Raw genomic sequence first — 72,089 nt, 5'->3', positions numbered from 1 at the left:
CGCCATCCTTCATTACGCTTAATTTAAAGATTGCATTTGGCATCCAATCATTCCAATACACAATACTCATATATAATATAATAATTTTGGGATTAATTTCCAATTGAATGAATAATACGTGAGGTAGATTTAGCAAATTTTATAACTAAGTGCTTAAAAAAAATAATTCCATTAGGAAAATAAGAGTTTAGATCTCAACAGTAGAAAGGTGGAAGAAATTGGTGTTAATATAAAGGCCTATAGGTCTGTGATTTGTCTCAATTTTGAAAGAAAAAAATATATCACGAGATTTTTTAATTAGGAATCACTAAGTGCGCAAACAATTCCCGAAATTCGCAAAGTAGGCTTACTTGAATTCTATCTAGTGATCTTTATCTTCGCACATTTTAAGAATTTTTAATTGAAGTAGAGCGAGAGAGAGTGTGTGTGTATCTATGATGCAGATATTCTGCTCTATGACAAAGTTCGTTGGTTATAGAGAGAAACATTTTAAGCTTCAATTTTTACCGATTAAAAAAAAACATCTTATTATTCACTATTCACTGTGCAGAGATAACGAACGATCTGTAGATGACAGCTCTTTTATTTTTATTACGAACATGTAATGCTAATTTTAAGAAGATCAACAACGTCATAAACATAGTCAATATTTGATGAAATGGTTATTAATTATTTACGATGGGGGATTATTTACGAGGATGGTCGTGCGGTATGCGCGCTGGACTGTCGTTCGCGATGGTCCCGGGTTCAAACCCAGCCCGCTTCCCTCTCCCGTCGTCCTGAGGAAGGTTTGGACTAGGAAGTAAACTATCTTCAACTCTGAATGAACATCCGAAACATGTAAAACATTTTACAAACAAACATAATAATTTAGTGAAAAAAAAAGGACATGTGTAATCTAACCATGGAACTATACTAATGGAACACCAGCTTCGAGATTTTATGATCAGAGTGCCGTCGCGCATCTTTTCCGCGCACCATACCAATTTGAAAAATCGATGAGCATGCCAAAGAAGAAATTTACTCCGAGAGCCACTTGGATTGACCTTCATTGATAGTAAAACTTCCCCACACTATATTTTATTAGATCTGTAAAAACTTTATCCATTTTCTGACTATCTGATAAAATAGATAAAATTCCCCTGAATAAGAGATCGTCACAAAAGATTTTTTTTTAAGGCCACTTCGTTAAAATAGGTGTTTCCAGTACTTCCTCATTTGGGTATTTTACACAAAATCTGGATTTTTTTTTATGTACATGTCATTATTATCATCTGTCCCGCGCAACCAAACCATCCACTTTTCCCGGTCACCAAAGTTCTTAACAAGATATCAAGAGAGAGAGGCTGGTCCATTATTTGCGTAGTCCAGCCAGCTTTTTTTTTTGACAACCTTTTTTCGTTCTCTCTCATGAAGGATATGTTTTGAAAATTAGTCTTACAAAATACAATTCCAAACCAACTCATGCAGTTATCGTCTTTTCACAGTATTGAGGAGTCATCCTTTTTGCTAGCCAGAGTGTTAATTGGCAAAAGTGAAAAATTCATTTTCTTTAATTTTTTAAAGTAAATATTCATAACTATATCTTTTATATAATAATATATTTTAAAAATAATAATCTTTTATATAGACATGCTTTAATAGATCTAATAAATGATTAACTCGGACCTACCAATATGGGTATATAAATACTTAAATCTGGGTATTTAAAATTTCGAATGCGAATTTTAAAAAAACCGAACTTTATTGATCTAGATCTCTTGTATAATAGCTAGAATAATATAGATCTACAACACCTAGATCTAGGCCTAGACTAAAGTTAAAGACTAAGGTCTAGATTTATTTAACGTTTTAAAAAAAAATCAATAGATCTAATATAGACAGTCATGAGATCCACTCTATTTTATCTAGATATAGACCATACATGAGAAATAATATGATCATGAGATCAATAATTGTCAATTATAGTCAATATCATGAATATTTATAGATCTAGTGACTCTAGTCCAGAGTCTAGTTTAAATTATTTGAAGATTCTAGATCTATCGATCATCTATGATCTAGTCTGTCTATAGCTATACTTACTATTATAGGCCTACACTTTTACTGTATATGAGTATACTCATACGAGTCATACTGACTATACTATAGTAAGTATAGACACTATAGTTAGTATAGTTAATACTTTTTAATAGTATATCTATAGTATAATCTATCAATTCTATCTAAATTATTCTAAATCTAGACTTCACTTTCACATCACATTCAGTCATTCACACGATTATTGATACAGACAGTGAATGAAACGAATGCAGTGGTTATACTGATTATACTTAAAGTGACGATACTACTTATAGATCTACCAGTTGATAAACATCATCATCATAGATAATAATCTACATCTATAATCATAGTGCCCTTTATTTAGTCAATATAGTCAAGTCAAGGTAGTGGAACGTAAACTCGAAGGTTTATTACAATATGGTATGAGTCTATGAGTTAGTATAAGATCTAATTATTTTGTTACTTTGTATGTGACAGTATGTCAATGTCTCAATTAAAATAATTAATATCACCAGCCATATCATTTTAAATATTTAAAAAGTAGACATAGATTTTTATTATATTATAAATAGATAGATTAGATCTACATATAATTTTACAAACTTTAGAAATGATTGATTTTATTTTTTATTGATAAGCCTTCTAGACTAGATCTAGCATCTCTAGCTAGACTCTAACATGTAGATTGTAGATCTTTGAATTGGATCGATATTCACCTTCCTAAATTGTCTCTAAAGTCTATAGCTGATTTGAGAGGCCCAACGAGGCAAGACAAGTCTATTATTACTCTGTCTCTTGATCTATCTAGTAGGCCTACTAAGCTAGTGCATTAGCCATAGTGTAGTCAAATCTTGACAACTAGTCCTCTAGATCTGAGCTTCTAGAATAATTAGATCTAGATCCAGTTTAGATTTAGAGTATAAAAGTTTTTACTACCTAAAATACTAAATCTACTGATCTAAATTCTAGATATATAGATCCAGTTCAGATTAGGATATAAAAATATTCCACTAGCTAAAATTCTAAATCTACTGATCTATACTTAATATGTTAGATATTATATGACATCTATCTACAAAAATTATTATTAAGATATAATTATAGATTCTAGACTAGTTATATATGTACATAAAATATATAAATAAAAGATAAAATTTATGCAGGCCTAGGTCCCATAAATTTATAATTGATCCAGATCTATCAGTAAAAGTTACCTTCGATTGGCAGTTTTACCCAATCTAATCTATACAAGACAATTTATAATCCATGCCTTGCCTACACCCCATATATATTACTTTCCATTCCATGCCATGCCCAGACCCATGAGTTCATGAAATAATAAATGATGTGGTGTCAAGTTGGATCTATCCCCTGAAATTCAGTACTTTAATATAAAACTCACATATCTACTTAATTATTTGCTATGACACTCTGATAAACTTGGACTTGTGTGATACATATATGTTTCTTATCAGATTTAATGAATGAAGTTTTGGTGCATTTTAAGGCTACAAAAGTATCATCAGGTGTATTCTAACCATTGGTATTTTTCCTGGCAACATTTCTTTTCTAGTCTGTGATAAATTATAAATAAAAAAAAATGTTTGTAATGTTTCAGTTATTAACAAGTAGAACCATGCCAACCAGTTCTGATGATGTACCAGAATGGCTCAAGGATCATACTTATACTATTTCTACTTTCTGGGCATCCATTCAATATTTATTGTAAGTACTACTATACAATTTTTATTTTAGTTATCTAAAAGATATTTTATGAAGTGTGATTTTCATGGTCAAGCAACATCCAAATATCTGGGATGGAATTTAACATTTTTCTCTAGTTTTTTTTTTTTATAACACTCTTAAGCAAATTCATCTTTCATGAATGCCTAATATAACTTGGCTATAACTTGGCTGTTGTGCAGGCCATTCCTTTACAATAAACTGAAGTTAATAAAATGAAGTTTTGGTGCATTTTAACCAGTAATAAGGCTACAAAAGTAGCATCAGGTGTATTCTAACCATTGGTATTTTTCCTGGCAACATTTCTATTCTAGTCTGTGATAAATTATAAATAAAAAAAAAATGTTTGTAATGTTTCAGTTATTAACAAGTAGAACCATGGCAACCAGTTCTGATGATGTACCAGAATGGCTCAAGGATCATACTTATACTATTTCTACTCTCTGGGCATCCATTCAATATTTAATGTAAGTACTACTATACAATTTTTATTTTAGTTATCTAATAGATGTTTTATGAATTGTGTGATTTTCATGGTCAAGCAACATCCAAATATCTGGGATGGAATTTAACATTTTTCTCTAAGTTTTTTTTTTTTATTTATAACACTCTTAAGCACATTCATCTTTCATGTATGCCTAATATACCTTGGCTGTTGTGCAGGCCATTCCTTTACAATAAACTGTTAGATGAAATTAGGCAAAATTGTCTGATAATTTGTATGTTTGATACAACGTTTTCAATTTAATAATATTATTTTTTTATTGTAATGTTTTCAAAAGAAATTAACCAATATGCCTAATTGTATAATTACAGTTATGTTTGGAAATGCAAGAAAAAGGCATGCATTCCTGAAAAGTCAATGATTGGTTGCACCTCTTAAAGGTAAGGTACTGCAATTTTTCCCATGTACTTTTCTCATAAACTGAAGTACTTGTATTTTTGAAAAACTAGTTTTCCATGAAAATGTAAATCATAATATATGTTATAGTTGCTTCTTTTAGATTAGTTCAATGTGCATCAAATTAACTGAACATCTGCCTTCACCTATAGTAATAATTCATAACTATTAAGGTCAGGGCCATGTCTACACATTAACGCAGTAGCTCCTTTTAGGTACAGACTATTTTTAGAATGGCAAAATTATATAACTATAATTAATAACATATATACTTTTAGCATGGTCAACACATATGTCACACATATTTTTTTTTTTTTTTTAAATCCTTTTATTTATTTTTATAACTAGATAACTTTCTGTTATGAGAAAAGATGAGATTCTTGGACTCCTGCATAGCACCACCAGAAAGGAAAATCCCATCATGTTGCAAAATAAAAGTCTTGGACCAATTTTAATTTAAGATATATATATTATACTGTAAGCTGTATACATATTTATGTATATCCTGTCATTCAGCCAACAGGTTTGAATTTAGTATTTCTTTAAATCTGTTTGATATTGTACTTGAAAACTATTAATCTGAGCCCCATTAAAACAAGAGGGAGTGCAGTGGATGAGTGGTAAGGGAAATTTTACTTTTTTAAAATTAAAATAAGAATCTAACAAAAGTAAACATATAAAATATGGTGCATTCTCCTTAAAACTAAAACCTGGTGCAAAGGTTTAAAATGTTGGCAAAAAAAAAAGCAACATCAATTAAATATTCTTAATTCCCTTTGCAAAACTTACTGAGAAGAACATGCATGTTGTTCCCTCATAAGTTTCTTGACAGAGGAAATCTTGTTTATATTAGTTTTGAATTAAGCAAATTAAGAAACAAATTATAATCATTATTTCAAATGATTGTATCTAAACCTTATGAATTATTTTTCAGTTATAAGTATATTGAAATGAATGGATAATCATGAAATTGTTAAATAATTGCTGCTATCATTCCATTGACTAAAGAACCATAATTTTTTTTTTAATTAATTTCAAAATTAATTAATTAATTAATTTTCAAGCAGAGTTCACATAGATCTTGAGTGAAATTTTTCTTTTTTTGACTAATGCTTCAATTTTATTGTATCATTAGTTTTTTATTTTTATTACCCAGAATATTTTAAAAATGAGTACACTATTTTCATGTAATAATGTAACTTGGTATTCACACATCAAAATAAGCTATAATCTTTAGGCCATATAGATTTGTATAAATATAAATTAACTTGCTTAAATACATTGTAAATGTATATTGTTTGGATAAGAATAAAGTTTTTCTGTAGACAATTATTGTTCAAGATTTGTTGATGCTCTTGCTTAATAAATTATATACACAGGTCATTAGTTTTAACACACTACTGACACAAGAAAAACTGGTCGCCCCCACTTCCATTACATAGATGTAATAAAACGTGACCTCAAATCAGTGAACATCAATACTGACAATTGGGAAGACATAGCTTTAGACCACAACAGATGGAGAGACAGTGACCAAGAAAGCTATGGACAGTGAAAGTACATAGGTCTCAGCTCAGGAAGAAAAACGTACAATCCGAAAAACGGCCAGCTCCTCTACCACCGAAGCAAAAACCACCTTAACCTGTGCTATCTGTGGACGGGAGTGTCTCTCCGAAATAGGGCTCCACAGCCACATGAGGAAGTGTGCTCTGAGATGAAACCTTAGTCTTTCTATTTCTACGACTGAAGGAGGCCAATGATGATGATACAGGTCATTAGTTTTAACACGTCTGATAATAAATGACAGTACAAGTTATTGAATGAAAATTTGTCATTATTTCAGGTGCTTTAGGCCTACATCAATGTGAGGTACCAGTACTTTGATTGTGTCATATAACAATTTAAAGCAACATTTTGAAATGAATAGTGTGTAGAATTGACAGTAAATACATTTAAGTGATGGGCTGTGATCTGCATGAATTGAATTTGTGTTTTTGATCTTTACTTCAAGTAAATGTTAATGAACAATTAATTTTTAATGAATAAATAATTTAAAAATAAATACAAAGAAACCATAAACATCTACTTTATTTTAATAATTTTTTTTCATCAGAACAGAATTTCCAACTTTGCATTCTTAAAATAAAATATAATTTATTTAGAGTAGAGTCAGAACACAAAATCATAGTTTTGAAATTAAGTAAATTAAGCTAAGCTGTGATCTCTTATAAACATTTGTATATAGACTACACACAATTTAATTATTATTTTTCATCAAATTGCAGGAACTAGTACATGTACTTATGCATATTTGACAATAAAAAACCTTAGTCAATGAAATAGTAATACTAGTAAATGAGATAAAAGTAAACTAAATATCATCAATGCTATTGAAGCCACACTTGTTTCTTTTTATCTTGTTTGGTGGACTGCAATTAAAGTTGCTATTAATTTTACTGATTGTCTTAGCTGAAATGCCAGTGTCGTCTCTTTGAATCCTAAGCTTATTTTCTTGGTTACTGGAAGTCCAGATGTTTGGAGTTTCATTTTAAACACCTATATATTCCGAAATGGCCTTCCGATAGGCAAAACCTATTAGCCTAACATGTCATATGCATATAAAGAGGTACCACAGAAATGCTTTAAAGACAAGCTTAGGCGCCAACTTGCTTTAACTGACATAGAATAAGAGAGCACCTGGTTGCATACAGCTTCAGAGCGAGACAGCTGGAGGTCACTTACAAAGGTGTGGTATACACCAATGAAAATTAATTGCCGAGGGTAGACGGCAAAAAGAAAAAAAACAACTGATTCTACCACAGGTGGACAATGGTTATGCCTGTGCTCAGTGTGGCATAATATGTAGGTCACAGCTGGGGCTGAGTAGCCACTGGAAACATAGCATTCCTCATAAGTCTTCGGAATCAAAGACAAGCCTATCATTTTTGTAGAATAGTTTGTAGCTTCTGTAAATGCATGAAATGCCGTCACAAATGACACAAGTCCTCTGTGAGTTTGATCATAGTTTCATGGATTATAAACATCTTACTTCTTTGCCTTATATTAAATGGTCCTTCTGTCTGTTCCACTATTATAGGTTTATCTAAATATCATTGATATATCGTAACATGTCATCAAAATAAAAACTAGAATCTCTGCAACTGGTTTACAAGTCAGAAGTCATCAATAACACTTGCCATTTAAAAAAAAAAAACAATTTAGATTACTGATTAGTCAAATTAGTGACTGATTATTCGATTCATTTTAGGCCTATAATTTTTTTTATGTGAATATATAATGATCCTTTACACTTTGTGACTTTACTAGTAGATCTATACTTTGGAGTAGACTTGTTTGTTGAGCTTAAGTCGGAAGTACACATTGAATTTTACTGTGATCTAGTAATCATCTAGTCAAAATAGTCAAATGTAGTGATCTACTAGTAGGCCTACTAGATCTAGAGTCTAGTAGTAGAGACTAGAGAGAGTAGGACTATCTGTCATATCGTGATCAGTAGGTGGCTGAAGTTTTATAAATCTATTCCATGACAGGGTAATAGGCGATATTATGCCGCCCACGCCTGATCCGGTTCTTTCTGTGGTCTTACTGTAGACAATAAGCTCCTAAACCTACCCTCCAAAGCTGTACCATCGCAAATTAATATTAAGCCGAAAAAAAAAATATTTAGTTTTCAAGTTCTTTTATCATTGTTGTAATGAAAAATACGCCATTTTGTTTACTACGTTCTTAAGAGGATGTAACTCTCCATCCCAGAAGTTTAAAAAACAATAAACTAAGTGCAAGTATCACTGAACTATATATTATTTTGATGGAATTTAGTATGATCAAAATTTAGATTTAGTGCTAGCTTTAGGGTTAGGGTTAGAATTAGGTTTAGGGATCGGTTTAGGATTAGGTTTAGAATTAGGGTTAGAATTAGGTTTAGGATTAGGTGTAGAATTAGGGTTAGGGTTAGAATTAGGGTTAGGTTTAGGATTATTAGGTTTAGAATTAGGTTTAGGGTTAGAATTAGGGTTAGAATTAGGGTTAGGTTTAGTGCTAGGTTTAAGATTAGGTTTAGAATTAGGGTTAGGTTTACTGCTAGGTTTAGGGTTAGGGGTTAGCCTAAACCTAGCATTAACCCTAAACCTAAATACTAAACCTAACCCTAAACCTAGCACTAACCCTATCCCTAAACCTAGCACTAACCCTAAACCTAAATACTAAACCTAACCCTGAACCTAGCACTAACCCTAAACCTAACCCTAAACCTAGCACTAACCCTAAACCTAAATACTAAACCTAACCCTAAACCTAGCACTAACCCTATCCCTAAACCTAGTCCTAAATACTAAACCTAATCCTAAACTTAATTCCCTAAACCTAGTACTAAACCTAAACCTAAATACTAACCCTAAACCTAATTCTAAACCTAACCCTAATTCTATACCTAATTCTTATTCTAAACCTAACCCTAAACCTAGCAGTAAACCTTTTATTTTTATCATACTAAACCTAATCCTAAACTATAATATAGTGCTCCAAACGATATATAGTTCAGTGACATTTTTTCTTTACTTCCTCTCCAGAACATCATAACAATATGGCGTTGCCTCTATAACAGCAATAATAAGGAACCGTAAAAACTAAATATTTTTTTTTCGGCTTAATATTAATTTGCGATGGTACAGCTTTGGAGGGTAGGTTTATGAGCCTATGGTCTACGGTAGGACCACAGAAAGAACCGGATCAGGCGTGGGCGGCATAATATCGCCTATTACCCATGACAAAAACCCTGGCTAGATTTAGATCTAGTGGTCTAGACATCTAGATCTAACTAGAATTAAACTAGAAAACTGAATTAGAGAAGTAGCTTTCTGGATCTAGAACTAGAATCTATATATAATTACTAATATTAGATCTAGTTGCGTCAAACGCTTAATTTTTGGTTGTTGTTTTTAATAAATGCACATAAAATACATTGTATTTTGGCAATAAAAATACCCAGTTGGTAGTCAAGTAATTCTAAAAATTAATTAATGAATGACTCTATCAGTATTTGTTTTAGATCTATCGGATTCATATGACTTATTATTTATACTTATTTTATATCATTCGTCCAAGAAAATCTAGCTCTAGATCTATTTCATTTTAGATTAGGCTATAGTTGTTTTGTTGTTGTTTTTTTTTTTTTGTCATTTTATTTAGGCTACAATATTATCAAGATTAACTTTTTCTTTGTTTCCCACGAGACGTGTATGCCTATAGCCTAGTCCTTTCGATAATAAAAAAATGCGTAGCTTGGAGTGTCAAAACTGTATTAGGCCTCCTATTTTTATTTCGTGCAATTTAGTATATCGTAACAAATACGCATTTGGCGGAACGGTAGACATGTCTGCATCCAGATTTAGTGTAAATAAACCAAACAAAAAAACACTGAAAGATTGTATTTTCGGAATTTAGATTCTATTTTTTGGAAAAAAAGTGGCATTTTATAGGGTGATCCAAAAAAATAACTTTTGTGACGATCTCTTATTCAGGGGAATTTTATCTATTTTATCAGATAGTCAGAAAATGGATAAAGTTTTTACAGATCTAATAAAATATAGTGTGGGGAAGTTTTACTCTCAATGAAGGTCAATCCAAGTGGCTCTCGGAGTAAATTTCTTCTTCGGCATGCTCATCGATTTTTCAAATTGGTATGGTGCGCGGAAAAGATGCGCGACGGCACTTCGACTCTCTTTGTCTTTGTAAAAAACTCGAAGCTGGTGTTCCATTAGTATAGTTCCATGATCTAACCATCGAATTTGTCGGCACATCTGGGAAGCGTGGTCGAGAGACTAAGAACGCTTGAACTTAACTTTGCTTGGCTACCTATAAAAGGGGCTCGAGGTTCGACACCCGACTCGAGCAGTTAACAAACAAAAATGTAGGCTCAAGGCGCTGTGATAACATTACAAACATAAACAGGAGAGCTAAAATGACACAAACTAATCTAAATAAAAAGTTTTAAACAGATATGTCTTATTAATGTTCTTCTTGAATTTAGTGTAGCATGCCTGTCTGAGATCAATGGGGAGTGAGTTCCAAACCTTTGATCCGTGCACAGAAATTGCCCGCAGACCGTAGCTTGTGAGGAAGTTATAGTTCTAACATGTGTTGCCTATAGGTAAATCCTTATCTTATCTTATATAATACAGACGTTACTTCAAAAAAGAAGATGATTACGTCCTACGCTACGCGTCATGCATTTAGTCATGCATATTAACCAATGACTTAAATTCTGCCAAGTCACTGGTTTTCCTGGCTAGCTCAGGCAACCCATTCCATGCTCTAATAGCACTAGGGAAGAATCTAATTCGGCCCTGGTATAATACTAAGTTTAATTTGATGTACGCCCCCCAACCTAAGACAAAGGTAACGGTAGTCGCGAGATTGTACTTTAAATCCTAATTATTTCAAATACTTTAAATCCTAATTATTTCAAATAAAAGTGTCCCCAGGGCTACTAACTCTGATCAAACTTCAATTTTGTATTGTTTATATTTCTCTCTTTTGGATGACGAGTTTGCCGACCACTGGTTAGTATATTGTGTGTATGTGTATAGATCTATGTCCCTTGTGTCTAATCTTCGGTTCCAGGTATGTTTGCAGTGTCTTCTAGATCTAATTTAAATTTAGTAATGCCATCTTATTATCTAGTCAATATTTACTTGCTTTGGCAACTAGATCTATATCAACTTTATGGTAATTCTGTCAAAGATTAAATAACTTTTATAACATGATTAATAAATTTAATTTATGTCTAGATTCTAGAGATGTATAGGCTATAACTATAGACTATAATATAGATATAGATCTAGACTATTCACTCTTATAGGGAATATAGGCCTTTAAGATAAAGTAAATTTGCTTACGTCACGATAACCGGCTCATCTAGATCTAGAGACTCTTAGAATCTAATCTAATCTATCTAATCTAGATTGAGATTCTAGTGGTCTATAAGCCTAGATCTACATATTTATTACTATATATTTCTAGCTAAAGATCTATATATATAGTATATTATATATATATATATATATATATATATATGTGTGGAGGCGCGGTGGCTGAGCGGTAAAGCGCTTGGCTTCTGCACCTGGGGTCCCGGGTTCGAATCCATGTGAAGGCTGGGATTTTTATATCGTGATCCTTGGGCGCCTCTGAATCCACCCAGCTCTAATGGGTACCTGACATTAGTTGGGGAAAAGTAAAGGCGGTTGGTCGTTGTGCTGGCCACATGACACCCACAGAATCAGATGACCATGACCATCATCTGCCCTATAGACCACAAGGTCTGAAAGGGGAACTTTACTTTTTATATATATATATATATATAATATATATATTATATATATAGAGAGAGAGAGAATTCTAGATCTAGTAAACATCTAACTATTGTTGTGTTATTGTTACCTGTATCAAGTGTATCCTAGGCCTAGTCTTACTTTGTACTTATCATATTTGTGAAAAGAAAATGCTGCCTTAATAACATAACTAGTTATAGTTTAGATTTTAGGTCTTAAGTTGTTCATTTGTGTTGAAATATGCATTGACAACTTGGTCTGCATAGCCATGTGAAATACTGCAGGCCTACTCATCCATAATCTTTGTATTAAAGATGGTGTCACTCATTCATAATCTTTGTATTAAAGACTGTCTGCTTATCCATAACCATCACAGTCCTTTGTATTAAAGATGGTGCCTTATTATGCTAGAAATGTAACTTAGATCTAGTGGGAAGCGTGGTCGAGAGGCTAAGTGCGCTTGAACTTGGCTTGTCTTGACTACCTAGAAGGGGGCTCGAGGTTCAACACCCGACTCGGGCTCTGAGCATGCTATAGGCATGAAAGTAGCGCTATATAAAAAATTTAGCAACCAATTATATTTTAAACAGGAGTGTTGTAATAAATAGTTTTTAACTTTTTTTTTTTTCAGATCAAAACACAGATCTCTTCTTTGTAATATAAAAAGGGAACATCATACAAATTGCTAGAAATTATTACCTCTGAGAAGCAGACAGTAAATAAAAACGCTAAAAAAAATGGTGTATCAAGAATTCTTTAAGGCAAGTAGTCATTGACAAAGGTAGAATTTAACAATTTTGAATTTAATGTCATTGTCATAAAATTTTCCTAATAACCAAGGGCAAGCTATTAAACCACTGATTTAGCAAAGCAAATATCTGTAAGTTTCATTCTTTTTTTTGTGTTGCTTTATCTTTTGTGTTATTGCATGCAAATTGAGCATGTTTTTAATTGAAATTATTTAAAGAATAATTATGTTAATTAATAACTCATTTAGCTTCATATAGTTTTTATAGATCTAGTTTTAATAGTTAAGTTGAAATTTTATCTTCAAAAAAACTTAACAACTCTGATTTCATAGTCCAATGTTTTATATATTCATTATCATAATTAAATTTGTGAACATTTTCAGATCATGAAGATGTAGACCAGCATGATGAAGATGTAGACCAGCATGATGAAGATGTAGACCAGCATGATGAAGATGTAGACCAGCATGATGAAGATGTAGACCAACATGATGAAAAGGTAGACATGTACATGTAGACCAGCATGATGAAGATGTAGACCAACATGAAGATGTAGACCAACATGAAGATGTAGACCAACATGAAGATGTAGACCAACATGAAGATGTAGACCAACATGAAGAATGAAGACCAACATGAAGATGTAGACCAACATGAAGATGTAGACCAACATGAAGATGTAGACCAACATGAAGATGTAGACCAACATGAAGAATGAAGACCAACATGAAGATGTAGGCTGACATGATGAAGATGTAGACCAACATGATGAAGATGTAGACCAACATGATGAAGAATGAAGACCAACATGAAGATGTAGGCTGACATGATGAAGATGTAGACCAACATGATGAAGATGTAGACCAACATGATGAAGAATGAAGACCAACATGAAGATGTAGGCCAACATGATGAAGATGTAGACCAACATGATGAAGAATGAAGACCAACATGAAGATGTAGGCCAACATGATGAAGATGTAGACCAACATGATGAAGAATGAAGACCAACATGAAGATGTAGACCAACATGATGAAGAATGAAGACCAACATGAAGATGTAGGCTGATATGATGAAGATGTAGACCAACATGAAGATGTAGGCCAACATGATGAAGATGTAGACCAACATGATGAAGAATGAAGACCAACATGAAGATGTAGGCCAACATGATGAAGATGTAGACCAACATGATGAAGAATGAAGACCAACATGAAGATGTAGACCAACATGATGAAGAATGAAGACCAACATGAAGATGTAGGCTGATATGATGAAGATGTAGACCAACATGAAGATGTAGGCTGACATGATGAAGATGAAGACCAACATGATGAAGATGTAGACCGACATGAAGATGAAATGTAAACCAAAATATTGATCAAGAGATGTATGGAATAAAAAGGTAAGCAAAGCTATGTATATCAATTAATATTTTTTTTTATACTAAACCTCTAAGTAAAGCTTTGCCAAGTTTTGTGTTTCACTGACTATGAAAATGTTTTGATATTGATTTTTTTTCTCTTTACAGTGAACATCTTGAGAGGGAAAACAATTCCTAGAGGCAAAGACACAGACACAGTAAGAGATTGTTTCCTTTTCTACCATCATTTAGAGCCTTTTTTGTGAGGGAACCTGCATCTGAAAGAACTGAACATTTCCCTAATGCTACTTCAAATTCAGATCTCCTCCCAACCTCAGGCTGAGTACCCGTGGTCACCTACTTTATGTTACATTACCATAGCACTACAGACAGTGGAAAACAAATTATATGAAGGAATGCAACCACCATCAGATATTGTTGTCTTTACAGACTCCCAATCTACTCTTCAAGAACTTAACAGCAGCACCTCAAATAGCTCAATAGAGTTGACAACACTCATTGTGATAATCCATCAGATGATATCAAAATTAAATATCAATATCACACTACAGTGGATCCCTGGACACATTGTCATCATGGGAAATGAAAAGGCAGATAAGCTATCAAAGGCAGGTTTATCTATGGAACAACCAGATAGACCTGTTAACTACCTCACCCTAAGGTCAATGTTAGTCAACAATCATAAAGAGGAGTGGCTCAACCAATGGGCATCAGGAAACACAGGCAGAGCCATGTACAAAGAAATGACTACACCTAACAAACTGGACAGTATTAACTTCCTCCCCTGCAAAGAACAATCTACAATTTTCCAACTAAGAACAGGACACACTCCACTATTAAATTACCACCTGAACAAAATAAACTCCACACAACTCCTCCTTTGCAGACACTGCACCCACCCCTTTGAAACCGTAAACCATATCCTCTTTGAATGCTCCTCCCTAATCCACCTTAGGCAGACCCTACTTCCACTACAGCCCAACATAACCAACACCCTGTACGGCAGGGCTGAACAACTGAAGAAGACAGCACACTTTTTTTCCTTGGCACAGTCTGCAAAAGAGCTTACAGCTCAGCAGCAATAAAGCTGGCTAGAAGAAGAAGAAGAAAAAGAGGTTACATTACAAGAAGTGGTCGCAAAGTCAGAAAACCTAACAGATGACAATGAGTAGAACAATCATTTCTGATACAGGTACAAGTACTCAAGTGATGTACTTTGTAAGAACTAATTAGGTGGAATCACCATAATTGATTTCTATCTTGTTCTATATATAGGTATATCTTGACAATCAGTCCAGTCATTGTTCATTCTTTTTTAATATTCCTTTTGTTCCCTCAATCATCTTGTTGTTTCAGTTAATGTTTTTATCTTTTTTGTTTTTGGAGGAGGGAGGGGCTGTGGTATATTATTATTATTGAAGTCACAACACCAAAGCCTTGCTACATTATGCTTTTAATTCAATTTATCATCTCCCCTGCTTTTGTGTGCTATCATATTAATGTTCATTAGTGTCACATCCATGCACAATTTGTTCTATGCTTTTTATAGTGTAAATAGTGACTTGACATTATTTAGATCAATTATATGTTATATTATATTTAAACTAAAACTGTTAGCATTTTCTATGCTATTATTAATATGAATGTGTTTGTGTGTTGCTATGAATGCATTTTAAGTTTTAGTCTGAAATCATAAATAAGAAATTGTTTCATAAACAAAGATTATATTAATATTTAATATTTCAGACTTCACTATAGCATTGAGTTCATCCCCATAGTCTATTTAAAACTTTCAAATACTAATTCACTTTGTCTTATCTAATGGTGATCATGGGGGTATCCACTATCCATAGTCTCTGGTATGAACACTCACTGTCCTGGTTAGGGCTAGGATGTAATCTCTATTTCTGATGGAACACATGTAAAACCAAGAAAACAAACAGTAGACCTAGACTTTATTAACAGGTCATGCAAGCATTTTTTTATAATTGTGAACTGATGCTCTCAGAGCTATTTTTATGTATTTTTATTTTTGCAACTTTTGTAGACTAGTGCTAAGCTGTATGCTTATACTTCCGCCTATTATTATATGGGTTAGGGCGATGCTGTTTCCTGTACTGTTGACCAGAGTGTGTCAGTTTTAATTATTCTGTACTTGGAACTGCCTTTAAGTTTCAGAATTTGTTGTTTTTTTTCTATATGTAAAGCTACTTTATATATATAGTTATATATTATGGTACATTATTTTTCTAATTGAAACAACTGTCAAAATAATTGGCGGTTTTTTGTTTTAAAGTTTGTTTTAAAATGATGGCCACTTCTAATGTTTATGTACTAGATCTTTTCCTAATTTTTTTGTTTTTTTATCTGCAGTGTTTTGTAACTGCTGCTTTGCTCATTTGAATTAAAGTATCATTTTGTTATTTCTTCTCTTTCTTGATTTCTTTGGTCACAGACTGAGGTGCACAGATACAACCCACCCAGTAGACCTTCTGGCAACTGTAACTTCTTGTTAGTGCAGGCTAGACATGACCTGGGGGCCCTGCCATGCTAACATAATACTAATATTCTCTTGAATCATTCCAGACAGCATTGAGACCACCCCTGTCCCTAACAATACATAATTACCTTGCTTTAGTTGTAGAATGAAAGTTGAGCAAACAGTGAAAAGCTTCTATATAATTCACTTGGAGGTGAGGTGACTGAGCGGTGAAATACTTGGCTTCCAAACATGGGTACAGGGTTTGAAGACTGGGATTTTTAATTTTAGGACTATTAGGCACCTTTGAGTACACCTGGTTCTAATGGGTTCCTGGCATTTCTTAGGGAAAGGTAAAGACTGTTGGTCATAGTGCCGACCATGGGACGCAAAAACAGATGACCTTTATATCATCTGCCCTACAGATTGCAAAGTCTGCAGCTAAAACCAACATGGGAAAGCCTTTTGAGGAAAAATCAGAACCATTCAGTTAGCAGCATACAGGGCTACTCCCAGGCAGAGCCTATGATGCCATTGATCCCAAACTGTATTGGCATATTCCATTCCTTCAAATATATAGCTGTGTGGGTGACATCATTGCAACCACAACTAATGTCAGGAAAATGATTCATAGCTAATGTTTGGAAAATGAGATGATCCCTAGCAGCTTTGTGACTGAAGGAGGCCATAGAATCAGATCAAAGTTTGAGATTTGCTAAAAATTTGCTCAAAAACAAATATTGTTACAAAGCAATTAGCTAAAGAAACCTGTTAACTTTTAACATAACTTTTTAATGACATATGGAAAAGCACTATTAAACTACTAGAAATTTAGAAAAACTAGATCTAAGGGTTGCTGGAAGGGAAGGATAAAAGCAGCAATTTTTTTAGTACCAGTACCTGGTAACTATGTCAATCAACACATTGGACTAGGATAAGTTATGTAGCTTAAAGACATCCATACAACTTTTAAAGAATAAAATCACATCAGACTTCATTTAAGTTGCAGCCTGAGAGACTGAAATCCTCTCTAGCCAATGCAGTGGACTGAAACCCAGCTGTAGTGCTTCCTAGATCAGTTGAGATAGAGAGAAGCAAGTCTGGAGCAGCAAACATTAATGAGGCAAGGTTTCCTCTTTCTACCTGCATTGGGGCACTGTGAGTATCAAATTTGGCATACAAACTGCATGAAATGCTGGATATCTGGCATAAACCACTGTCAAGGGGGCTTGAGTTCAAATCCTGATTTGTTTTTGCTGAGCAAAGAAACACCAGAAATACCATTTCCCCATATAGGCAATACAAAGTAATTTGAAAAAAAAAAAAGAAATTAACACAGACCAGTTACAATTAAAAAAAAATGAAATTGTAAAATGAATGCCACTTTTATTACAAGGTATACATAAATATCAAAATGAGTTAATCAATTATTTAAAGTTAGCAACTTTTTGTTCAAAACTAATGTACATTGGTAGTCCTGTAGATTGTGTAGAATCAAAGTAGCATGATTCATTTAGATATTTGATTTTAATTTGATTTTTGATTAGAAGTTATTATAATTTTTTTAAATTTCTATTTAGTATGACACTGCATCTACTGTAGAAAGATACAAAGGGATAAAACTAAATATCAGTTGTTATTCAAAAAAAAAAAGAAAAATGTACATTTAACACATTAGCATATTCTGTTCCAAAAATATAAACTTGATCAAAATATTTTATTGTCAAAGATATTATTGATTGAGTTGTATACCTTAAACCTCTTACAACAGATACATTCATGGTATAAAACACTGCCTGGTCACTAGAAAATGAATAAAGTAGTAACACCAAGAACTAAAAAACTTAATAACATTGACACTACCAACAATGTTCAAACTGCAATGATTTTGATGGAATCCTGTGATTAACTTTACTTATGTTATTCAACCACAGAATTCCATCAAAAGCTCTTAATTTTTTTAAGACATCATCTTGTTGAAAAGTAAAATGAGGTGTCAACTCTCTTAATGCCTATGGTCATTGACAAATATAGCTCAAAGAAATCTTTCCTTAATTTCTAACTTAAAGTCAACAGTCAAAGTAAATGAATAGTAGGTACCTGGTACCTGGTAAATTAACAACAACACTAAGTTGTTTTTTTTTCTCTACAAGTTCTACAATTTCAGATTCAAAGACAAAGTTTATTGTTTGTCCAATTAACCTTTGACCTTATCTTTCTTGGACACTCTCAGCATAAAGAAAAATAAACCATTCATGAACAGTATTGTCTTGAGCATCAAAATGTTAAGTGTTATGTGGTGACTACTAAAAGTTGTGTAAACTTAATCTTTTATCACTCAATCGATGGAAGTCTTTCTAGACAAGTAAGCAATGGATTTCAGATATCCCTCACAGCTTCCGTGGTTGAAAAATTTCCAGAGAAAAAAGCTGATTAGAATAGTATCTGTCATGCTTGAAAAGGGCCACAGGGACTGTATAAAAAAAAAAGAATAAATAAAAACTAAACAGAATTGACAGGCAATGTGGCATTAAAAAACAACAACACTTTCTAACTTTAGAACCTACAAACATTAGAGATAGTAGAAAAAACAACACTTGATTTATTACCAAAACAGCTGACATATCCAAACACAAGTGAGTAGCCTTCTTTTGTAAGGTACTTGTGTAGTCAAGGAAGATCTCATATTTGTAAACAGGCTAACATTTTAGGCTCCTTAGCTGACTAATCTTTTGGACATTCTGGAAGAAATAAATGCAAGAAGGGCTTAATATAAATATCATCATCACTTGAAATTCTATTTGCAAAAGCTAAGAGAGATCTCAAATATGAAAATAATGATCTCATAAAAAGATAATATAGATCACAAATTAGATCATTTAGATCTCAAACAAGATAGATCACAAATTAGATCAGATAGATCTTAAACAAGATAATATAGATCACAGATAGATCTCAAACAATATAAGATAAAATGTGTAAATAAAAAAAACAGCATAGCAGAGGAAAGCAAAATTACAAGATAGATATCAAATAGTATGAATCAATTAGCCTATATGCAGGTTAATAAATTTCACAGTTGATTCCCAAATGAGTATTTAAAAAATTCTGTAAAAGTTTTTTTAACAAAAAAGAAAAAATAATTACAAAACTAAACAAAATAAATGTAAAGGCTTTCTTTTAGTGACTTTAGAATAGAACAAGTTTCCTGTTTCCTTAAATACTCCATCTCCTCAACACTCCATCTCCTCAATGCTCTATCTCCTCAATGCTCCATCTCAACAGCCCATCTCTCAACACTCCATCTCTCAACACTCCATCTCCTCAACACTCCATCTCCTCAACACTCCATCTCCTCAATGCTCTATCTCCTCAATGCTCCATCTCAACAGCCCATCTCTCAACACTCCATCTCCTCAACACTCCATCTCAACACTCCATCTCCTCAATGCTCCATCTCCTCAACACTCCATCTCCTCAACACTCCATCTCAACACTCCATCTCTCAACACTCCATCTCCTCAATACTCCATCTCCTCAACACTCCATCTCAACACTCCATCTCCTCAACACTCCATCTCACAATCCATCTCCTTAACACTCCATCTCCTCAACACTCCATCTCCTCAACACTCCATCTCCTCAACACTCCATCTCCTCAACACCCTGTCTTAACACTCCATATTAACACTTCATCTCCTCAACACTCCATCTCAATACTCCATCTCCTCAACACTCCATCTCAATACTCCATCTCCTCAACACTCCATCTCAATACTCCAGCTCCTCAACACTCCATCTCAATACTCCATCTAAATACTCCATCTCCTCAACACTCTATCTCCTCAACACTCCATCTCAATACTCCATCTCCACACTCTATCTCCTCAACACTTCATCTCAATACTCCATCTCCTCAACACTCCATCTCAACACTCCATCTCAATACTCCATCTCCTCAACACTCCATCTCAATACTCCATCTCCTCAACACTCTATCTCCTCAACACTCCATCTCCTCAACACTCCATCTCCTCAATGCTCCATCTCCTCAACGCTCCATCTCCTCAACACTTTATTCTGTCATTATATGTGTCGTTATTGCCAGGAATTGGGTACATTTAGTAATCAGCATTGAAGTACACATACATATATTAGAGAAGAAAAAGAGCCTTGACACTGTAGATCGCAAGGTCTGAAAGGGGAACTTTGCCATTATATTCCAGTTATTTCTGCTGGTTAAGTTTGTATTGCTGAACTCACTGACCTACATCAGTTCTATTCACATCACGTTAACACTGCATGGTATCACAATGTAAGTTAAATAAAAAATTAAATTAACTTTCAGAAATGGTGGTCAACTTGATAGTCCCAGATTCAGACTCAGCTCTTCTTATCCTAAAAACTTTTAAGCCAAACAGTAAAAAATTAATAGAATAAGGATTTTTTGTTCAGGAAAGATAATATCCCAAAATGATGTTAATGTTTTTGTAAAATGTTTTACATTGTTTCGGATGTTCCTTCAGAGTTGAAGATAGTTTACTTCCTAGTCCAAACCTCCTGCAGGACGACGGGGGATGGGAGTGGGCAGGGTTTGAACCCTCGACAAATCCAAACGACAGTTCAGTGCGCAAACATCACGACCAGGCAGCCATCCATGTATCCATAACTCATGGTTGGAAACATCCTGAAGCCCTAATTAAAAATTGCATTCTATACTGTGATTTGACCTCAAGGCTGCAGTAGTAGCACTGTAACTTCTTCAGTATCCAATGTTAGCAAGTGCCCTATTTAAGAACGAGGCCATTTTTAAAATAGAGATGATAGTTTGTAAAATGTTTTACATGTTTCAAATGTTCCTTCAAAGTTGAAGATAATTTATTTCCTCATCCAAACATCTCAGAGGACGATAGGGAAGGGCAAGGTATGAATTCAGGACCATCAACAACTCCAAACAACAGTCCAGCGTGCATTTTCTGCACATCCAGGCAGCCACCCATAGTCATAGTAAAAAGTATTTTCTAAAAGAGTTTCTATAATAACATTGTCAGATGCAGGTTCCATTTTCCCATTTTCATTCACAAAATTTGTGGCATGTGTGGCTGAGAGGCGGGCCTACACTGCTTGGCTACAGCTTAGCCACTTACCATGGGGGCTCGATTTTGAATCCTGACTCGAGCAGAGTTGTTTTCTGAAAGCCCAAAGACAGCATGTAAACCTCCCATGTGTTCCCTTCCCCCAATAGTCAACAAAAGGAGATTGGGCCATAGCAAAATAAGTATGCTCTAAGCATGAACTATGCACTATATCAAAAGCATTAAAAAAAAAGATTTACATGTTTTTTTCAACTCTTTCATACCTTAACAAATGAATTTGAATAAGTAACTATTCTATTTGAAAGTGAAACAAAACTAAACACTATTAAGTCCAAATACTTTTTACTATGACTAAGTAATAGTAGGTATAGAACTAATCAATATCAGGCCCAAATACTTCTTACTTTGACTATTGATGAAATAAACATGACATCAAACATAATAGCAGCACCCAGAGAGAAGAAGGTGAAGAAACTGTAGTAATACATAGATAAGTCTTAAGGAGGACTCAAACCTTGGACCTAGCTGTGACCAGATGCAAGTTAGACTTCCTGAATAACACCCCAAAAGAAGATCTACAAATCTTGTAAGATGCCCCAACATACTAAGAGATAGGTGAAGAATATTACAGACAATATCAAAGTGAGAAATCATCAAGTTAAAACTGAAAATTCAACAAAATCAAAATAATAACAACCAGTTTGATACAAATATAAACCAATCTAAACAATTAAACCCATGTTTTTTAATTCAGACTGTCTTTCCACTGATTTGGACTCTCCTTCCTTCACTCTTTCTTAGACTGTTCATTGGCAAATGAGATAAACTAAGAGCTTTCACAGCCCGCAGTCTATTGCCATCTATTTGCAGTATCTCATCTTCTTATCCAAGATTATTACATCCTACCGGTGTCTCAAGGGTCAATCTAGTCATGCAAGTTAATCAATGACTTAAACTCTGCCAATTCACATGTTTTTTCTAGCTGACTCAGGCAACCCATTCCATGCTCTAATAGCACTAGGGAAGAAGGAGTATACATTTCTTCTAGCATATGGGATGAGGAATGTTCCTTTATCTTTGTGTCTTTCTAAGTATTTTTTTAAGTTTTGTTTTTGTATTTGAAGTTTATAGTTTAATGTTTTTTGTATAATTGCTACTTTACTTTTGAAGTCTTCTGTCCTGAAGGATCTCTAAATTTAATAATTTTACTAGAGGTCTAACTATAATCAAATGTGAATATTTGTTAGTTCGGAATCTCACTGCTCTATCTTGTGTATTCTAGTTTCTTAATAATGTTTTTTTTTTAGTTGAGGGTTCCCAAATAGAGGACTCATTATCTATTGTTCAGTTGCATCACTGCATCATCTCTACTGTTGGTTCTCTTTACTCCCCTTTGGTCTTATTCACATTTCTTTCTCGGCTCATCAAATACAGAGTACATCTTCCATGAACATTTCCAGCAGAATAAAACTTTTTGGTCTAATAACAAAGTCACTAAGTTTTGAGAATCCTCAAAAGCTGTCTATGACGATTCTCCGAGTCCAGTGTTTTCTCTGCCAAGTTGCAATTCTCTAGTTCTTAATAGAAAATCATTTTTCCACAATTGCTTATCCATGTGAAAGTGGAATCACTGGCCTACCAATTTTCCAAATATGTTTCAATTTTTTGTCAAGAGTTGTTTATAAATATAAAGTACCCAGTTTATCTTTTCTTTTGAAAAGGATGAAAGAGCCATTTTTGCAAACCTGGTTGTTGACATCAAAACTATGTATTTGGTGAAGTCAATAAAGAGCAATGGTTTTAGCACATCCACAGATATTCCATCTTTAGTTCTTCTTTTTTAGGGTCCCCATTTGTGTTGGATGAAAAACTAAAATGAATGGCTCTTTGGTCCATCCTAACAAGGCCTCATATCTTATAGATTGCTGATGTTGCTTCAAAAAAGAATATAATTATGTTCTATGCATTTCATGTGTCAATCTAGTCATGCATGTTAATTAGTGAATTAAACTCTGCTAAGTCACTGGTTTTCCTGGCTGATTCAGGCAGCCCATTCTATATTCAAACTAGGGAAGAAAAAGCACTTGTAGGAATTTGGCCTAGCATATGGAATAAGAATATTGCCTGGATTGTGGTGTGAATAGATGAATGGGTCATTTCTCCATCCAGAATAAGACTTACTCTATTGCCATGATAGATCAATTCAGATTGACTTCTCTGCTTTTTCTTCAACTTTGTCAGTTTTTTAAAGCCATTGCAGTTCCATTAGCAAATATTCCATAATCATTGGCTAAAGTGTCAAACAGTGGGACTGTTATAAAATCTGTCCTTGTATACAATATTATTTTTGTTTATCAAGTGGCTAACAGCCTTAGAACAAAGCTAAAAACGACATATCAATTCTGGAATCACATTCTTTGTTTTGCCTGTGTTGAATTTCTATGCTGATATAGCAATGACATTGCCATTATTATTATTTGCTTCATAAGCCATAGTTTTGATTACCACTTTGATTGGTTTGGATTTTTATATATTGCTTTGTAACAAATCAGCCTTGGCAAGGAATCATTCCTTCATCCAAAGTTGGCATGTTGAGATAGTTAGAAATAGTGCTGAGATGTTGAGATAGTTAGAAGTAGTGCTGAAATGTTGAGATAGTTAGAAGTAGTGGGTGACCCAAGGCTCTCCTGGCTTCTAATAGATCACCATACAAAATGTCTTGAGGAAGTCAACCTTGTGGCATTCCATGAACATGTCCAAGCTAGCCAAGATTTCTACTGCTGATAACAGTGCGAAGGTTCAGAGGAATCTTTTTTTTTTCATAAATGCACTGAACACTTCTAAAGGAAATAGATAGATGATGCTATATTTAATCATCAGAGACTTTCACCCCACAACTTTGGATGATTTTCTATTAATGAAGCATACACTCTATACTGTCATACTGATATGTTCAAACCCTGCCTCCTGCAGAAGGTTTGGACTAGGATGTAATAATCATCAAACCTGAATTAACATGTAAAACAAACTACAAAAAAGGTCCTCTCCGATGAATTGATAGGTAAAGAGTATTTGAATGAAATGTGATATATAAATAGTTTTAACTTAATGATTAACATAACATGAAACAAACCTAAATGTCTTCAAATTCATCATAGCAATGAACAAGTTGATCAGGACCACGACAGCATCAAGAATGTAAACTCCATACAAAACGTAGCCAACCACCTCAATGACTTTCAGCAGCACACTGTCTGTTATCTCTGAGTCACCATTAACCTGACTGCTATTTGTTTCTTCTTTAATAGCTGGTGCCTGAGAGTTCCCCATACCAAAGGCAGCCCAGAACAATGTCCCAGTGGTCTCTAAGAGGCTGAAAAAAAAGTCTTTGGTCAGCAAATAAAATATTTTTAAGTACATTTGGGAATAAATTAATTCCTGTAAAATCTAGTAAATTTAATATCATCTAGCTAATTTAATATATCTATCATCTTGTAAACTTAAACATCTTAACTAGTGATCAGCTTTCAAAGTATTTAACTTTAAACACTACCAATAAAAGCCATAATTTATTTATTTTAAGTTTTAAGGTCACTTGCAAAAAAAATTATTTCTTTTGAGTATGTCTATACAACCTGAAGTTATTTTGCTTTGCAAAAAAAAACATCCATAAATTAAATATAAAAAACCTTCACCTTGTAAATCAAATGACTCTACCCTGCAAAGTTCTCATTCTTGGAAATACTGTATAGGCTTATTTGTCCACATATAAAGGCAATCATGACTGAAATAGATGAAGGTAAACTTGCCAACATCCTATGGAATAATAACTAGATTAAGATACTTTTCGCATAATTTCATTAAGTTGGCTATAGTAAACTTGACTTACACTAATGTTGTTATTATAATAACCTGTGTTCAAATCCTTCATATCATCATGATTAAAATATTATGCCTTGGCCAAGAATCCTTAGCCCTTCATGCAATATAAAGGAAATTGGTGGCCTACTTCTGTTTCTAACCAGGTGCAAGTAAGTTGATTTGTTTAATAGCTAAAAGTGTCATGAAATGCATCACTGAATTGGTTGAATCTAGTGGATTTTTTTCCTAAATAGACCTACTCAATAATGAATAATCTACAGAAGATAATAAACAAAGTGAAATTGAAACACTTTAATTAACTAATTAAACAAGTAAAGTTATATCTTTGAATCACCAAGTTTTCAGTTCCAATGAAGAAATGTTTAAAGCCTAACTAATAATATGAGAGGCACAATGGGGAGTGGTAAAGCACTTGGCTTATGAACACAGGTCCCAGGTTCAAATCCTAGAAGACTGAAATTTTTACTTTCAGGATCTTTAAGGCCCCTCTTAGTCAACCCAGATCTAATGGGTATCTGACATTAGTTGGGGAAAAGTAATGACGGCTATTGTGCTGGTCACATGACTTTAGCTAACCATAGGCCACAGAAACAGATGACCTTTACATCATTTGCACTATAGACATCATGGTCTGAAAGGGGAACTTACTTTTTTAATAATATGAGCTAAAATAAACCTTTGCTCTAATATTGTAATTCTTCTTATAATTATTATAATTTCCTAGAGCCTCAAGTTTCAAGAGATTCTAGACAAGTATATGTTCATCCCTGGTGATTCATCACAGCATACATTTGTTCATCCCTGGTGATTCATTACAGCATGCATTTGTTCATCCCAGGTGATCCATCACAACATGCATTTGTTCATCCCTGGTGATCATCCAATTATATCATAGAATTATAAAAGACAAATACTAATGAGCAACACATACATCTTCTTAGTGTTCTGGTTGAAGGCAGGTTAAACATGGTAGAAAGAAACTCATATGCATTAGGACTGTAAAAGTGCAATGTTATTGTGAAGGATATTTTTTTCATCTGTATAATTTGCATTTCCTGTAGGCTCCTCAAACAGATGTAAAGATAAATCTGAAAAGCATAAATATATTTTTAAAAATCATATATTAAATGTTAAATTGGAATCCATCTTAGACCAGTTGATCTAAATGTTATCTATAACTATTGCCAAACAAATAAAAAGAGTGCCACATGGACATGAATAATTTATCAATGATTGTTATGCAAATTATTATATATTCTTATCACTAAACTATAGAGTAATACATTTACCATCATAACCTTTTTAGGTGAGGTTGGCTTTTCTATAACTCCTCTTGTAAACATTGAACTTTCTTTTTATAATATGTCAGAAGTCTCTTTGAATTGTACAATTTCTTCTTTCACCTTAAGACTTTATTTTTCCTTCTTTTTAACTGGCCAGGAAGCTGCATCGTTATGACACTGAAAAATAATAATTGTTAGCAATACAAAATCCTTTCAGGCATAACAGTAAATTCTGGAGTATATATTAAAATTAGATAAGCAAGCTTTCATTCAGATACCATAAGTATATCTCTAATTCTATAGCATTGACAGAAAAAATACAGATAATGATTTAATTAATAATGAAAATATGACAAAAAATAAAATATCACATATACAATTGGAATTCATTTTGTTGTTTAGTTGAAGTCCAAGATATGAATATCAATATCACTAAATGTATAAAATATACATAAGTACAATAATATATTAAATCTAACAGTGCATTTTGATTTACTATATTGAATGCCTCTTAGGGGTTTGCAAAGACCAGGGAACAGTACCAGGAAAAAGAAGAAGAGGCAGACAGAGAAAGCGATGGGAGGACAACATAAAAGAATGGACGGTACTTCCATTGAAAGAGGTTCTAACTATGGCAAAAGACAGAGAGGAATGGAGAAAGATGATTGACAAATCTTGCATGGTGCCGCAACGGTCTTACAAACTAAGGGATAGGTAAAAGTAACTCAGTTGTAAGTTAAAGTCAGTCTAGATCAGTTCATGTCAGTTGTTATTTCATTATACTAGTCAAACATTTATTTAGACAATGCTGAAAATACTTGCTGTTATTTCTACTTTGCTTCAAATACTATACTGGGATACATGAGCAGTCATTTTTTTAAAATAGTTAAATGTAAAACCAATTCAAACTCACATAGAAGTCTAAAATTAACATTTTCTACATTAAGTATCACCTGAAATATTGTAGGAATAGCTGAGGGTTTCAGATTTTTCATTATATCATCAAAGTTTGCATCAATAAAATGTGTGCTGTCCACAAAGTCATACCCATCAGGGGTCCATCCTTTCCCTCTTTTCATTGCTTCAACCATTTATCTCACATGTTGGCTTATTTAAGGAATCTGCAACATAAAGAAATAATAAATAATGAATAACATACCGGTACAAAAAATGGTGACCGATAATTTCATCCCTAATTAAATATTTTTTTGTTATTCATTGTTTAAATGTGCAGTTAAGGCTTTGGCTTTAAGCCCTCATTTCATCTAATATATAAATATGATTATTTTAAATGCTTTTAAATATTTTTTTGACATGTTATAAATGCGTTAATAGTGTTTCCTCTTCCACTTCACATTCTTGATGAGTTGTACATCTGGGTGTGTACTTAGCTACAGGGCTTCTTGTGGTTGTAAGGGATATACATGACGTAATGATCAAAGGCAAAAGTGTGGTGGAAGTAGTGGAAATCTTTTGAGAGAGGAGAACGATTAGAATAATTATGACCATGCCGCTGATAACTTATCATCAAAGGCCAAGGTGTGGTGGAAGTAGGCTACCGGTAGTGGAAATCATTTAAGAGATGAGAACGATTACAAGACTAGACTAAAGAAAGTAATATCTCTCTGTCTTTGGAAAGTTTAGTTTGAGACTAGCCTCTATTTTATTTGGGGCAACCAAATCACATCGCCTAGGGACTCTACTTATCTAAGACAGGCCCAGCTATGGTGGATTATTATCATCATTGTGTTTTATTTATTCAAGGATAATACTTAAATGTAAGTCGCTATTCTATTCGTACAAGTAATTTATTTTTGTGTTTATCGCTGGATCATTTAAGTATTGAATTGGGTTTGAAAACATTAAACGCAAGGTAAATCAATTCTACCTATCCTTACTTCAGAATAAAACATGGCTGCAGAGAGAACCAAGTAGTTCGAAACCTGTAAGGCCGACGAATAGTTCTGTTTTACGACAATACCTGGGCTCAGATCTGTTAATAAAACTCTCAAAAACAACCTGGTGTTTCCATCAGACAAGGTTGTTTATCTCTGTGTAAACTTCTGCCCTGATCTTTTCCATAAAATTTCAGTTGATTGCATCAATGCCGAAGAACCTTTAAAATAAAAATTAAAAAAAAGATTGTAAAGTCAGCTGAATTATTTTTTTAAAATAGTTTTTCTAAAAAAAAAAATATAAGTTAGTTTTAATAATATCAAAGAAATACAATGTGATTTCTTTTTTTATATATCTATATCCAAAAATTTAAGTATTGTATTGTATAATATAGTCTAGAATTAGCCCAGCCCTATGTACAGTAAAAAAAAAAATAGATCCATTGTTGATGTTTGTTTTTTCTACAATAGTGATAACATTTATATTGAAAGTTAGAATAGTTAGATCTAGATCTATTTCAATAATAAAAATTATTTTACCTGGGTAGTTGAGTCTTGTTTCCAAAGTGAATGTCAAAGTGGTAACTAGACTAGAACTTGTAGAGAAGAAAATTAGTATTAGTTATTATCTAGTCTAGGTCTAAATCTAGATCAGATCTTGTAGTAAAGAAACTGTTGATAATCCAGCTAGATCTAAATCACATGTGTATTTGTCCTTATCTTATATAATTGCAAGCTTTGATAGGCTTTAGGCCTACTTGATTGAGAGGCACCAGTTATCTTGTGGTAAGGATGTTTTTGTTTAGATCTAGACCTAGATCTAGATCTAGTTGATGGGAATATGAATGAATAATCAAATTATCAATAATAGCGATGTCGATAGGGCCTCATCTCAGCCTAGTCTGCCGGCTAATAGTCTTATAATGTCTAGATCTAGAATGAGGAATCTAGACTAAGGTCTATTCTTTTTAGTTTTCATGCTAGATCTAGATTTAGAAGTTGAATAATAAGTCGACAGGTAGAGCATCTAAAACTATATCATCAATGAAACGTAAACAACCATGTTTTGTTTATGTTCAAACTAATGTCGATAGGGGCGGAAGCCCAATGCCGACCAATCATTTTGTCGGAAATAATAAGATACTAGAATCTATAAATAAATATATTTTACACTCTCGGTGACCACGGGTTTCCGTTCAAAGCCGAAACGCTATTTATATTATTTCGGAGATACGGTTATTTTAGGAAAGTGTAGGAAACGACGGTTTCATTGATGCCAAATATGCCTAGGTCGAATATGACTACTCAAAAGTATTCGATGCGTTACCAAGGGTATTATTTACATGTAGATTCGGAATTAGATGAAATAAACATTATACATGCCCTAGAAAAATGACTAAAAACAATATTTAAAGTTAAAAATTACATATTTCAATGTTCAAAACTTGTAGATAAATGGATAAACTTTCAAATAATGAAATAAAAAAAAGTTCGATTTTTTAATTTTAAATATAGATATTTTGCTCCCTAGTGGTGGTCCTCCTCCCCTTAGATAGAGACTCCTCCGAATCCACACATGCTGTTCTGGCTAGTATCTTGGGTGTTATGCAAATCCACTACTATTTCATCAACTATTGTACATTAGCCAAAGAACATTACAATTAATAAGATGAACGTACTCAAGACTTTCTACTACTATAAATGATGCATTCATTAACACTTGGGATGCCTGTCTTGTCTACTTATCCGTTGTTATTTAAATATCTCTAATTCTAATCAACCATGTTCTAAGCTATCGCCACATCGTTCTTCCTTGTTCGCCTATTCTCCTGCGTTATTCGTCTGTCTGACTACGTCACTGTCACTCCTTTAACCGTCGCTAAAAACAATGCACAATATAATCTACCAAAGCTAACATACTCTCTAACTCAACTAGGACACAACAATGCCACGTAATTTAGGAGACAATATTACTTTCCAAAAACATATCATTGAAAACGTTCATTCTACAGGCTTATAGTTGGTTAGCCTATGCAATAATTAATTAGTGTAAATATCTTTTAACTAGTATTACACACCGACCTGTGACTGTCTATTTACGCCGGAACATTCTCTCCTTTTAAACTTCTAATAAACTGGACGCATTTCAACCATCCACCTATTTTTGGCAGTCAATACCAGTATCTGTTACACCAGTGATGCCCAACCTAATTGGACCTGCGGGCCATTTTATTTCCGACACTCGCGTCGCGGGCCACAAAAAAAAAGTAAAAAAAGAAATGAAATTGATCTGAAACTATTTGATTAGAAACCAGTGTATCTAGTACTTACATTCATCTATAGCACATTTGAAGTTTATCCCTTTTTTTTTTAACAAGAATGCCGGAATATTTGTTTCATAATGCCGACTTTATGGTGTTAGTTTAAATAGCTAAACTTTTTGTATAAAACAAATATGTAAGCGTATTATCATGTTCCGAAAAAAAAAAAAGGGAAGTTCACATTTTCTGGTAGATTTTACATACAGAGTCCCATTTCATAAAAGAACAATTGACATGATAGCAACCAATCAGAGCAAAAGTGAGGGCCATAGTGTAGGTCAAGAGACATTTCTGCACTTTATGTCGACTTTTCGGCGGGCCGGATGGAACCAGGTCGCGGGCCGAATCTGGCCCGCGGGCCGTATTTTGGGCATCACTGTGTTACACTGAACCGGAACGGGTCGCTATCATTCTCTTTCCTTTCTTCTCTCTCTCTCTGGAACCCACTTTTATTTTCACCCCCAGCATTGATCACTGACCTAGACTTTTGACTTGCAATGGAACAACTCGATTGTAGTAACCTAAGCTAAGACCAAAACGTTATTGCAAGTGAAAACAAAAAGTCCGATATCGAGTAGGCAATTCTCTTTGTCAGATGTGAACAACACATACCACCGCGGGATCATAGTGACCTTAAGTTACACAATTTCAACACGACGACATAACTTGTGCATAGCTTGTTAAAGTAAGAGCCACACAGAATTAAAATGGAATTAAATCTAATGATGATTTGATGTGATAAATGCATGTAAATTATTAATTAATGACAGATTTCATGGACACACTCAAAGTTAAAATGTTACAATCTCATTTCAAGTGCAAGAGATAAAAAGGTCTATTTCTGATGCCCAATCTTCTTTTTTCAGCTTGGGAGCCATATAAATCTTTATTATGACTGAACTTACTGGTGCAGGTCTTCGCCAGTGATGGCTCCTCATGTCGGCTAAGTTCTACAATTTGTCGCTGATGCGTAGGCTCTATTCTGTGAGCACGAATTCTTGTGTATGTGTGTGTGTGCATTCAATTTGGTGACGCCTCTTGGTTGCTGTGTGTTTGATGACGTCCTTCTTTTTCCCGTCTTTGGGGCTTGGTGCTGAACTTCGTTGTTTAACTGCTCGCCTCGGCTCGTCGCTGTGTAAATAATTCAGTCCGTTTGTAAGAACTGCTAGGTGCTGGTTCAGAGAGCCAGAGTGGAAATATCGCTCGGCTAGCAATGTTGGGGCTTGGCCGACAGGCGACGTAATACGTGTTCATGTTAATTAAGGGATAGTATTACTGAGATACGCACGACCCGCACGTGTACTATAAATGATATGAATGTGTGTTGCAATCTATTGTCACATTATTTACAGATCATTCTTCACTTTGAACAGTCATCGTATTAAATGTTCAGTGGAATCTTTCTGCCCCTCATTCATTCATAACTAATTCAACATTATCCTTTGTCTTCCTCATGGAACATATGGCCTCCGTACAATTAGGCCCTCTCCAAGGTCTCTTGTTTAGCTGTTAGCAGCAAAGCAGTTTGGTCGGGGGGGTCATGTGAGCCAAAATATTTACACGGAATCCTGACATATATCGCGAACAAATACCAAGAGCGGAGTTGCTATGCTATATTCGTAAATTTTAAAGCGATACCCTCCCCCCCCACTTTTTTTTTTTCAAACTCGCCTTGTCATTGTTTTAACTGCATTCTTACTTCAAGCCACATTTTCCCCACAACTGCCAGCAAACACTTTAACCCATTCGCCGGAAAATGGCTCTTATCGTGAATTGCTCGGTAGCACATGATATCGCCGCTCGTATTTTCTTGTTGCTATAAAAATTCCCCAAATCTCCGATTTATGAACCTAGAAATCTTTTCCTTGCGGCCTGAACCAAGAAAAACCTAGACACCTGTCTTTTTTTTTTTTAAGTTTTGTTTCATATTGTCGTTAAATGTTTTGCACCTTAGCGACACACTTTCTTTGCAAATCTAAAACGTCGGGTCAACACACACATGCTAAGAACAGGGTTCCACTTGAGTGGCTAAGAAGACTGCCCACAAAGCCGATGAAAGTTAACTGTCACATTTGATGTCAAGGACACAAGGCTGGAGCGAAAATTTCCGAAACTTAAAATAGTTGACAACTGATTGTTTAACTTATTGGAAACGTAATTACCACAGCTTACGGAATCAAAACCACGAAGATTGACACGCCCGAATGTTCAAAAAGAAATGTAGATTGTACAGCGTTGACTATTTTAAATTGGGATTCATTCCTTCTTTATCAAACAAGAGGTTGCCTAAGTGGCTTTTTATGACGATATGAAACCAATTACGTTGGAGGATCATTTGAGATGATGTCACCCTGATAAAAAAAATAAAGGTTTGAAAAAACAAGATTCTCAAAGAAAAAGTTCAAAATAGACCCACAACATCTCTCTTCAACATGAGACAGAGAGAGAAGATGATGGTTTGTGAGCGTCTTACAAGATTTGTTTACTTATAGCCTAATAGCGAAAACATTAAAGATAAAACACTGATTTTACCTACTGTTAAAGTAGTTTTAAAAACTTGTTTTAACACAAACCTAAATTTGATAGTATGAAATGAATTTATTTAAGCAACAATACAGTTTAAGGGCACATTAGTGGTGTGAGTTATAACATTAAAAGCCTATAATGTAATTCTTTGCAAACGAGATAAACAGTTTGGGATTAGCGGCCTCGCAGGCTCTGGCAAGATGTAGCGCTGTGTGCAGCAAACTGCCAAAAGGTCACCGGCTTGACGAAACATTTTCCATGTTTGGGTAGGCCTATATCTGCAAGGCACCAGAAGTTTGAATTCACTTTTCGTTCTGCTAGGTGGCTTGCAAGCCCAGGCTAATGAGACCCTCCCGCCCAACGCTTACTGATTTAGGCGACTGTTTCTCACCTTCGCCCCTTCTACTGATTGTGAAAATAGTTCCGCGAACCCAATATTTGAGCCAGACTTGAAAGATGAAATACACGAGAAACTGCTCCTTACGAAAACTTTTACTGTGGTACTTAATGACCAATAAATAAATAAATTAATTAATATTTAATGTTTGAAGGACTACTTCATAGTACAACAAATTCCTTTATGAAACACAATATCCGTAGCAACGGATGATGAACCTGCGACAAACAACAACACACGTTTCCAACATGTTTGGTGGTTCCAGTAATACATATCAATTGTTATTTTGATTTATTTTAATTTGAATTTTATCAATATAAAAGATATACTAACTAGCGTTAAATTACGTATTTACCCTTCGACTTACAACTGTTAGAAATTACTAATAAAAAATGTTGTTGGTGAATTGCAAAATTGCAGTACAAGTTAAGCAGGGAGTCTACCGAAAACCAGAAAACATGGCAAGGGGTCTACGAGACAAAAAAAGTTTGGGAACCACTGATCTAGTTTAAGCCGGATTGAACGGCGCCTTCGACACGGAGGTCATGGATTGAACACGCTAAGCCAGTGGTCTTGTCAGTTCAGCAACTCTTACAAGCCTTACGGTGTTAGAAGACCCCGACCACTTCCGGGGCGCTGCACAGCAGGCGACCTGATTATACTAGTCTTAGTCTTAGAATGGCCAAACAGTATATTTCTAAAGCTGCTGATATATCAAACTTTCGTTCGATAACGCACCGAGACACATGACACATTGCGGCTGTTGCCTTTGTACGGTAGAAATCCAACGTGAAAATATTCAGATGCATATTTACGTCATTTTGTCCTACGCTGTATGGCCTCTCTTACGTCATCGTGTCTCAGCTCACTGTCACTATTTCCATTACACTCTTGCTCTTCTTCAAATGTCAGCTTACGCTTCAAATATTTATCCATAATCTAACGGTTAGATGGGCGTGCGAAAAACAATGTAACAAACACGAAATACTACTGTCAATGTTAAACGTAATAATTAATCATAAAATGTGAGCGATTAATAACAAGACTGATATCTGTGTGTTGTGGAGTCTTACTTCTTTGAATGGCGATGTAAAGCAGAGATGCTGAGAGAACGATTGATTCGTTTGTAAAATAATCTAATACTCATGCGCAAAATATAATTCTACCACAGGACTGTTATTAATCATTATTGTTTTGCCACGCTGCGTCAACAATTGTCATAGAATAATTCGTAATAGACATATTAAACAGTAGTGAGGGACCAGTTGATTATTATTCAAAATATCTGGTCGGATTAAACTAGCTCACAAGCGGCCCGAGGAGTCTTTTAAGCGACCCGCGGACACCTAAAGAAATCAGGTGGGCCACCTATACATGTAAATATATTTAAAAATAAATAATTCTACATATCTATATGCATTTTAGAAAGTTCTGATTCTTATAAATTATGAGGAAGAGGCTAATGAAACATTATCTCTACATGTCATTCTAAAAAGTTTAAATTAAACTAAGATTATTCTTATTGGCAATATTTCAAAATATAATTTTACTACATTTTTTTACACACATCTCCAGCAATGGTTGCTTTTTATCTTACTTATTTTCTGCTATTTTTTTTTTTTTTCATTTTGATTCCAATCAACGCATCGCTACACTGTTCAAGATAATAAAGTCTTTGATTTATGAAGGACTTCGTAGCGGGGCCAACTCGAGATCATGCGACACCTCCGCCAAACCAATGTTAATTCGTATGTGATTGGACATGTCATCTACTGGTCTTAGAACGCTGTTGTTGGTCTCTTTATTAATTCATCCGAATATATTCACTATACATACATTAATATCAATCACTGTAACAAATAAAGGCCTTAAGTTTCTCTTTGTATGGTAATTTACTTAAAAAGAATGGGCAGTCTTCCCAACCAAGTTTATTTTTAATAAAAGAGTTTAGCTAACCGTGAGCTCCATGAGATTCAGATACACACCCGAAATCCCAGGGACCTTGGATTGTTGTCCCGCTTCCTCCCCCCCCCCCCCCCCCCCAATGAAGAGAAGGGGCACGTATGGATAAGTAGGCCTATTACAACAGAGAGGCGAGGTTCACTACCCGTTGTTCGCACAAATGCTACCAAAACAGACATTTTCACCGGCATGCAACATTGAGGCCATGGGAAGCTGGAGTTACCTCGATGTCATCGAACCAGTTGTCTGCGCCCCTTTTGTCGTGGCGCCTTAAGAAATTTCTTTATAATTACTTCCCCTTATTTCTGACCCATTGCACTCTTGCCAATGTTGACATTATTTGGACACGTCGTGCGTTAATGGACACACGTGACGTGACACCCAGAAAGCCAAGCGCTTAACCACTCAGCCGTCGCGCCCCCTCTTTGCTTATTATTCAATTTTCTTTAAGCTCAATTTTTTTCTTTTTTTCCCCCTGTATTTAAAATAAAATTTTAAAAAGCACTTACACATCAAATAGTTGTAAGATCTTAACTGACTTTCAGCTGTGTTTGATAAATAAAGAACTTGTACTTAACGAGCTGCAGCACTTTGATGACAACAAGAAACATTCTATGATATTGTTCTGCCTATTGTCTAGTACAGTGTTTCTCAAACTGTGTGCTAGTGTGCCGCCGAAGATTTGCAGGTGTGCCGCGGGAGTTTTCAGAACGCCATACGTGCATCTTTACACAGGTCTACCTAATATTACATTTGTATTTTACGTTGCAACGACATCCCCACTTGTAACGACCAGTAATAGTAGTCCACACTCTCCTATTTTCTCAGCCCTGTTAAATCGGATCGCTCCATTTTGACGGAAAGGGGTGTTAGCCTTTTAGGTTCTTAAATTTTCCGCTATACTTATATTTTTATAATGACTAAAATGTAGGCCGCCTAAGCAGACGCACAGCAATTTTTGAATTGGTAACGATAATTATTAGCGATGCGTTTCATGTACATTTTTTAGGTGTATGCTAATAAATTATCACTAAGCGTAATTCATTGTTATTCATGGAGAAATACGTTAGTAAGAATGAAACTGCGAAAGCGTTAAATGAAAAGCAAGAAACCAAACGAAGGTACAAAGAAGATTACATCAAATATGGTTTCATATCTTTGGGACCTGAAGATTCTCCATTGCCATTCTGTCTGATCTGCAATGCAACTCTATCGAATGAGGCGCTTGTTCCAAGCAAATTGAAGAGACACTTGGAAACAAAACATTAAATTATTTTAAAAAATGACTTTCAGAGTGTAAAAAAAAAAAAAAGGCTGCTGAAGTAGCTGGGCTGTTAATATATATATTTTTTTTTGCTCTACACATTTGCAGAAGGTTAAAAGACAATTTGATAAGCCCACCAAGAAGAAAAAATTCAAGCTTCGAGAGAAGACTCTCAACATCAACGTATCCAAACGAACTATTGATGTCATTGTTTCTGAATTACGCGAAAGATTTCATGGGCATCAAAAATGTCAAAACGTTTTCGTCGTTAAAAGCCTAGTTTCATTTCAATAGCAAACGCAAAGAGTTGAATGATGTCAACATGCTTCTAGTCTCATCCAGATGATATTGCCAGAGATGCAAATTCATCTAAGAAGCCTTTCATAAAGACATATCAAGTCTTGTGTTCAATAAGAGATTAGGTTGTTCATTTTTTTAAATGATAGCTACATTTTTACAGTATGCATATGATCTCTCACTTTGTTTCACTTTTTCGATTATTCGATTGAAATTTCGGTTGAACAAAAGTTATTTACAAATTTGTATGACAAAGAGCAGGTTGGCTTCACTTGGTGAGAAACAGACAAAAGAACTAGTTACTGACATTTCTACTAAGAAGGCCAGATAAATGTTATTAGATTAATGTTAGATTTAATTACTGTTAAAATAATGAACGTCGAATCAGATACTAGTTTGTAGCAATGTTTAACAGTTTTACACCTAGAAGTGTATTAGGAATGTAAATGTGTATACTGGGAAATAGAACTCATAAAACATTTCTTTATTCATTTGAAACATTTTTTAAGTCGTTTAATTCTGTTAAGAAATTGTACAAACATGACTTTAAAGACACTATTACTTGCTGGAATCCTAATTGAAACAAACGTAATTGATATAATTAGCCCTACTTATTTTAAAGTACATAGAAGTCAAACTCATAAAGCGCTGGTTGTGAATGTGTATGTGTTTTCGTGTGTGAATGTTGTTCGAATTTTTCATCCATTTTGTTTTTGTAAAGTAGTTACGCTGAGGTTGTCAATTGTAGTCAATCTGAATTTACATTTACATTTGATTGGATCAATAAAATTATCTTATCTTATCTTTAAAAAAAAGGGGGCTACACTGCTACTGCATTAAAATGTCTTTTGGTAAATGCACCAATACATTCATTTTTTTGTCACACACTACATTCGTCTTATTGGGGGAGGCGGTGACAACCAAGATATTCTTATACCTGGGCCCACTCGTAGGCTACCTTGCTACGCTACTAAACCTCTTTGTGGTCTTCCTCTATTAGGCTATATATCTACCCCCGCTCTTTTATGTACACATTTAACCGAATACTCTAACTAAAGTTAACATCTCAAATAACACTTGAGTAGATTAGATTATCTAGAGTCTAGACAGAAGAGGCGACTCTGGGAGTAATAAACGTTATCGGATAAAGAATAGATTTTTGTTGGTTTTATCGGTTCCGGGTTCAAGCGGCACGGAGGTCACGGTTCAAGTCCCGCCTGTCTCCATTCCCAGCCATCCTGCATTACACTGCGTTAGGATGGAAACGATGTTTAGGCAGCCAGTGCTGAGTAATAATCTAGATCTATTGTCATTTCGCTACATTCAAATGGTGTCAAATAAACGATTACAATGAATAAAACCGAATCGATATTGCTTTTTTGATGGCTGCCTGGTCGTGCGGTTTGCGCGCTGGACTGTCGTTCGGATTTATCGATGGTCGAGGGTTCAAATCCTGTCCGCTCCCATCCCCCGTCGTCCCGTGGGAGGTTTGGACTAGGAAGTAAACTATCTTCAACTCTGAAGGAACATCCGAAACGTAAAACATTTTACAAACAAACATTTTATTTAGAAAACAAAATATCAAGTGAAATAAAGAAATGGGAAAGGGAATGTGTACGAAGGACCAAGATTTTGTTGGTTGTGGGGGTGAGCAGCAGATAAGTAGGCCTAAATAAGTGCTACTAAAATTAACGGGCCCAAAATATGAGAGCGTGTATGTGTCGGAGGCCCATTATATATGAAACTGATCTTTCCAAATCAAGTCAAAAGTTTAATGAGTGGGAGAAATTACAATGCGCAGGTAAAAAAATTGTTCCATTGAGCAAAACAGAGAGAGAGAGAGAGAGGGCCATGAACTTTCAATATAAGAGAGGCTGACGGGCTTTAAAAAAAGTGTTAGACTGTTCGTTAAAATGAGGTACGTTTATTATAATTAAAAAAACAAAGAAAAGAAGGGGTGTTCTGATCATGATAACATGGGATGGGAACAAATCAACGTTTTCAGTGTACACTGACATTCACTGCCATACTCATATTACTAATACTAAGTCTAGTAATACTAAACTAATAGTACATCTCTTAGAATCTTAGATCTATTTATCTATCATTTATTATGTTACTAAATTAAAGTACTATCAGTATCATCATCAGATTATCATGTATCATTTTGTCGGGTAATCTATTTTCTTCTTTTTTAAAAAAGTGCCTTACCTTTGCGTATTAAATAATCCAAACTGTTCCAAAAAATCCATGTTATTAAGGTAGGCATATAAAGTATAATGGCTAGAATCGGCTAGATCTAGATCTATATCAACAAAAATCCAATATTTTTGAAGTATCCAAAATACGAAGCACGCTAATTTTTTATTTTTTTTAGAAGCACGCTAATTTATAGGCCTACACACACAAAATTAATTGATTGAAACAGCAAAATGAGCCGCTCTATATTAAGTATCTAGATCTAGATTTAGATCTAGGTACACGTTTGCTTTCACTAAAAGTAGATCTAGGTCAAACTTTTTCCCCGTGTCTCCAACAAATCACGTGCATTTTAAGTTATAATTAGATTCTAGATCTAGAATCTAAATATGGCTCCTCATGTCTCGGAAGACAATGAGTCGGGAGGACAGGTGAGTCACTGGCTTTGATTTCGTTTTGAGATGGGGCAGAATTTTGTGTGACTGATTAAGCCTTATATTCTGGAGTGGCAGAGTTTGACACAGTTCGTGCATGTATAGATCTATATATGTGTAGTGGAGTGGATATCTTATCAGGAAACACCGGCCACCCCGATATCCACGTGACCCTTCCCCCTAAATGGCACCTTGTGTCCGCGCATGACAAGGCAGACCAACATGGTCACTGTTGATTCGACCGGCATCTCCCGTATTTTACTGGACCTACGTCGTCTCCACTCCCTGTTTGTGTCTGGTTCTACACCATGTGTTTATGTATGGCTGCAGGTAATTACATTTTACTTTTTTATGTTATATTGTAATTTTATTTAGTAGTCTACATAGAATATCGCTACCCCCGGATTTCGTCCATGTTGTTGGACTATCGTTATTTTTAGAAAACCAGCATGTAAATGTTTCCATTTGTTAGGGTTAGGGGTTAGGGTACCTTTAGACTTAAGTATACCATACGAATTAGATCCCATATAGAATGTTAACTCAATGAGTGCGGAGCGTCTATCCCATAGACGGTCTGTCCGCCCTAAACGCACGGAACGTATATCCCATAATAGACGTTCTTACCCTACCTTTGTTTCGTTGCATTTTTTAATTTTTTAAATTAAAATTTTTAACTAACAACAGTGGAACTATTTTTACTTTATAAAAGAGTTCTTCATCCTTTGTTTACATAGAAATGAGAAGCTTTCGGCTTTATTTAGACATTTATTTATTACTTTTTTTACAATGTAAAAAAACGTCGCCATGACTACGCTATTCCAAGACACACCCACAATGTTGACTACTGAAGAAACTTTATAATCATTCTAAAATTTATCACAAATAAATAGTAATAATGAAGAATTTGATCTAGATATATTATATAGAATATAGATAGATTAGTAGATCCAGGTAGGTCTAAATTTAGCGTATTTATATTTTTATATCTAGAATCTATATTATATATAGAATCTAGATACTAGATCTAAATCTATTATTGTCAGTAGGTCAGGTGTAGTCTGTAGATCGAGATTGACTAGATCTAAGCTTTTATGATACTTTTATCTATAGACTTGGACTCTAGATCTAGTCAATCTAGATATATCTCTAGATCTAAGCCAATCTAAGCTTATGGTAAATTAAAAGAAAGGAAATGGTAGATCTACATCAAATAATCATCCACTGTGGGCATTTTTTCCCCATTTTCTTTTTTTTTTTTTTAGTATTCTTTATCTGTAAAAATCTACAACATCATGGCTATGCTTGTCCAAGACACACCCACAATGTTTACTACTGAAGAAGCTTTATTGTTTTATTTATACTTCTATGAATTGTAATAATGAAGATCTTGATCAAGATTTAGCATAGGATGAAGCAGACTTGGACATTATTAGCATTTAGACTTAGATCTAGTATTGCCTTGCTTAGGCCTTAGCCTTAGACTATAGGGCTAGGTCCTGAATGTAGATCAAGGTTGACTAGATCTATGCTTTTATCTTTACACCTTTGTAGATTCCTATAGAACTAAGCCTAAGATAAATGAAAACAACAGAAATGGCAGATCTAAATCCAATATTCATCCACCATGCTAGGCCTTTTCTTGGTATATTTTCTAGCAATTTTTTTTAGTATTGCTTTTTGGTAAAAATCATCACCATCACAATACTGGTTCAAGTTGCACTCCAAAAGGTTTACTACTAAATAAAAGTAAAGTATAAAACTATTCTAAATCCATAATTTATCACAAAGGAACAGTAATAATGATCTATTAGATGTCTATATCTTAGGTAAAATGAATTAGGATTTTTATTGTCCTTCATCTAGTTAGAGATTTAGGCTTTGATCTCTCGCTAGCCTATGTCTTGCACTGGTCTAGTATTAGAATAAAAGATGTTCTAGGCAAATAAAAAGAAGACAAATCTAGATCTATATCCCATTGATTCAAATGTACATAATATTTGAGTGCATTTGGTTGATAGATTTAGTACTGGTATCTATTGTTATTGGTAGTAATGAAAAGCGCAATAATTTTCACTTTTTTTCAGACTAAAAAAAAACAGGTAAAAATAATAATATAATCAATGATTCATCATCTTTTATTGACTGTTTTATCAGATTTCTTTTTGAAAATGCTGTAAATAGTCTAAATATGCTGTTTCAACAGTAATACAAAGAACAAAATCTAAATTTAGGTCTCAAAAGTTCTAAAGTTGGCATCCATTTTTTTTTCTGAGTGTCATATTATTTAGATTATAATTTGTATCTTATATTTAAATAGAAAGATGTTTACATTTTCACATTCTCCATTCATTTATTTTACTTTGATACCAAATATGTTACTATAGCATTATTGGTACTTAAACAATAAATTTTTGTTTTAGCCATGTTTGGAACATTTTCTTATTTTTTTTTAAAAAGTAGCATTTTTATGAAAAAAAAACACAGCAGTCAAAGAGTTAAATGTCCATCTTGTTAATCTAATTCTACAACCAGTGTGTAGATACTGGCTTTTATGAACCAGTTGTTCTATTTAATTGTTAATGTCTTTTATTTTTTGTAATGTTTCGGGTGTTCCATATCTCTCTTGTGTTTGTATAAGACGAGATGGTTGGTTTACACTATATGATTTTCTTTTCGTTTTTTGTTAAGATTTAGTATTTAGACTTTGATGTTGTGTCTACAACTTGGTCTAACCATTTACTGCTTATTAATTATTTTTAGTTAATGCTCATTATTGTTATTATGTTTTATGTTTGCCTTTGGCAGGTCTTAAATGTATAATAAACAGTTAGGAATCGTCCTACGAGTTCCTTTCATCATTAGAATTTAGTTGTCTTCTGTGCCAAACCCACCACATATGCATCTGTCCTACGTTAGCTTTCTTCTTCTTTCTCTCGACTGATGCGATGCAGCTTCGTTTCTTTTGCACTCGGCGAAGTTCGAGATAACACAATAATCAATAATAAACCAGGTCATTACCATGTTTTGGCATCTCAAATCTCCATTGATCTAAAATATAGCCTAAATATAGCCATAGCAGATCATGTTGTTACTCGTTAAATTTGATAGTAGACCTACAATCATAGATCTATCATCATGACACATGCTGCCATGCATGATGTAGATATTTATCCTTGCATGGTTCGTGATGGGGCTAATAAATTACCGTGGTAGGTGGTGAAAAATGCTCTAGATGTCTACAGACATAATTTGATTAATTTTGATGTGCAATTAAAAATGCAGTTGAGATTCTTATCAAAAGATAAGATAAGATACATAGACTATAGTGTGTACCAATAGTGGTAAAATGAAGTTGCTACCACTTTCTGTTCCCCACCTACCAGACTGCATTTGTTTTGAATAGTTTGAAAAGCAGACTTTAATTTTTGTCTAATTTTGTAATCAAACACTTGAGATAATTGTTCAACTTTAAATTATTTCATGTCAATATGCATTACTTAGGGGGTGTGGTGGCTGAGTGGTTAAGTGCATGGCTTCCAAACCTGAGGTCCTGGGTTTGAATCTCTGTGAAAACTGGTATTTTGAGCTTCATGATTTTTAGGGTGCCCCTACTCTAATGGACATCTGACTTTAGTTGGGGAAAGTAAAGGCGGTTTGTTGTTGTGCTGGCCACATGACACCCTGCTTGTTAACCATTGGCCAAAGAAACAGATGATCTTAACATCATCTGCCCTATGCCTATAGACTGTATGGTCTGAAAGAGGAACTTTACTTTCTCTTTACTATGCATTACTTACACTTTGAAATTCTCATTTTCTCATAGTTCAACTCAATAAATAGTTATTGGATTAAATGTTCTGACAGTTGTCACAAAGGGTGGGGACATAGACATTTAATTCATACATCATACTGCTTGTTCGCAACAAAGGACACATAACTAACAATTACAAAGGAATGTAACTCAAATATAACAAGTATTAACAACATTGAGTCCCAATCGTGTTAAAGCATACATGATTTAAACAAATACTTTCATTCATTAATAATTATTTTGTTTGTGTTCAATTTTATGAATACTGTTAACTTAATAGTGTAAAATTAATCATCTTTCTGCTTAAAAAAATATTATTTACAAACATGATGATGACATCATTAATAGATGAAAATCTTTGTCCTCTGAGCACAACATTTAGTTTAGGAAAAATGAGCTCACAAATATATGTTACAGCTTTCTATTAAATCTAGTTCTTTAGAAACTACATTGGTTTCTCATCAAGTTTAATTGTCCCTGGGTTCAGCTTTTATATAAAAACACTAAATAACTCGGTCAAGATGAACAGTGGATGTTTAAGTTGCAGCATGTGAAGTTTGTAAAAATAAATGAATTCTTATGTTTGTATACCATCAAAAAATTTGACATTGTGACTTTAAGCACCACTGAGATGGAGATATCAATTATTTAATTTGGAAACATTTACTTTTTTTTCCTTAGAAATTTTGTTTTTGATAAAATGTTTTTTAATAAGTTTTAGAATTAATTATCTTGTTTTAACTGTAGGGGATTAAACTGTGAACCTTACCAACATTCATGTGTTTAGAAAATTCATTAAAAAAATAGAGAAAAAGATAAATGCAGCTCTTTTTTCTAATATTCTAATATTTCATTGTTTACACAACCATGAATAAGATGGATATCATTTGTATTTACTTTAACTAATAGTCACATTTCAGGGTTTTAAGACATGATCTTGAATATTGAAATGCCATTTCCTTTCATTAGACTTATTCTTTTCTACAGATTGTTGAACCAGTCATTCATTGACAGTTGTTTATAGTAAACAAAGGAACAAAATGAAGACACAATGTCCAGATGCATGAATTGGAGATTTAGTATCAAAAGAAAAAGAACCCATATGCTGAACATAAAACTTAATGGTTTTTATATGCTCTGTAAGTTCTTTATTTACAAAACCTCCATACAATAACGTTGCGTTAATCATTAAAAAAAACATCTCCATAACTCACTAACAAAACATCACTGTAATCTAGTAATAAAAGTTTGCTCTAGCCCAATGAGAAAAATAGCATTTTTTTAAATATACATATGTTATAAACTTGACTTTTTTTTCTTAGCTAAATCACTTTTTAACTTGTCTTTCTGTCTGTGCCCCTAAAATTTTGCTATGAAAAAGTGCTACTAACCCATAGCCAATACGTTATGTCTGGTACTTTTCTATTCCTCTAATATTAAATCTGCCGCTGTTGGGAAACAGGTCATGTCCCACAGGACATGCGTGACGCAACTATAGTCACAATATACAAGAACAAAGGGGATCGGAGTGACTGCAACAACTATAGGGGTATCTTTCTCCTCAGTATAGTGGGCAAAATCTTTGCTAGAGTGGCACTATCCAGGCTGCAGGTGATAGCTTCTAGAGTCTACCCAGAGTCTCAGTGTGGATTCAGGAGCGGTAGATCCACTATAGACATGATATCTTCTCTACGACTACTGCAGGAGAAATTCAGAGAGAGAGACAGACCCCTTTACATTGTTTTTGTTGATTTGACTAAAGCTTTTGACATGGTCAGCAGAAGTGGCCTTTTCAAACTCCTGAGGAAAATAGGTTGCCCTCCCAAACTACTGAAGTTAATTGAGTGTTTTCACGAGGAAACTAAATGTACTGTCAAATTCAATGGAGCCCAATCAGCACCTTTTGAGGTTTGCAGTGGTGTCAAGCAGGGATGTGTGCTCGCACCTACTCTGTTTGGCATATTCTTCTCCTGTCTACTGCATTATGCGTACAGTGACATAAACGAAGGTGTGTTTCTCCATACAAGATCCTCTGGAAAACTAATGTATCAAGGCTGCGGGCAAAAACCAAGGTTAGGAAGCTACTCGTCAGGGAACTCCTGTTGATGCAGGATGATGCAGCTATTGTGGCTGATTCTGATATTCAGCTACAGTCCATGGTTGACAAACTATCTGCTGCTTGCCAGAAGTTCGGCTTAAACATCAGTCAAAGCAAGACTAAGATACTTGTCCAAAACACAAACACTGCACCTCAAGTAAGCATTAATGGCCAACCACTAGAAATTGTTGATTACTTTTGTTACCTTGGCTCCATCATATCCAACAACACTCTACTGGATAAAGACATAAACAACAGGATAGCCAAGGCAATGGCCACCATGTCACGGTTGCAGAAAAGAGTCTGGGACAACATATTGCTGACTAGCAGTACTAAAGCCCTAGTCTACCGGACCTGTGTGTTGAGCACCTTGCTGTACGGAAGTGAAACATGGTCAACCTACTCATGGCAGGAAAAAAAGCTGAATGTCTTCCACCTCCGATGCCTAAGGCGGATCTTTAAAATAAGGTGACAAGATAAGATAACCAATGAGGAAGTGCTACATAGAGCAGGATGCCAGGACATCCGCTCTGTTATCAGCAGCAGACGCCTTGGCTGGCTTGGCCACGTTCGTAGAATGCCAGTAGGTCGACTTCCACAGGACATCCTGTATGGCGATCTAATAGAAGGCAGGAGAGCCGCTGGTCGCCCACTTTTACGTTATACGGATGTATGCAAACGTGACATGAAGCTCTTCAAAATCGACACTGGCAACTGGGAAGAGGTGGCACTGGACAGATCCACATGGAGAGAGAGCATAAAGGAAGGGTCACAGATTGCAGATGTCATACACAACAGAAGCAGAAAGAAGGGTGAAAATGCAATGGCGCCTGGTGATTATATATGCCCAACCTGCGATCGCAGCTGTGTATCAAGGATTGGCCTCTTTAGTCACACAAGAAGTTGCAAAGGGAAAAGATCGTCTCTCGAGACGTAAAATGCCACAGACAATATTAAATTTAGTAGTTATCTATATCAATAATACAGTCAATTTAGGTTAATTGGACTACATTGGGACATGATTGATTCAGTCAACAACCAGATCAAGAGTCCAGAGCACAAACATCAAAGTGGAAAGGAAAAACTAATAAAACATCAAAAGTTGTGTATACAAGAAAGCTACTGTAATAAAGAAATCAAAATGAACACTTGCTGGTATTAGCAAAGCTCAAGACAATTAAAAAATGCCCATGATATATTATAGTTCAAGCAGAATAAAAAATGATTTTCAATTAAAAAAAAACAACATTTGGGCATTCCTTCATTATTATTACATCCTACCACAAATCTCCTTTAGGATGGCAGGGTATGAAACTCTGGACAATCATGGTAACAGTTCACCCATCATTTTTTAACTCTTTTTGTTAATTTATTTTGTAATTCAGTATTTGATGATTTAATATATTTTATCTCAAAAATGTATGTATTGATTACAAATGTTCCTAATTTGAATCTTATTGTATCACCAGCAAAACATCAAATCTTGCGAAACCAGAGTCCTATCAATGGTCTTTTTCCTTCTATTGGATCTGACAAGAATACAAATAGAATAGCTCATGTTCAGGATTCTATTTACTGTGCAGTTGCTGTTTGGTCACTGGCTCAAGTTTATAAGTATTTCAGCTTTATCATTTCATGTTTGGTATTTTTAGCTGCTGCCTTTTTTTTTTCAAAGTCTGCCACTTTTATATTAATAAAAACTCACCTAGCACTAGTAGGGATAGAGATTTCTAAATTGAAAACCTCAGGTGGCATTAACTCCATTTGTTAGCGTTTCATAAGGAAAGATTTATGTGTCAAAAAAATTAATAGGTATTGAAGCATTTGGGATACATGTGGTATAGGGTTAAAACAGTTTATAATTATGTTTCTTTTTTTTTCCAATATCCGGGTTGTATATTTCTTTTTTGACTTGAAGTGTGTATAATTCCTAATTCTAAACTGGTTTTAGTTAGTTATTATCCTCTAGTATCTACTTTTGGTCAAAGTGTCTTCCAAGTAAAGATACTGCAATGGTTACAAATAAATTGGTTCTCAAACACCAAACAAAAATCTACCCAGAAATAAGTTTCTTTATTAAACTATGAAACATAATTTCATTTCAGTCAGATTTTCATCAGAATAGATAGCAATCCTTTGTTAGTCAATGTCTCACTGTAAGTCAGATGCCAGGAGTGTTTAGTTGTTTATGATAATAAATATTTTAGCTAACAAAATAACTTGAAAAAAAATTAAACCTTAAGATTGTGTTACAAAGATTTATTTTAAAGGTTAGGGTCCATTTTTTGGTCATAATTAATATTTAATTGGTGCATGTTGACTTGAAAATTAGTACAGTTTTGATGACTAATTGAAAATTAGTATCTTTGTATGCACATAATTAATTACTTGATTATTTCTATCCAGAAAGATTGATGATGACCAGGGCAGTATCATTAGTTGGGCCAAGCTGATGATAGGTATGTTGCAATGTTGGATATTCAAGTTGGCCTCCTTCAGTCTTAGAGCGACTATGGTTCATCTCAAACACTTTTCCATGTGCAATGTTGGATATGACAGGCAGATAAAGTGAGTAGTTTGTTTACAACCAAGCATAGAATATCATTGCATATCAATATTAAAATCATATTGTTTTGGTCAGTGCATAAAATAACTAGGTTTGGATTACTCCTGGGTCCCAGGGTCTGCACGTAAATTACTTAACAATATGCTTTCTTAGTTTGGAAATCCAAGACATGTGCAGCTCTAAAAAAATATTTATTGGTGGTATAAAATTTCTCTACAAATCAATAGTTGGCTCTTGGGGGAGTTACCACCTTCTACCAAGCGTGTCCCCAGGTTGCGGATAGGGGAAAGACCCTTAGATATAAGGGTTAGCTGTGAATAGCAAATAAACAGCCATGGTCCAACTGGTTTGCAGTCATGGAGGATGAGATGAAGTATTCCAGTGGTTAGAATATTTACTAAAAACATCTCAGAAATCCAGGGAAATGATTGCAAAAAGTGAGTTTAGGGTGCTCTAACTCTAAACCCGGGTAGATGAAACTTGTTAGCTAGGGATAGCAGTTCATCTAGGAGAGAAAACTCCGAAAATAAACACCTGCTGCCTTGCAGATGATCTTGGATGATCAAAGGCTATGGGAGCACACCCAGAAAGAAAAGCAGGCTGAAGTCGGAGTCAATGGGCCTCCTGGCGCATAACACATTGACACTAACCTCATCTATGTTGGAGTTCAGTAACCATTCTAATAGATGTGGTGTCCTGCCTGTGGAATCCCGCCGCGCAGGTAGGGGGCCCGGCTCTCCGCCTCGAAGGAGCCCACACAAGCGAGCTGGTGGTTCTTCTGTCTCTGCCTGTGGAGCCAGGAGCAGGGACAAGAAAGTAAAAACTACTGGCCAACATTCCAAGACCAAAAGTCTAAAAATCTTACAATGGAACGCAGAGGGCATCCAAAAGAAAAAAGAAGCTCTAAAAATATTTCTGCATGAGAAAGAAATTGATGTAGCTTGCATCCAAGAAACTCATTTGAACAGTAATCTTCTTTTCTCCATTAGAGGCTACACCTGCATCAGACAAGATAGAGAAATCAGACCCAAAGGAGGAATCCAAACCCTCATTAAAAATGACATCCCTACCACAGACATAACTATGCCCAACTCCTCAGAATCAGAAATAATGGGAACTAAGCTAATTCTCCCAGATGGAAATATTAATCTATTTAACTGTTACTTCCCACCAGACAAGGAAATAGAGATTGACCACATACAAATACCTGACCAAGAAGACTGTCTAATCTTAGGAGATATGAATAGTCACTCTCAGAGCTGGGGATACCCAGACCTAAATGCCAGGGGAGAAGAAATTGAAGAATGGCAAGCAGAGAACAGACTTATCTTGCTTAATAAACCTGAGGATAAACCAACCTTTTTCTCAAGAGCCTGGCTAACATCAACCACTCCAGATCTAGCCTTTGCAACTGACAACTTATCCAAAAAGTGCACCAGAGAAGTTGCAGACCAGCTAGCCACCAGTGACCACAGACCCATATTGATCAGTATCAATACCTCCTTCAAAATATCAGAAAACTCCACCATCCCCAGATGGAACTACAAAAAAGCCAACTGGCACCTATTCTCAAAGCTCACAGACCTATACACAACTTCAATAAACTGCAAATCAAATCAGGTTAATAAGTCATTCTCAGCTTTCTCCAAAGCAATCCTCCTAGCAGCTAAGGAATCAATTCCCAGAGGTGCAAGAAAAGATTATATCCCCAACTGGTCTGATCACCTTCAACAACTCCACAATGCCACTATTGAAGCCAGAAACACAGTAGAAAATAACCCTTGTATAGAAAATAACATAAATCTAAAAGCAGCTAACGCAGTTTTCAGGGAAAATTACCTTTCCGCCATGAGGAAAAGTTGGCATGAAAAAACAGAACAACTAAACGTAGATAGAGACGGCCACAAACTCTGGCGTATAGCCAAATGTCTCAACCAGGAAGAAAACAGAACAACTCCTATAGTAATAGAAAAGGACAACAAACCCCTGAAAGGCCAAGAAGCAGCAAATGAATTCATTAAGTTTTTCCAAAGCGTAGGACAAATACAAATTAATGAAAGTAGAAATAAAGATGTAAACTCAGAAATACAAGATAAAATTAAAGAAAACAATCCAGCTTACTCCTTGGGAATGACCACTAATCTTAAAATGAAGGAACTAGATGAATCCCTAAAAGTCCTCAAACCAAAACAAGCCCCGGGCCCAGACAAAATATCTAATGACATGCTTCTTCACTTGGGTCCTCAAGCCAAAAGAAAACTGCTACAAATATTCAATGCTAGCTGGAAATCTGGCAGAATTCCAAACATCTGGAAAAAAAGCCATTATGATCCCTATACTAAAGCACGGCAAACCAAGAAATAAACTGGATAGCTACCGTCCCATCAGCCTCACTAGCTGTACTTGCAAACTGATGGAAAGAGTGATAAATAGAAGGCTGACATGGATCCTTGAGTCAAATAACCTACTCACTGAAGCCCAGGCTGGCTTTAGAAAAGGCAGATCAACAGAAGATCAAATTGCCTTCATCACACAAGAAATAGAAGACGGCTTTCAAGAAAAGAAACCAACAACAATTGTGTGGGTTGACTTAGAAAAAGCATTTGACAAAGTCTGGGAACAAGGTCTCTTGCTCAAGCTAATCCAGCATCACATATCCCACAGAATGTACAACTGGATAAAGGAATATCTAAATAATAGAAAAGCCTTAGTTTGCATGCAAGGACAAAGAAGCCACACAGTGGGTATAAAAAATGGCGTCCCCCAAGGAGGAGTCCTATCCCCAACACTGTTCCTAATATTCATAAACGATCTAAATCAAAACCTACCAAGAAAAGTTAAAAGCAGCATGTATGCAGATGACCTTGCCTTAATTAGCACAGAAGAATATGTAGGAACATCGAAATTTCGATTACAGGATGCTCTCGATATACTCAATAATTGGTCCAAAGACTGGGGCATGTCCATTAATACAAAAAAGACAACATATACCATATTCTCACTGTCAACAAAACAACAAACAATAATATTAACATTAGATAAGGAAGCTTTAGAAAAAAATGACAGCCCTACATATCTTGGAGTCACCTATGACCCTAGACTAACCTGGAAAAACCAAATAGATAAAACACAGAGTAAAGGCATCCAGAGACTATCCCTCTTGAAAAAATTAGCTGGCACAGATTGGGGAGCTAATCACAACATCCTGAAAAAGACCTATACCAGTTATGTAAGACATGTACTAGAATATGGTGCCTCAGCATGGGGCTCAGCAGCCCAAACCAACCTAAGAAAAATAGACAAGGTTCAAAATATTGGTTTAAGGATTATGACAGGAGCAATCAAAACAACACCCATAAGAGCTATGGAGGAAACCGCTGCCCTGATCTCTCTGGATGAAAGAAGAGATAAAAATCCTTTCCCAATTCACTAAATTGGAAACCTTGGAAAGGCACCCACTCAGAACAAAAATCCATAAAACTGGCACAAAAAACCGTCTCAAAAGGACCAATTTCTTACAGGAATCTCTAAACCTAAAAAAGAAACACCAACTTGAAAAAATAACTCTGGAATCCTCGATACACTATAACGAATCTCTACCCTGGGACGAAAGCCCTCTTCCTACTATAAGGGACCATATTGAAAATATAAAAAGAAAATCTGATTACAGACCAACAGAGCTCAAGGAAATAGTGAACTGTTTTCTACATACCAATTACCCTAGCAATCAGTGGATCAGAGTTTACACGGATGGCTCATCCCATAAAGCCACCACAAATGGAGGAGCTGGAATACTTATCGAATGGCCAGATGGAGGAAAACTAGAAAAATCCATTGCAACTGGAGAGCTCTCTGACAGTCACAGAGCAGAAAGGGAAGCACTAGCACTAGCTGCTACCATGCTAGCAAATCATCCAAGTTCCCCTCACAGTCATATTGTCTTGCTAACCGATGCAAAAACAACCCTCCAAAGCTTGCAAAACTCCTCTTATTCCTCTTATATTAAAAACCTCAGAACAGCACTTACAAAGCTCAACAACAACAGCAAAAAAACTGTTATTCAATGGATACCAGCCCATATACAACTAGAAGGAAATGAGAAGGCTGACACACTCGCCAAGAGTGGGAGAACTAACTCTCAAATAAACTCTGCACTCTATCCAGAAGAAATGAAGAAATTAATTGTAAACAAAATAAATGAGAAATGGACGATCTTTCATCCAAATCACAAGAAAGATGACGCTTACTATAAGCTATCCCAACAAGACCAACGTCTAATCTTTCGACTCAGGACCGGACACAACAGAATGCGACAACACATGCACCAGAAGCTCAAAATTGGAACCAGTGAAATCTGCCCATGTGGAGTATCACCAGAGAATGCCGACCACGTCCTCCAAAACTGCTCTCTTTACCAAGAGGCCCGTATAAGACATTGGCCCCAAATCACCCCAATAGAAAGAAAACTATATGGAGAGCTCCCTGATTTGGAAACCACTGCGCAGTTCATCTCATGTATTGGTCTAGTCATATGAACACTCCAACATAACAATGAGAACGATGAAGAAGAAGAAGAAATAGTTGGCTGCATTATTAAGTTATCTTTCATTAGATATTTCTCAATCAAATAGCATTATTAACTTATGTGTCTTTAAATAAAAAGCACATTCATCATTGTTCTCAATTAAATGTCAAGTAAAAAGTTTCTCCATGGTAACAAAAAGCATATAATGTTTTCTAGTAGACTTCAAATTTAAAATGTTTCCAGTTGACATGAAATAGAAAATCGTACAAACATAACCTTAACTATTTGACAATAATGAAGATAATAAATTGAATGAATAATTTTGTCTGAATATTTTAGTGTGTTAAGTAAATATCAAATTTAAACTAGATTTGAGTACAATTGTTTTTTCTTTTTCAAAGGTAGAAAAGTTCAAATCCAATTAAGTCCAGCATATGCCCTGCACTCTACATTGTATCTTGTCACTGGTTACCCAGCATACAGAGGCAAAGAATATGAACATTTGCAAGTAAGTTGTTTCTTGGTCATCAGGAATCTGTAGCCAAAGACACAGCCATGTAGAAAGATAAAACTATTAGTAACCTAATGTAAAAAGCAAAAGTTACATGGATAGTGCATGAGTGCTTGGACATTGATTCTAATCTAAAAATGAATAATCCTAAAACGAGTCAGTAAATTAGTTATGTTACGAGCAGATGAGACTCTTAATCTTGATTAACAAACAATAATATGTCAATTAAATTACTCCATTTTTCGGTTTCTTCTCTTCCTATTTCAACACAAATTTGCACCTTTCCACATTCACACTATGCTGCACACATAACAAATTACCTTACAAGTGAACAATTCAGCAATATACAGAGCATATAGGATAAATGCCTGATGGAGGATGTCTTACATCCCTGAGTAGATAATAGATCATGTGCCACCAAGCAGACATAAGACCTGTTTGATCAAAATGGATTTTTTTTTGTATGCCATTTGTCAGGAGTTTTCAAAAAACACCACCACAATGTTTTTCCAATTTAATAAGAACAAAAATAGAAATGCTATTTAACCTATATTTCAGATAATAAATGAACACCTTTGATTTGGATTCCTCAACTGAAGGAAACATACCAATACTAGAACAGTCTTAAAAAAACAGCAGTGAGGCCAACAACTAGGTCAGTGAAACACTAGGTTTAGAGACTTCAGGATCAAAAGACATTTAGCATTGCAACAAAAGTACATAAACTAAACAGTAGATTAACAATTAAAAAACAAAACTTGATAGAATGCTCAGAGAGACAAATAAATGATTTCTAGTTCTATAAATTCTCAATTAATCTTTTTCAATCATGAAATGAGTCTGCCAAAGTTAGCCAATTTCATAGTACAATTATGCTAACTGTACACCTGCTTTGGACTGATGGCTCTGGGTTTAAAATCTGTCTGCCACAATCCTCTCCCATCCTCCATGAGGTTTGGGATGAGAGGAAATAGTCTTCAATTTTCTTAAGTCATTAAGTGACTAATTAACATGAGCAATTCAATATCATTTTTAAAAAGTCTTCTGGTGTGTTTGACTGATGCAAACATTATTTATATACTTTAAGTGTCATCAACATGATCAGTGCTTCCCTCTAACAATCCCTATTTATAACATTTTTGAAGTAAGGTCTGTATAGTATAAGATAAGAAGATAAGATATAAATATAAATAGCTTTAAATGTTAAAATTATCAACCAAAATCTTAAATCTACAACAAAAAAAAATAATAAGTTTAGTGTTTAGTGTTTTACAGTGTAAGAATAATACAAAACAAATCTTTAGCTTGTGATTAATTTGTGAAAGATTGTCCCATACTAAAGAACTATGAAATGAAATTAACATTGCTCTTCTATAATATTAGTGCAACTCTGAAAGACACTTCAGAGAGTCTAGTTGACTAGATTAAAACTGTTGTGAGAGACAATATGACCTTTCTTTTCACCTGGGAAAGATCATGACAGATGGAAAACCTTCTTTTCATAGTTATTTCAGGTTGACAAGGGGTGGGAATCTACTGGAATGGTTGAACAATAACAATATCACGCTAACCCCCACTCTATACTTATGCAGTCATTAGTCAAATCATTGTTTTATGGATGTAGAGCCTTGACACTTTCAGCTGATTCACAAATATGGATGTGAGTCTCAAGATTATTTCTTTGTTTACATATCTAAATATTTCCTACATTATGCATGACACAGATTTAGAAAATAAATATAATTAGCTTTAGGAACTAAAGATCACTAAGAACAGCAAGAGACTGATACAAATGGTTCCCGGTCATTTCATTCACAGTCACTTCATCGCAGTCGATTCATCTTTGGTCACTTCATCTTTGGTCACTTCATCCCCTGGTCATTTCATCTCCTGTTCATTTCATCCCCTGGTTATTTCATCTGCTAGTCATTTCATCCTCTTATCCACCAAATAATAATTGTAAAAAGGTTGAAATTAACAGTATTTCATTTTATTTCATTTACAAGACAAAAAGTGTGACACATTAAATAAGAACAGAATATAATGTCATTAAAAATATACAAATTTAACATTTATAGATATAGAGCTAATGTAAAGATTATTTTGCATGTTAATTGAAATCATTTATAGATAAAGAGCTAACGTTTATAGAGCTAAATTGTTTTTGCATGTTAATTGAAAGATAAGATAGGCTATTGAAAGTTGGTACAGAATACAATCCATTGATTCGTATTGCTGTACATTGTTGATGGTCTATTTTGTTGATGAGTATATATATGTTAATGGTGCATGCGAGTCCATATGACACAACAACAGAATGAATCAAGAATATACTTAATAACGCAGGCTGATAACTTCAACAATTTAATAAACAATAAAAAGGGCACAGTCCTCTGTCGTCGCTAGCCTAGCGTCGTCCTCCTAGGCGTCTTGTCCGTTATTCTTCTTGTTCGTCATCCTACTCTGTTCTTACTCGTCACATTACTTAGGAAAAACCCGATTCACATCAACTTCTACGCATTTTGTGTCATTACATATTTCCTCCCCCCTTTATCAAAAAAAAAATTTTGTCAATTTTTTTTTTCAGTCTAAAACACTATCCCTACTGTCATGTCTGTACAATATACATGGCCAAAATTTTGGGGAAAGACAAAACAAACATATATCTTGATCTTGATGGACATCATCATGTTTCCCATCTTCATCAGTTCCTGGTGTCCATGTTCCTATGTCACAAAGTTCACACTGTAGTTGAATGTTGACACCAAGAAAACAATATGTACAGTTCCAATACAGTTATTAGTAAGAAAACATCTGGTATACGGTGTTCTAATCATCACTCATGTCATTGACGATAAAATAGTATAGTCCAGTGTAATAGTTTCACCAACCAATAGTACTAAGTCCATCAAGACATGTATACAGTCCCCATACGACGATGCCTTTGTCGATTCCACAGACATAAAACAGAGTTTTTCAGAGTAAATACACATGTATATAGTCTACATACGAAGATGCCTTTGCTGAATCCATAGGCATAAAACAGAGTTTTTCAGAGTAAATACTGTCATTGGCTATACGTGCATTGTTGATCGCCTCACATCACACCAAACCTTTCCTGTCAGACAAAATGTAATATTTGTGTCAAAACAGCTTTCCAAATTATTCTACCTGACTTTTTGTTGGGTACCAATAAGTATATTTTCTCTCCACTTACCATTTCCAAACTGACCTAGCCTTTTACTAATGAATGATAATGATTATATAAAAAAAAAATTGACTGTAGATGATCATACTTACTTTAATTTACACCTTTGACTTTAATTATCGAAAAAAAAAAAATATAATGATCTTGATTTAATAAAATTCCCAATTTATATTTTACTGAGTTATCTTCCTTTAAAGGAAATAAAATATAGTATCCATATATAAACAACTTATTCATACCCATTGACTAGAACATATACATATATATACATGCATAAACAAATCAAAATGAATAATCATTATTTACAATAGTTTATCTCACTGTAACTCTTGACAACATGTCAGCTACAATATTGATTTCTCCCCTAATAGCCTCTAATTGAAAATTATATTCTTGTAAAATTAGAAACCACCTGTATAATCTACCATTTTTAATACTTTTTTCTTGCATAAACTTAAGAGGCCTGTGATCAGATAACAATATGAATTTGTTTCCCAGTAAATAGCTTTCCAACTTAGTTACAACCCAAACAACAGCTAAAGCCTCCTTCTCTATGACACTGTATCTCTTCTCAGTATCAGATAATTTCCTACTTACATAAATTATTGGGTGTAATTTATCATACTGTTGCATCAAACAACCTCCTATAGCACTACCAGAAGCATCAGTAGTGACATAGAATATTTTAGAAACATCTGGTAATCTCAATATCAAATTTGTAGAAAAAATATGCTTAACTTTCTCTATAGCTTCTACACACTTTCTATTACAAGTCACTTTTCTAGGCTGTCCTTTCTTTAATAACTGGTTTAATGGATCAACTATCTCTGCTAAATTTGGTATGTATTTTCTATAATAGTTTATCATCCCTAGTATTGATTTAATCTGTTTTTGTGTTGTTGGTATTTCTATTTCTAATATCTTCTTTACATTATCTTCAATGGGACTGATAGTATTATTTTTAACTCTATGTCCTAAAAATGTGATTTCTTCTAAGCCTATCTCTACCTTTTCTGCTTGAACTGTTTGACCATTTTGTTTAATTAACTCAAAAATCTCCCTAATTCCTTTTAAATGTTCTTTCCAATCCTCATGAAAAATGCATATATCATCTAAGTAACAGATTACATTTTTTCTATGACCTATAACCGACATCATCATCCTATTAAAGGTAGCTGGAGCATTTATAAGCCCAAAGCTCATAAAGTTCCATTGGAATATTCCATAAGGAGTGATAAATGCAGTATAAGGTTTAGCTCTATTGGTTAAAGGAATTTGCCAATATCCTTTTGTCAGATCCAATTTTGTAAATACTTTAGCATTGGACAATTTGTGTAATATATCATCAATGTTAGGCATAGGGTAAGGATCAAATTCAGTTATCTTATTTAACTGTCTATAATCTATGCATAACCTTATATCCCCATTCTTTTTCTTTGCTATAACTATTGGTGAAGCATAAGCTGAATGGGATGGTTCTATTATTCCTGGTTTTAATAAGTTGTCTATTTCATCTTTAACTGTAAGTGTAATGGAATCCTATAAGGCTTCATGAAAATAGGTTTGTCACTAGTTAATTTTATGTCATGTTTTATGATATTTGTTTTTCCTGGCAAACTGGAAAAAATTTCTTTAAAATCACTGATTACATTTATTACGTCTTTTGTTTTTGCTGGAGATAAATTTTCTAAATTCAGTTTTTCCCATGTTTGATTATCTTTAGTTTCTAGTATAGGAATATTTTTAATATCATTTTCATTAGTTTCCTCATTGATTAAAACAATTAAACATTCATCTACTTGATTTTCATTTTCCACAGTTTCTGTATCTAACTTTTGAGTTTGATTTTCATTGTTTACTTCTGTATCCAAATTTTGGAATTGATTTTCATTTCTCTCATTGTATAACTTCAAATTATTTATATGATATGTTTTTATTTTTCCATTCATATTAATCTTATAGTTTACTTCACTTGTTTTATTTGTAACAACAAATGGACCCTTCCACTGTTTTCCTAATTTGTTTTTTAAGTCAATTACCAAAAGTAATACCTTGTCTCCTACCTCCAATGTTCTTAATTTTTTTTTTTCATTTAAGTTCTCATGTACTGTTTCTTTATATTTCATGTTATTCTCAAAAGCTTCCGCCCATATTTGTTTTAAATCTAATGCTGTTTCATTGTCATTTTCCTTTTCTATTTTATTTAAGATGAAACTTTCTTTAAAAATGTGTATTTCATCCCTAGGTTTCCTTCCATGTACTAACTCATATGGTGAAAATTGAGTTGCCTCATGAATATTTTTTCTAAGAGAAAATAGAACAAAATTAATATATTGATCCCAGTTTTTCTGATTATTTTCTACAATTTTAGCTAAGGATCTTTTTATAACACCGTTTAGGCGTTCACAAAGCTCGTTGGCTTTCGGGTGGAATGGCGATGATTTAATGTGTTCAATACCATATTTTAATGTCCATCTTTTAAATAACTCAGATGTAAACATAGAAGCATTGTCTGATAGTAATGTTTTTGGTATCCCATGTCTGACTATGAACTTTTGATCTAAAGCATTAATAATATACTGTGTCTATATTGGATAATACCACTGCTTCAGGATATCTACTGAACATGTCTACTATTGTCAATATGTACTTATTATTATGTTCTGTTTTAGTTAAAGGTCCTATGATGTCTATTGCTATCTTTTGAAATGGTTTATTTGGTTCATCCATTGACTGTAATGGAGCTTTACCTAATTTACACTTAAGTCCCCTTTGACACATATCACATGATCTTATGTATTTTGATATAGTTCCTTTCATTTTAGGCCAAAATACTTGAGTTGCTAAATTTCTAAAACATTTCTTTATACCCCTATGTCCACTTAAATTACTGTCATGTGACAAAATCATGACATCCTTCCAATACTTTTGTGGTAAGACTAATTGTTTTATTTCTCTATCATTTATTTTTGTTTTCCTAAATAGTATTCCTTCTTCTATGACATATTTCTCCATTGGGTTATTATTTCTCCTGTCACTAATTCTGTCATATGATTTCCCAATGATATTATCTTGTTTTTGTTCTTGAGCCAATTTGTTTATTCCTTTCAATTCTTCTGTTTTCATTTCTTCAGTTCCATCTTTCTGTTTTTCTGCTTGCGTTTCGTCTTGTTTTTGACCTTGTATTTCAACTTCTTTCTCTTTGTCTTCTTCACCATTAACTATTTCATCATTCATATCAATAAGTTCCTGAGTTTCTTGTTTTGGCTTATCCTTAGATCTGGTTATTACCATATTACTAATGTAATTTTCTGTTTCAGTATTCCTATTCTGCTGTAACCTTTCATATTTCTTTTCCCATGCTTCAATTTCCTGTCTTGAACATTCCTTCAAACCTTTTAAGTTTCCAATTAACATATCATGTCTCATGTTAGGCATGGCTACTCCCTCACAATGGCCAGTGTAAAAAGGTGTCTCAATAAACACTTTAAATACTTTAAATTCCTTTATACTGCCATCTGCCAACTCCACTTTCCTTGTATATCCCCTATAATACTGCGCCTCAATGAGATCAGCCCGAACCACGAGTGTGTTACAGCCACTATCTCGGATTGCCTTTATTGGAACATTGTTAATAAAAGCTGGGTAGAAAGCAAAATTGTTTTTATTTTCCCTAACAAAAAACACTCTGTCATAATCTCTATTTTTATATTCCCTGCTTTTACTCCTATTGTATGTGTTATTATTGTAATTGTTGTTGTAATTGCTGTACCTATTCCTACTGTCTGCTCTGTAATTATTTCTACTATCTGTCCTATTGTAATTATGTGTACTACTTGATCTATTATAATTATTCCTACTGTTTGACCTGTTTTGTGTTCCCCTGCATCTCATAGCCATATGTCCTTTTTTTCCCACATCTATAACATGTAACATCCCTGTTGTTTGACCTATCTCTACTATTGCTATATCTAAAATGTTGGCTATCCCTACTTCTATTTCTACTTCTTTCATTGTTTTCCTGTGTATATCCCACTAGATCAATATTCTTTTTATTTTTACATGAAAAAAGGTTGTTGGGATAGGCATTTTTATATGTTCTTATTATCTCAGTAACATCATCCAAAACTTTGGGATTCCTTTCTTTGATAAATGATTGTAATTGCGGGTCACACTTAGCTACAAAATTATCAAGCAATATAAAAATTTTTAATCCCTCAAAGGTACTGTCAATCTTCTCAAATTCCAGCCATTTATTAAAATAGTCTTTTTCCAAATTTATAGTGGTTTGTGGTTCTATCTGATTGGAAGGTGTGTTTTCAAAATATTTTTTTCTGAATGTGCTGGCATTGTGTCCATATGCATTCAGCAATTCCTTTTTTAAAATTTGGTAGCTATTTTGTACAGTATGATTATGGTTTTGACAAATTGTAAGAGCTTGCCCTTGTACAAAGTCTAACAAAATTTGAGACCACTCTTCCTCCCTTATATTACAATTAACCATTTTAATTTCATATCTCTTTAGGTAATCTGAAATGCAATCTCTAGCCTCCTGAAAGGGTTGTAGTTTTTTCCTCAACCTATGGTTGTTATCACTTGAAATATTAGTGTTGTTTGTATGATTATTACTATTATTTGTTTCAATGTGATTGTCTGGGGCACTGGTAGTATTAGTATTAGATCTATCATTAGTATTATTGCTATTAACTTTTTGTTTATTTTGTTCAGCTTCAATTCTCAATTTCTCTAGATCATATTGTAATTTCCTATCTGCTTCTTCTTTTATTAATTGTGCTTCCCTATCATATTGTAATTTCCTATCTGCTTCTTCTTTTATTAATTGTGCTTCCCTATCTTTTTCTTTCTCCCTTATCTGATCTATTCTATCTCTCTCTATTGTCACCATTTGCTGTACATAGCTAGTTAGGTCCTTCCCTTTAAGTTCTAATTGTTTAGCCTCAGCAATAATTCGCTGGCGAAAAGTCTCCATATAATCAAAGTTTGGAGCTGTTGCCATTATGCTTATTTTATTTTAAACAATGTCTCAATATAGTTTTGATATGGCCTCCCTATTGGCCTAAATATCACAATTTAGTTTTCACAAAAACTCACTTTCAAATACTTCTTGTAATATATAAATATTTATATATTTAAATACCTTTGCTCAATGTTATATCAACAAATATTACCTCAGTGGACTTACTCACAGCCACAATACTTGAATACAACTCCAAATTTTATATCACCTTAATTCAGTGGACTTACTTTAGGCCACATAAACAAATATCATATACTTTTATCAATACCTCAATACTTAATTCAATGGACTTACTTCTTGCCAATAAATACCCCTAGGACTATTCTAGTCACTAGTCTAGATTCAATACAACTTCAAATAGATAAATCAATATTATACCTCCAACAGTAAATCACAATCCAGTGATACTGACAAAAAAAATTTTTATTCTGACCAATTAGACTGTGTTTAAACACATCTATAAAATAATGTCAACCGATTAATCAGGACAAAAGATTTATATATATAAATACTTACTCCTTAGACTCAGTTGTCTTCAGGATAAAATAGATCTAAGGCTCTCATAGGTATAACAATTTAGTTAATACCTGGAAACAATCTAGAATTTATAATCTAGATTAAACGTGGCTTACCTTATCTACTTAAGATAAAATTACTAATATATAATAAGAATAATGTAAAATAAACATAATAAGACACAAAAAAATAAATCTATTGAGATGAGACTTTTTAGAGGAAGTATACACTGAAAGAGACAAATAAAGATAACTTCACCTGACTTCTAAAAAAAAAATAAAATGTATGTGGATACGAACAAAACAAGACAATCTAAACAATTATCGAGACTTTATTAAATGGAGCAGGTCCACTTTCTAATGTGTCCTATAATGACGCCCTTATCAGGCAACCTGCTCTTAACAAAGATCTACTGTCCCTAATAGACTTTAATAATAATGGAGAGAAAAAATAAACTTATCTTTAGTTAGATCCCCTTTGTTCAGTCCACGGAGCTACAACGGTCAGTTCCACACAAGTTCCCCACTATCTTAGTCTTAGGCAAGGCAAGGTGTGCTCCCACAAAGGCTATTCGACAGGCAGTACTGAGTTAGGCCAATCTCTCCTGGTGCTGCCACAGTATGGTACGGTTCTCAGATAAAGTCCTCTGGTCAGGTTCCAGGGTTCCGGTTCCACTTGATGATCTGTTGGTATGGTGCTGGCTTCTGTCTTCAGGTCAGGAACATAAGTCAATACTGAGACAAGCTGGTGGTGCTGTCTCAAGAGAGGTAAAAAAAAATGACTAAGTCCAACTCTCTCTTTTGATGAATATAAATTAGTCAACTTTACAATTTGAATAGATGGTCACGCAGTATGGTAGTAGGGTATACCATCACTCGTGTGTAGATTAGATTGCAAGCTCAGCAACACTGCAACAGTCAATAGCTTGAAAAACAAACCTGACAAGGTGACTCCAACGGTCAGCTTGTAGATACTAGATATGTAGACTCAGGTGACTTTCCGTACTCACAATAAACAGATATACCTGACTAAATGAGGTATCTTCACTCTTGAGGTATATAGGTAGAGGTATACTGACGACGGACTGCCCTAGATCACTTCAACGGACGAAATAGTTCAGGATTCAGACACAATAGATATAGTCAATATAGATCTATATATAGATCCAGGTTCAATCTAAAAATATCCAACCTGGCTGACAAAGCTAGACGCTGGTAACGGTTTCGAATTTTCTCTAATAGAAAGTCTAGATCCACTGGAACAAAGATGCCAAAATCCAGCTGCAGTCCAGATAATTAGCACAGACGTAGGGTAGATCTAGTAGAAATAAACGAATGTTAATCCAGTACTTCTGCAGTGTACTTCGCCAAGTGTAGAACTGTAGATATATCCAGAACACGAAGTTAACTAGATTGTAGATCAAAATGACGCCCTGGCCGTTGGGGTCGCCACATCTGTTGATGGTCTGTTTTGTTGATGAGTATATATATGTTAATGGTGCATGCGAGTCCATATGACACAACAACAGAATGAATCAAGAATATACTTAATAATGCAGGCTGATAACTTCAACAATTTAATAAACAATAAAAAGGGCACAGTCCTCTGTCGTTGCTAGCCTAGCGTCGTCCTCCTAGGCGTCTTGTCCGTTATTCTTCTTGTTCGTCATCCTACTCTGTTCTTACTCGTCACATTACTTAGGAAAAACCCGATTCACATCAACTTCTACGCATCTTGTGTCATTACAACATCATTCTTAATTTCTTAGCCAGTGCTATGTATTTTTGCAGTCAGCATTTATTAGAAATTAGAAAAAATAAAATGTTATATCTGGGTTTGAAGTTGCATGCTCATATTCAAGAAAGAATGATTGACAATTAAAGATAAAATAAAAAAAGATGGCCGTCAGGAGAAAAGTTATTAGCAGCATGATCATAAGTATTTTAATCGTTTTTATCTCTCAAAAGATTTCCATCACTTTCACATTTACCTCTTTTGATAAGTAATCAGCCTAGAGCGGCATGATCATAATTATTCTAATTGTACTTGTATCTCTCAAGAGATTTCCCTTACTTCCACCACACCTTGGCATTTGTTCATAACATTAACACAAAATGTGCAGGATAATATTGGCATCCCTATAGCAAACAGAAACTATAGAACTAAATACAAACCCTGCATTACAATATATCTACTTATTTACATATATTATTTCACTTCTCAAAAATTATGAAGAGTGGAAGGAACACTATAATAACTGTCAAAATATCAAAAAGTGTTCTAAATAAACATATTTATATATTAGATAAACAAGAGCTTAAAGGTGAAGCCTTAACAGCACAGTTACACAACTAGAAAAAAATATTTAAATGGGGACGAAGTGACCAAGGATGAATTGATTGGGGATGATGTGACCAGGGATGAAATGATCAGTCACCAGTACAAATGTCTTGAAGTTGTGAAAAAGTTATTAGTTATTTAAAGCATAGAGAGACATGGGGAAAAGTTTTAAAGGATTTCGCTTGAAAATTTTATTTCACCTGAAACTGTTTCTTAATATTCTTAATATTTTTAGATGTTATTTCATTTAGCACACTTTAGATGTAACAAATATACTTACCTAGCATAGCTCAAGATATACAACATTTTATAGGAACTTGAACTTGCTGAACCTTTGTGTGTCTTACAAGAATAAAAAAATGATATTTCTATTGTATTACAGAGTTACACTATATCTCCTGGAATACCAGTAAATAAAAATACTATTTCAGCAAGTAATATTTTCATTTCTAATTATAGAAAAAAAAAAGTAAAGTTCACCTTTCAGACCTTGCAGTCTATAGGGCAGATGATGAAAAGGTAATCTTTTTCTGTGGCCCACAGTTAACAAGGGTGTCATGAGGCCAGCACAATGACCAACCGCCTTTACTTTTCCCAACCAATGTCAGGTACCCATTAGAGCTGCATGGACTCAAAGGCCCCCAAAGATCCTGAAATTAAAAATTGCAGCCTTTACCAGGATTCGAACTTGGGACACCCAGCTCAGGAGCCAAGGGCTTACTGCACCTCCATTTCTAATTATACAATTATGAATATGTCTAAGAATGAGGGAAAAAGAACTATAACCTTTTTTTTCTCCCACAATAACAATGACCTTATCAGTCATTTGCAAATAGGGATCATCTCATGGAAATTAGAGGATGGCCTGGACATTAGCTATGGTCAGAACAATGTTGTCCACATAACAGTTCCCCTTGCTCCAAAAAAAAGTTGTTTTTTTCCTAGGGAATACAGGTGCTGATACTGCTTGGTATCAATGACTTCACAGGTTCTGCTAGGATGTAGCATTTGTGCTGCAAGCTGCCCAAAGGTCACAAGTTCCTGATTTTTTCCTCAGGTTTGACTACCAAAGCTATTCCCATGTTGGGCACAGCCGCAAGGCAGCAGAGTTTGGATTCTGTTTTTTCCTTCTAGATGGATGGCAAGCTAAGGCTAATGAGCCTTTCCTACCTGAAGATTACCTGGCTTAGTTGCCAGTTGTTCAACTTTGCCCCTTCTCTGCCAGACACAGTATCTTCTACATCATGCACTTTCATTATTACCTGTACTTGTTGCTTGTACTCATATTGTTATTTAAATAACCAATAACAAAATTTTTATTGTTTTATTCTTGGTATTTATTAAAAAGGATTTTTTTTCCAGTTCTCCCAATTAACAATGGTACAGTATCATGAAAGGCAACATTGATTTAAAAAAAGATGTGTTGTGCCGCTCTTATCATATTTATAAGTTGAATTTGTATTTGATGATTGCAGAAATGATGCTTAAAAGCATGAATGAATTCTTACTACTTTTATTTCAGGGGATTCATTCAACAGATGAAGTCAACTTCATACAGAATCTAGTTTTTTATGTGGAGAGAGCTTATAGAACACCTGACTATGAGCTTATAGAACACCTGGGAAAGAGGAAATATAACAATAAAAGCACAGAGATTCATGCCAGGTAAATATAACAATAAGGACAGAGAGCCTGATAATTATAACAATGGAGATACATGCTGGTAACTTAAACAATGGAAGAATAGAGATGCATGCTTACTAGATATAACAATGGTATAAAAGATAATGGAAACAGATATCCCCCAAAAAATAAATATAATATTGGATATCTAATTTTTTATTCATTAACATCTAATTTAATGAAATAGAACACATAATCTTATCTTATCTTATCATAAGCAAGAAATGCAAGATGTTTTAAGAAATATATTATTGTATTTGTCATCATTTCAGTTGGCATTGCTAGAGCAGCATTAAGGCAGTCAATGAATGCAACTTATTTGGTGAGCATGGAGCCACCTGGTCTGGGATTTTTGTTAATATTGATGCCCACCACAGGAACAGAACAATCTTACCCTGGGAATCAAACTCTGAGGTAAGCAAAGAACAAAGCCTCTTTGTAAAAAAAAATGCCCATGGAAAGATAACAGTAAAAAAAAAAAGTATGTGGGCAGACTCTTGGCAAAGTGCAAAACAATGAGTCCTAATAACCTAACTAACTTGAAAGGTTCTTTTTGGGGACTTGATGGTCAAAGATATTAGCATAGTACATGGGCTCTGGTGCTGTGGCCAGTTTGGAGATCTGTTTGTATCCTCTTCAGAGCTTATCTATATTTAACCTTATTTTATTCACCTCTTTATAACCATTTTACCATTGTAATATGAGGCCAAAGAAAAAAGAATGTATGTACTAGGTACTAGGCAGCCTAGCAGAGAAACTTCATTTTTGTAGATCACTCAGTCTACAACTGCTATTAGTCTTACATCTCCTATTCTCAACCACAGCAAATCTTACTCTATTCAGTTTGTATTCATGTTTGATTAATAGGAACTGACATTTATTTTGAATATCCCATTATTAGGTTTCTGCACAGTCCACTACATGGTTTTCATTTTGCATGATTAACCTCGCTAATTCAGACAAACTGTTCAATGCTCTAATGACACCGGGGAAGGAATACTTGGACAAACTTGTCCTAGCATATGGAAAAAGAAAAGTGCTTTTATCTTTGTGTCTTTCTTAGTATATTATTAGGTGTGTTTTGTATTTGCAAATTATTGTTCAGTGTTTAATGTTTTATTACTGTACTTTTTAGTCTTTAGTTCAGAAATTTCTAAATTTAGTGACTTTACCAATGGTGTTACTCAAATGTGAATATTTGTTTGTTATAAATCTCATGGCTCTATTTTGCATCATGTATTTCAATTTTATGTTTATGTTAGGTTGTTTTCATTTATTTGGGAGGGTGGGGGGAGGTAATTACTTATACCAATTATTAAATCATATCATTTAATGAGCCATAAAAAAAATTGTTACTTGCTTTGAAAATAAGAAATATGCAGTACATATGCATTGCAAATAAATGAATCTACAGATGTAGCAGGACTAGTTGAAAATAAAGCACTTTTATGGCATAATGTGAGATCTAGTCAGTTTCATCAGGAAACCAAGCACTTGACTACTCTGCTGCCATGTATATTCCTCAAAACCTAATCTTGTGAACTTTTAATGGACAAGAATCCTGGATCTTGATATTTGCATACTCTTGTATCCTTGAACTTTTCGAAATGACTTTATTTTTTTGTATCGCAGAACACTGATGCCTCTCTTCTATTGAGTGTAAGTTGGCCTGCATTAGCCATAAATGAAGATGATGTTAGAATGAAAACAATTGAGAAGGTCCTTCGCAAGTTAAAAGGCAACTTTGGTATCAAACATTTTCCTAGAGATAGGTACAAAACAGCTATAGAGGACAAAAATAGAAAGTATTACCGCCCTGCTGAAATAAAGGTATGAGTTTAAAAAAATTGTTTAAAAAAATAGTTCTTACTTTACATTTACACACTGTTTTAAGTTTGTACATTTTTGTTTCAAGTTTCTCAGTACTGTTTTTTTAACTGAAGTAAACAAAGAAAAGTCAGTTTATTCAATCTTTAGACACAGCAACAAAACAGCAAAAAGAAACTACATCCTAAAAATAGACTCTTAGCCAATAAATAAAGAAGAAAATCCTGTAATAGACTAAAACAACACGAGCTTCAATAAACACAATGATTTTATTCGTCCTTATTTATGCTCTCTACTCCAGCCACTTGTTCTCTATACTCTGACTTCCTTTTACACACAGTCCCTGACACACTGCTGTTCACTCAAGCATGTACACTCAAGGTCCACTGGTCATTTCATACGCAGGCACACACACTGCACTACCAGCCACGCAAAACACATACACTTACTATCACATCTCCCTCCTTAAAAGCTTTGAGATATCAATTGACTATACAAATGATTTCTGTCTCACTATAAACAAATGAGTAAACTGAATACATGTTTAACACAACAGAATGTTCAATTGTTAATATTATCAATAGTAACAATATAAATTATAAATGTGTAGTAAAAAAAACAACAACAGTCTAGGTTTACAAATAGACATTAATTATATACAAATTGCATAATAATAAAAAGATATACATGTATCTAATTATCTGCGTCAGGGTAACGTACTGGTGGCCAAACTTGCCTACCATATCGAGTTATTACAGGCGACGGATTGGTAGTGTTAGTCTGTTCCTGTTGCACATTTGTATCGCTCACGTTCTCTGGCTGTGTGGTTTGACCATTAATGACTGTCTCTGGGGTGTCCATTTCAAAAATATCAGGCATGACCCTTGATTTTGTACATGTGTCTCTTAACATCCTTCTATTTCTTCTGTAAGTTATCCCATTCAGTGTTTTTACCCATTATGATCTCGGGGTCTCCGCTTCTGAGATGACCACTGCTGGTTCCCATAAATCGCCAGGCTTCTTTTGCATCCACACTTTGCTCTCAGGCTGAATGTGTGGTTGCTCGGTGCGCCTCGCTGTTTTGTTGTAATATTTTGCTTGATTACTTTTTCTTGTTTTCCAAGCATTTTCTTTTTTGTCTGGGATTTGAGGTCTGAGATAGGCCTCCGTTGTCGGAAAATTTGTCCTCAGACGGCGGCCCATGAGCAGCCGTGCAGGTGAAGGTCCATCAGGGCATGGAGCATTTCAAAATTGCAAGAGGGCCATGTATGGGTCTTGACCCGAAGTTCTAGCTTTATTTAGAAGCTGTTTCACTGTTTGTATGGCCCGTTCTGCCATACCATTAGATTGTGGAAATCTGGGGCTAGACGTAATGTGCTTAAATCCCCAGCTTTTAGAAAATTTCAGAAATTCTTGACAAGCAAATGAGGGTCCATTGTCACTAATTACTTCCCTTAGAATACCATGTCGAGCAAATTGTGATTTCATATGTATGATCACATCTGAAGCCTTTAGTGTTGGGATAAGATTTATCTAAAAAAAATTACTATAGTAATCTACAAGTAGCAAATAGTTTTTACAGAGATACTCAAAATTATCAGCTCCAATTTTTTCCCAAGGAAGTACAGGAGTATCATGTGGTAACAATGGCTCCTTTTGCTGGGACTTCTGGTGTTCGTTACACACTGCACATGTTGATACCATGTCTATAATCTGCTTAGACATTCCAGGCCAGAAGAACACCTCCTTAGCTGTAACAAGACATCTATCTCACCCAAGATGACCTTGGTGCAGTCTTTGAAGCATTTTTTTTTTGCAATACTTTTGGTACTATTAATCTTTCTCCTTTAAAAAGTAAACCATTGCTTTCACTAAGTTCTTCTTTAAATCCTGAATATGCTCAAAATTTCAGCTCTCTTGTTTGGCCAGCCTATCATAATATTATTCTTTAACAGCCTTAAAACAGCATCATCTGCAGTGGCCTGCTGAAAAATGTTCATATATTCATCTGACATGGGTAAACTATTGACGATCAGATGAACTTGCCAGTCATCACTTGAGGGATATTTGATTGGTAGCGATGCTCTTGACAGTGTGTCTGGAATAGACATTTCTTTGCCTGGCTTGTATTCCAGCAGTATTTCATATTTCATTAGTCGAAGAAGCATCCGCTGAAGCCTAGGTGGTGTAGATGCCAAAGGCTTTTTGATAATCGCTTCCAAAGGTTTGTGATCTGTTTCAACCTTTATTGGACGTCCATACACATAGTAATTGAAATGTTCAACTCCAAAGACAATGGCAAGCATTTCTTTTTCTATTTGTGCATATCGTTTTTCACAGTCTGTAAGAGATCTTGAGGCGTAAGCCACTGGCCTTTCATTCTGCATTAATACTGCTCCAAGTCCCTCCTGTGAAGCATCCACAGACAACTTGACTGGCTGTGAAACATCATAAAAGGCTAAAACTGGGGTGGTTGTGATCAAACTCTTTAAATAATCAACAGCCTTCTGATGTTGTTCCAACCATATCCACTCGTTGTCTTGTTTAAGTAACTCTCTTAATGGGGAAGTTATTTCTGACAAGTTCTGTAAGAATTTACCAAGATAATTAATCATACCCAAAAATCTTTCTAGTTCCTTGCGATCTGTAGGGTATGGCATGGATTGTATTGCTTCAATCTTTGAGTCATCAGGCTTTATACCACTATCTGTAATGATATGTCCTACAAACTTGACTTGTCGTACTCTTAGGCTACATTTAGATGGCTTCAGTTTGATTCCTTTCCTTCTTGCTATGTCAAGAACTTGCCTAAGTCTATCATCATGCTCTTCTATTGTTCTACCTGCTATCAGTATTTCGTCCATGTATGTCTCAACCCCTTGTATAACGTCGAAAGCTTGGTGGAAACGTTTTGCAAATACTTCTGCAGAAGAGTTTAGCCCAAATAGTAGACGAAGGAACTTGTAGAGACCAAAAGGTGTGTTAAACGTTGTTAGATCTGTACAGCTCTTGTCTAATTTAATTTGCCAAAAGGCAGAGTTGGCATCTAATACCGTGAACACTTGACCGCCACTTAGTTGACTAGCTATTTCTTCTATAGTAGGTAATTGATAGTGTTCTCTTTGAATGGCTTTGTTGAGGTCTCTAGGGTCTAGACATATCCTTAATCTGCCTCCTTTCTTTTCAACAATAACAAGTGAGTTGACCCATGCAGTGGGATGATCTACTTTTTCAATGACACCCTCATCTTCCATTCTTCTCAATTCATTTTGTAATTCCTCACGTAGTGCCGCTGGGACTTTCCTTGCTGCGTGTACAACAGGTTTAATGTTGGAATTGACCTTTATAGTATATTATATTCCTCTTCCATGCAGCCTAAGCCAGTAAATACATCTGCGTAGCCTGAGAGTGTATCGTCCTCTATAAAGTCAACTCTTCTGATTAAATTCATTTGTTGGCAGCCTGGTAGACCCATAATTGGCTTTGAATGTGTCTCCACAATTTGAAATTCTATTATGGCTGTCTTACTTTTAACAGTACATTTAATGTGTGCTTTGCCAACAACCTTCAATCTTTCTCCACTGTAAGTAGTAAGTTTGGATGTTGATTCGAGAAGTTTCTTTCTTTTTAATTGCTTGAAGATTCTGTATTGACTTGTGCTCCAGTATCCAACGTGAATGTGACTTGTTTGTTTTCAGCAGTAATGAGTGAGTTCCATTCGTTGCTTAGACTATGGGAGC

At 34.5% G+C, this 72,089-nt stretch overlaps 2 protein-coding genes and 3 long non-coding RNA genes across 15 annotated transcripts; 3 read left to right on the top strand and 2 right to left on the bottom strand.

The window, feature by feature from the left end:
- Positions 1-909: 909 nt before the first annotated feature.
- Positions 910-6,037, top strand: LOC129923282 (uncharacterized). Of its 3 annotated transcripts, none has more exons than XR_008775225.1 (4): positions 910-1,565; positions 4,168-4,274; positions 4,624-4,692; positions 5,057-6,037. It is a non-coding gene; the product is annotated as an uncharacterized LOC129923282 (long non-coding RNA). The 3 variants fall into 3 exon arrangements; XR_008775226.1 differs by lacking the exon at positions 910-1,565 and adding an exon at positions 2,035-3,789; XR_008775224.1 differs by lacking the exon at positions 910-1,565 and having other exon boundaries at positions 3,972-4,274.
- Positions 6,038-12,809: 6,772 nt separating this feature from the next.
- LOC129923285 (uncharacterized) lies at positions 12,810-14,665 on the top strand. The gene is made up of 3 exons (XR_008775230.1): positions 12,810-12,937; positions 13,190-14,212; positions 14,339-14,665. It is a non-coding gene; the product is annotated as an uncharacterized LOC129923285 (long non-coding RNA).
- Positions 14,666-18,033: 3,368 nt separating this feature from the next.
- On the bottom strand, positions 18,034-40,026 carry LOC129923268 (uncharacterized). Of its 9 annotated transcripts, none has more exons than XR_008775189.1 (9): positions 39,805-40,026; positions 29,367-29,422; positions 28,913-29,047; positions 27,885-28,052; positions 26,938-27,108; positions 25,462-26,736; positions 24,900-25,139; positions 19,280-19,411; positions 18,034-19,143 (listed from the first exon to the last, which is right to left on the bottom strand). XR_008775189.1 is itself a non-coding variant. In XM_056013533.1 (9 exons), exons 4-8 carry the CDS (start codon positions 26,989-26,991, stop codon positions 19,387-19,389), a joined length of 543 nt encoding a protein of 180 aa, XP_055869508.1. In that variant the 5' UTR covers positions 26,992-27,108; positions 27,885-28,052; positions 28,830-29,047; positions 29,367-29,511; the 3' UTR covers positions 18,034-19,143; positions 19,280-19,386. The 9 variants fall into 9 exon arrangements, 4 of the variants coding, with proteins under 4 accessions (XP_055869508.1, XP_055869507.1, XP_055869510.1 ...); XR_008775188.1 differs by lacking the exon at positions 39,805-40,026 and having other exon boundaries at positions 25,462-25,550; positions 26,297-26,736; positions 29,367-29,510; XR_008775187.1 differs by lacking the exon at positions 39,805-40,026 and having other exon boundaries at positions 25,462-25,582; positions 26,580-26,736; positions 29,367-29,510.
- Positions 40,027-40,195: 169 nt separating this feature from the next.
- Positions 40,196-54,913, top strand: LOC129923271 (probable phosphorylase b kinase regulatory subunit beta). The gene is made up of 7 exons (XM_056013538.1): positions 40,196-40,556; positions 45,025-45,176; positions 47,605-47,749; positions 48,241-48,291; positions 48,542-48,703; positions 53,628-53,734; positions 54,296-54,913. The coding sequence occupies exons 2-6, from the start codon at positions 45,089-45,091 to the stop codon at positions 53,629-53,631; spliced, it is 450 nt and encodes a 149-aa protein (XP_055869513.1). The 5' UTR covers positions 40,196-40,556; positions 45,025-45,088; the 3' UTR covers positions 53,632-53,734; positions 54,296-54,913.
- Positions 54,914-56,088: 1,175 nt separating this feature from the next.
- On the bottom strand, positions 56,089-63,959 carry LOC129923290 (uncharacterized). The gene is made up of 2 exons (XR_008775236.1): positions 62,500-63,959; positions 56,089-56,855 (listed from the first exon to the last, which is right to left on the bottom strand). It is a non-coding gene; the product is annotated as an uncharacterized LOC129923290 (long non-coding RNA).
- Between the last annotated feature and the right edge of the window lie 8,130 nt (positions 63,960-72,089).

The sequence above is a fragment of the Biomphalaria glabrata genome, chromosome 16 (genome assembly GCF_947242115.1).
Source record: "Biomphalaria glabrata chromosome 16, xgBioGlab47.1, whole genome shotgun sequence".
In the NCBI taxonomy this organism is placed as follows: domain Eukaryota; kingdom Metazoa; phylum Mollusca; class Gastropoda; family Planorbidae; genus Biomphalaria; species Biomphalaria glabrata.
Note: the sequence above shows the minus strand (reverse complement) of the source record. Positions and strands in the feature narration are given on the sequence as shown.

Bases quoted from the DNA above. Each gene is read 5' to 3' on its own strand.
- LOC129923268 (XM_056013534.1), bottom strand. From the start codon at position 26,991: ATGTTTACAAGAGGAGTTATAGAAAAGCCAACCTCACCTAAAAAGGTT. The intron at 26,737-26,937 runs GTAAATGTATTA...TATGCTTTTCAG, and splicing joins CACCTAAAAAGGTTATGATG to ATTTATCTTTACATCTGTTT. The intron at 19,412-24,899 runs GTTTGTTTCATG...TATTTCTTCCAG, and splicing joins ATGAATTTGAAGACATTTAG to AATGTCCAAAAGATTAGTCA.
- LOC129923271 (XM_056013538.1), top strand. From the start codon at position 45,089: ATGTCCAGATGCATGAATTGGAGATTTAGTATCAAAAGAAAAAGAACC. The intron at 47,750-48,240 runs GTATTTCAGCTT...ATTTCATTTCAG, and splicing joins TCACTGGCTCAAGTTTATAA to TCAGATTTTCATCAGAATAG. The intron at 48,292-48,541 runs GTAAGTCAGATG...ATTTCTATCCAG, and splicing joins TTGTTAGTCAATGTCTCACT to AAAGATTGATGATGACCAGG.